The following is a 72,089-nucleotide window of genomic DNA, read 5'->3' on the forward strand; positions in this document are numbered from 1 at the left end:
CTGTTCATGGGGTTCTCAAGGCAAGAATACGGAAGTGGTTTGCCGTTCCCTTCTCCAGTGGACCACATTCTGTCAGACCTCTCCACCATGACCCACCCACCTGTCTTGGGTTGCCCCGCTGGCATGGCTTGGTTTCATTGAGTTAGACAAGGCTGTGATTAGATTGACTAGTTTTCTGTGAGTATGATTTCAGTGTGTCTCCCCTCTGATGCCCTCTTGCAACACCTACAATCTTACTTGGATTTCTCTTACCTTGGATGTGGGGTATCTCTTCACAGCTACTCCAGCAAAGAACAGCCGCTGCTCCTTACTTTGGACGAGGGATATCTCCTTGCTGCCACCGTTCCTGACCTTCAACATGGGATAGCTCCTCTAGGCCCTCTCGGGTTGCTCCTCCCGGCCACCACCCCTGGCCTCGGGCATGGGGTGGCTCCTCAGGCCACTGCCCCTGGCCTCGGATGCGGGGTGTCTCCTCCTGGCCGCCCCTGGCCTCTGACACGGTGTAGCCCCTCCCAGCCACTGCCCCTGACCTTGGATGCTGGTTGTCTCCTCCTGGCCACCACTGATGTCGGACGCAGGGTAGCACCTTTCAGCCACCACCCCTGGCCTCTGACGCAGTGTAGCTCCTCTTGGCCACTGCCCTTGAACTCGGACGCAGGGTGTCTCCTCCCGGCTGCCACTGACCTCGGATGCAGGGTAGCTCCTCTCGGCTGCCACCCCTGACTTCGGATGAGGGGTAGCTCCTTCTGGCCGCCACCCTTGACCTCGGACTTGGGTAGCTCTTCTAGGCTGTTCCTGCCCCGTTGCAGCCTGGCACTCTCGGCCGCTGTCCCTGACCTCGGACGTGGGGTAACTCCTCTTGCACGCACTTAGTGTGCCGGGTCACAGCCACCCGCGCTTAGTGCACCGGGTCACAGCCACCACCTCCTTTGGGTCTTGTTTGTTTAATCTTTTCCAGGGATTGTTCCAAGACCAAATCTGAGCCATTTCCCAAGACCAAGTCAAGACTGTTCTTTTGCTTGAGACCCTGAAATCAACATTATGGGCCTTAGACTTCCTTCCTCCCAGACCACAAACCTCTGGGTTACATAATACCTAACCCTACTGCCATTTCCTTTTACTTACAGATCACCTATTGCAGATTCCTAATCAAATTTAACATCTCCTACTTTTTTAGTCAGAGTCTTAGGAGGAATGAGCACTTTGTTCAGATGATTCAATGAGCAGACTATTTACAGAAGTGTGGGCAACATTAAGAGAACCAGTGAGGAAGGGTGAGGCATGCAGAGACTAGTAATGGTGGGAAGTTCTGTCACCACAGGTTTGAAAGGATGTGGGGCAGTGGTGTTGCTGATGAAGCCATGGAAGAGGGGCTGCCAGGTGGATGTGAAACCATCAGGGAGTAGGAAAGAAGTACTCTGAGCTGTTTTCTCACAGTGATCTCTGGCAGAGCTTTCCATTAGCCAAATCCAAAAGGGCAACAAATTACAGAGAAGTGGGTAATGCAACCAGAATGATCAGCCTCCTGGACACAAAGCAGAAGAAAGAAGGCTGAGAAAGGATGGGAGACAAAAAATAGCCAACATGCCCACCTTTTCTGATTCCACGGAATTCTGTCATGAACAGTGGCCCCACTCTAGCATAATCCTACCTTCCATTGTCTTCACTGATTGATTCATTCAACATGGATTCATGAACTGCATCACTGAATTAAGAGAAGCATAAAGAAATTTGAATATAAGAACAAATTTTACTCATGAAGAATACATAATCTATACATAAGAAAAATACTTGGTCAAATATTCCTTGGAAGTATATCCTTATTTTTCTTGTATTCTGTTGTGATCCCTCTAACATAAAGTTCATTATTATAAAAATATGTCATTTTGAGTTTATTTTTGTGTATAGTGTTAGAAAGTGTTCTAGCTTCATTCTTTTACAAGTGGTTGGCCAGTTTTCTGAGCACCACTTGTTAAAGTGATTGTCTTTAATCCACGGTATATTCTTGTCTCCTTTGTCAAAGATAAGGTGTCTGTAGGTGTGTGGATTTATCTCTGGGCTTTCTATTTTGTTCCATTGATCTATATTTCTGTCTTTGTGCCAGTGCCATACTGTCTTGATGACTGTGGCTTTGTAGTAGAGCCTGAAGTCAGGCAGGTTGATTCCTCCAGTTCCATTCTTCTTTCTCAAGATTGTTTTCACTATTTGAGGTTTTTCGTATTTCCATACAAATCTTGAAATTATTTGTTCTAGCTCTGTGAAAAATACTGCTGGTAGCTTGATAGGGATTGCATTGAATCTATAGATTGCTTTGGGTTCAGTTCAGTTCAGTCACTCAGTCGTGTCCGACTCTTTGCGACCCATGAATCGCAGCATGCCAGGCCTCCCTGTCCATCACCATCGCCCGGAGTTCACTCAAACTCATGTCCATTGAGTCCGTGATGCCACCCAGCCATCTTATTCTCTGTCGTCACCTTCTTCTCCTGCACCCAATCCCTCCCAGCATCAGAGTCTTTTCCAATGAGTCAACTCTTTGCATGAGGTGGCCAAAGTATTGGAGCTTCAGCTTTAGCAACATTCCTTCCAAAGAAATGCCAGGGTTGACCTCCTTCAGAATGGACTGATTGGATCTCCTTGAAGTCCAAGGGACTCTCGAGAGTCTTCTCCAACACCACAGTTCAAACACATCAATTCTTCTGTGCTCAGCCTTCTTCACAGTCCAACTCTCACATCCATATATGACCACTGGAAAAACCGTAGCCTTGACTAGATGGACCTTTGTTGGCAAAGTAATGTCTCTGCTTTTGAATATACTATCTAGGTTGGTCATAACTTTTCTTCCAAGGAGCAAGCGTCTTTTAATTTCATGGCTGCAGTGACCATCTGCAGTGATTTTGGAGCCCCCCAAAATAATGTCTGACATTGTTTCCACTGTTTCCCCATCGATTTTCCATGAAGTGATGGGACTGGATGCCATGATCTTACTTTTCGGAATGTTGAGCTTTAAGCCAACTTTTTCACTCTCCTCTTTCACTTTCATCAAGAGGCTTTTGAGTTCCTCTTCACTTTCTGCCATAAGGGTGGTGTCATCTGCATATCTGATGTTATTGATATTGCTTTGGATAGTATACTCATTTTCACTATATTGTTTCTTCCAATCCATAAACATGGTATATTTCTCCCTCTATTAGCGTTCTCTTTGATTTCTTTCGCCAGTGTTTCATTAGGTAGATATATTCCTAAGTATTTTATTCTTTTTGTTGCAATGGTGAATGGAATTGTTTCCTTAATTTCTCTTTCTATTTTATAATTATTAGTGTATATGAATGCAAGGGATTTCTGTGAGTTGATTTTATATCCTGCAACTTTACTATATTCATTTATTAGCTGTAGTAATTTTCTGGTGGAGTCTTTAGGGTTTTCTATGTAGAGGATCATGTCATCTGCAAACAGTGAGAGTTTTACTTCTTCTTTTCCAATTTGGATTCCTTTTATTTCTTTTTCTGCTCTGATTGCTGTGGCCAAAACTTCCAGAACTATGTTGAATAGTAGCGGTGAAAGTGGGCACCCTTGTCTTGTTCCTCACTTTAGGGGAAATGCTTTCAATTTTTCACCATTGGGGATAATGTTTGTTGTGGGTTTGTCATATATAGCTTTTATTATGTTGAAGTATGTTCCTTCTATTCCTGCTTTCTGGGGAGTTTTTATCATAAATGGGTGTTCAATTTTGTCAAAGACTTTCTCTGCATCTATTGAGATAATCATATGGCTTTTATTTTTCAATTTGTTAATGTGGTGAATTACATTGATTGATTTGCGGATATTGAAGAATCCTTGCATCCCTGGGATAAAGACCACTTGGTCGTTGTGTATGATCTTTTTAATGTGTTGTTGGAATCTGATTGCTAGAATTTTGTTGAGGATTTTTGAATCTATGTTAATCAGTGATATTGGCCTGTAGTTTTCCTTTTCTTGGCATCTTTGTCAGGTTTTGGTATTAGGGTGATGGTGGCCTCATAGAATGAGTTTGGAAGTTTACCTTCCTCTGCAATTTTCTGGAAGAGTTTGAGTAGGATAGGTGTTAGCTCGTCTCTAAATTTTTGGTAGAATTCAACTGTGAAGCCGTCTGGACCTGGGCTTTTGTTTGCTGAAAGATTTCTGATTACAGTTTCAATTTCTGTGCTTGTGATGGGTCTGTTAAGATTTTCTATTTCTTCCTGGTTCAGTTTTGGAAAGTTGTACTTTTCTAAGAATTTGTCCATTTCTTCCACGTTGTCCATTTTATTGGCATATAATTGCTGATAGTAGTCTCTTATGATCCTTTGTATTTCTGTGTTGTCTGTTGTGATCTCTCCATTTTCATTTCTAATTTTGTTGATTTAGTTTTTCTCCCTTTGTTTCTAACACCATACACAAAAATAAACTCAAAATGGATTAAAGATCTAAACATAAGATCAGAAACTATAAAACTCCTAGAGGAGAACATAGGCAAAACAACCTCCAACATAAATCACAGCAAGATCCTATATGATCCACCTCCCAGAATACTGGATATAAAAGCAAAAATAAACAAATGGGACCTAATTAAAATTACAAGCTTTTGCACGACAAAGAAAACTATAAGCAAGGTGAAAAGACAGCCTTCAGAATGGGAGAAAATAATAGCAGATGAAGCAACTGACAAACAACTAATTTCAAAAGTATACAAGCAACTCCTGCAGCTCAATTCCAGAAAAATAAATGACCCAATTTAAAAAATGGGCCAAAGAACTAAACAGACACTTCTCCAAAGAAGACATGCAGATGGCTAACAAACACATGAAAAGATGCTCAATATCACTCACTATCAGAGAAATGCAAATCAAAACCACAATGAGGCACCATTTCATGCCAGTCAGAATGGCTGCGATCCAAAAGTCTACAAGCAATACATGCTGGAGAGGGTGTGGAGAAAAGGGAACCCTCTTACACTGTTGGTGGGAATGCACACTAGTACAGCCACTATGGAGAACAGTGTGGAGATTCCTTAAGAAAACTGCAAATAGAACTGCCTTATGACCCAGCAATCCCACTACTGGGCATACACACTGAGGAAAGCAGAATTGAAAGAGACACATGTACCCCAATGTTCATCGCAGCACTGTTTATAATAACCAGGACATGGAAGCAACCTAGATGTCCATCAGCAGATGAATGGATAAGAAAGCTGTGCCACATGTACACAATGGAGTATTACTCAGACATTAAAAAGAATTCATTTGAATCAGTTCTAATGAGGTGGATGAAACTGGAGCCTATTATACAGAATGAAGTAACCCAGAAAGAAAAACATTAATACAGTATACTAAAGCATATATATAGAATTTAGAAAGATGGTAATGATAACCCTGTATGTGAGACAGCAAAAGAGACACAGATGTATAGAACAGTCTTTTGGACTCTGTGGGAGAGGGAGAAGGTGGGATGATTTGGGAGAATGGCATTGAAACGTATAATATCATATATGAAATGATTGCCAGTCCAGGTTCGATGTGGGATACAGGATGCTTGGGGCTGGTGCACTGGCATGACCCGGAGGGATGGTACAGGGAGGGAGGTGGGAGGGGGATTCAAGATGGGGAACACGTGTACACTCATGGCAGATTCATGTTGATGTATGGCAAAACCAATACAATATTGCAAAGTAATTAGCCTCCAATTAAAATAAATTTATATTTTAAAAAATAAATTAAAATAAATTTATATTAAAAAATATGTCAGTATTTGCCAGGAGCCAGCATGGGAGATCCTACGCATGGCAAAGGTCATGAGGAAGAGACCTGATGGGCAAAGGCAGATCAGGATTTGAGGGACACCGTGACCCCACCCATGACAAGGTCATGCGGAAGAGGCTTGATGGGCAAGGCTGATCAGGACTCAAGAGGTCCCCTGGATCTGCTCGAGCATCTACCCCCGAAACCAAAATCTATCTGTTATACTACACTCTTCTGACATTAACAGGGGCTATCCCCAACCACCTTTCTCTGGAAAGTTAACTTAAAGCTCCAGTTAATAGTCTGCATATAAAAGGAGTGTCTCAGCTCAGACCTCTCTGCTGGCAGTCTAGCTTGTGACAGGTTTATCCACACTCTTGCTACTACGCACATGATTGTTCACAGCCTCTCAACCATAAACAGCACAGAGAGTTTGAAGTATTTTGAAAGTCTTAGTTAGCATAGAACTTTTCTAAAGATAAAAATCATGTTGGTGAAGGGTTTCATTGCTGAGTTAATGATTGCCGCCAGGCCTCCATACCCTTAGGCACCTGGGAGTATGTTAATCAATGTAATTGGAATATAGAAAAATAAATATAGTAGCTTTGACGTTAGCAATACTAGACTTTTGAGTTAATGAATTTTCTCTTTGTTATAAATCACTGTACTCCTCTTTCTTTGTTATAAATCGTATCCTTGCTATGTAAGAATGTAACTTTAAGACTAAGCAGATCTTATGGGAAATCAAATTTTCTGATTGACTAATCTTTATCAGTAGAAAGAAAGATGGGGCCATAAAATGTTAATCGGTCTCCAGACCAGAAGATATTGTAAACAAACATACGACCCTTGTAAGAACAAAGGTATGCAAAGAACACTCTGTCTTTAGATAAGGGTCAGAGCAGCTGACCCTGCGAGACTCTGCTTCTTACATTTATCTCTATGTACAACTTAAAGCATAAAAGCTTCGCTGAAAAATAAAGAGATGGACCAGTTCCACCAAAGCCTGGTTCCCCCAAGTCATTCTTTCTTTCTTTCTTTCTCTCTCCTACTCTCTTTTTCAGGCTGATCCCTTGGAGCACAGGGGCCCTCCGTATTCACTTTTTTACCTGGGCTTGTAAGACCTGAACGGGAAGGCGCTCTGCGTCTTCACTCCCTCGGGAGACCGGGAGGGTGCCTGCGGCCTACGTGAACGGTGTAAGTCCCTTGTCTTGGGGATTTATTGGCTTACTGTGTAAACCAAGGAATATCAGCCTCTATTCTATTCCTCTCTCTTTCCTTATCGCTGACTCCGTTCCTCCTGAGGGAATCCCTGGATCCAACTGGGGCTGGACCCTGTTAAGCATTATCTCTTAGCAATTTGTATCTGAACTTCATTGTGGAACACATTTTAGTCAGTGATGAAAACCTTTATTTCTGGCACATTTTAGATAATTCAGTGTTGAAGCTGTTGATCTTGGAAACTTCAAATAGCAAATAAGTTTGTAGACACTTGAGGGCAAAATTTCCAGGAACTTGACAATTCCTTGTTAGCCTTCATTCACAAAACTTTTTGTTGTGTTGACCTGTCTACTCCAGAGACAAGCCCTTCTAGATCACTTTAGCTTGGCACTCCATAGAAAAGCCTTGATTGAGCTCTATTTTGATCACTGAAGTTCAGTTCAGTTCAGTTGCTCAGTCGTGTCCGACCCCTTGCAACCCCGTGGACTGTAGCACACTAGGCTTCCCTGTCCATCACCAACTCCCAGAGCTTACTCAAACTCATGTCCATCAAGTCGGTGATGCCATCCAACCATCTTATCCTCTGCCTTTCTCCTCCTGCCTTCAATCTTTCCCTGCATCAGGGTCTATTCAAATGAATCAGTTCTTCGCATCAGGTGGTCAAAGTATTGGAGTTTCAGCTTCAGCATCAGTCCTTCCAATGAATATTCAGGACTGATTTCCTTTAGGATGGACTGGTTGGGTCTCCTTGCAGTCCAAGGGACTCTCAAGAGTCTTCTCCAACACCACAGTTCAAAAGCAACAATCCTTTGGCACTCAGCTTTCTTTATAGTCCAACTCTCACATTAATACATGACTGCTGGAAAAACCAAAGCTTTGACTAGACAGACCTTTGTGGGCAAAGTATGCTGTCTAGGTTTTTTATAGCTTTTCTTCCAAGGATCAAGCATCTTTTAATTTCATGGCTGCAGTCACCATCTGCAGAGATTTTGGAGCCCCAAAATATAAAGTCTGCCACTGTTTCCATTGTTTCCCCATCTACTTGTGATGAAGTGATGGGATAGTATGCCATGATCTTCGTATTTTGAATGTTGAGTTTTAAGCCATATGTTCACTCTCCTCTTTCGCTTTCATCAAGAGACTCTTGAGTTCTTCTTTACTTTCTACCATAAGGGTGGTGTCATCTATGTATCTGAGGTTATTGATATTTCTCCTGGCAATCTTGATTCCAGCTTTTGCTTCATCCAGCCTGGCATTTCTCATGATGTACTCTGCGTAGAAGTTAAATAAGCCAGGTGATAATATACAGCCTTGACATACTCCTTTCCAGATTTGGAACCAGTCTATTGTTCCATCTCCAGTTCTAACTGTTGCTCCTTGACCTGCATACAGATTTCTCAGGAGGCAGGTCAGGTGGTCTGGTATTCCCATCTCTTTCAGAATTTTCCACAGTTTGTTGTGATCCACACTGTCAAAAGCTTTGGCATAGTCAATAAAACAAAAGTAGATATTTTTCTGAAATTCTTTTGCATTTTCTATGATCCAGTGGGTGTTGGCAATTTGATCTGTGGTTCCTCTGCCTTTTCTAAAGCCAGCTTGAATATCTGGAGTTCACAGTTCATGTATTGTTGAAGCCTGGCTTGAAAGAATTTTAGTATTACTTTGCTAGCATGTGAGATGAGTGCAATTATGTGGTAATTTGAAGACTCTCTGGTATTGCCTTTCTTTGGGATTGGAATGGAAACTGACCTATTCCAGTCCTGTGGCCACTGCTGAGTTTTCCAAATTTGGTGGTTTGTTGAGTATTGCACTTTAACAGCATCATCTTACAAGATTTAAAATAGCTCAACTGACATTCCATCACCTCCACTAGTTTTGTTTGTAGTAATGCTTCCTAAGGCCCACATGACTTCACATTCCAGGATATTTGGCTCTAGGTGAGTGATCACACCTTCATGTTATCTGGGTCATAAAGATCTTTTTTGTACAGTTATTCTGTGTATTCTTGCTGCCTCTTATTAATATCTTCTGCTTCTGTTATGTCCAAACTTTTCTGTCTTTTATTTTGCCCATCTTTGCATGAACTGTTCCTTTGGTATCTCTAATTTTCTTGAAGAGATCTCTAGTCTTTCCCATTCTATTGCTTTCCTCTATTTCTTTGCATTAATCAGTGAGGAAGGCTTTCTTATCTCTCCTTGCTATCCTTTGGAACTCTGCATTCAAATGGGTATATCTTTCCTTTTCTCCTTTTCCTTTAGCTTCACTTCTTCTCTCAGCTATTTGTAAGGCCTTCTCAGACAACCATTTTTCCTTTTTTCATTTCTTTTTCTTGAGGATGGTCTTGATCACTGCCTCCTGTACAATGTCACAAACCTCCATCCATATTTCTTCAGGCACTCTGTCTATCAGATCTAATCCCTTGGATCTATTTGTTACTTCCACCATATAATTGTAAGGGATTTGATTTAGGTCATACCTGAATGGTCTAGTGGTGTTCCCTACTTTCTTAAATTTATGTCAGAATATTGCAATAAGGAGTTCATGATCTGAGCCACAGTCAGCTCCTGGTCTTGTTCTTGCTGACTGTATAGAGCTTCTCCATCTTTGACCTCAAAGAATAGAATCCCTTTAACACTTTGGGTTGAATTGAAGGTCAGTAGGAGAAATGGCCATGTGAAACATGTGTGTGTGTATGTGTGCTTAGTCACTCAGTCGTGTCCGATTCTTTGCATACCTACAGACTGTAGCTTGCCAGCCTCTTCTGTCCATGAGATGTTCCGAGCAAGAATACTGAAGTGGGTTATCATCTCCTCTCCAAGGGATCTTCCTGAACCCAGGTCTAGATTGCATGTGGAATCTTTATCATCTGAACCCCCAGGGAAGCCATGTGAAACATGTTGCTTCTTATTCTATAAAGCTATGCTTGTAGACGACACCTAGTGTATTCTGTGGTGTTCCTTATATAAAAAACCATGCAAACTCTGCTGAGAAGAAGTTCTCTGACAATGAGACCTCCAGTTTTGCTTCCCTCTTTACCATAATTACTAAAATAATTGTAAAACATCTGGTTTCTAGAACATTGTTACTATAAAATGGTTACTCTATTCTTTTTAGAAACAGTGAAATAAAAATTAAGAATTAGAGCTAAGGAAAGAGCATTATTCATTATTTAGGTAGCTAATGAAGCCAAACAGCAATGGAATGCCTAAATATATATATATATATATTTACACAGCCGAACAACATGTGAAAATTAGAGATACCAAGGGAACATTCATGCTAAGATGGGCACAATAAAGGACAGAAATAGTATGGTCCTTACAGGAGCAGAATATACTAGGAAGAGGTGGCAAGAATACACAGAACTATACAAAAAAAGATCTTCATGACCCAGACAATGACGATAGTGTGATCACTCACCTAGAGCCAGACATCCTGGAATGTGAAGTCAAGTGGGCCTTAGGAAGCATCACTACAAACAAAGCTAGTGCAGGTGATGGAATTCCTGTTGAGCTATTTCAAATCCTGTAAGATGATGCTGTGAAAGTGCTGCACTCAATATGCAAGCAAATTTGGAAAACTCAGCAGTGGCCATTGGACTGGAAGAGCTCAGTTCTCATTCCAATCCCAAAGAAAGGCAATACCAAATAGTGCTCAAACTACCACACAATTGCACTCATCTCACACACTAGCAAAGTAATGCTCAAAATTCTTCAAGCCAGGCTTCAACAGTATGTGAACCATGAAATTCCAGATATTCAAGTTGGATTTAGAAAAGGCAGAGGACCCAGAGATCAAATTGCCAACGTCCATTGGATCATTGAAAAAGCAAGAGAGCTCCAGAAAAACATCTACTTCTGCTTTATTGACTATGCCAAATCCTTTGACTGTGTGGATCACAACAAACTGTGGAAAATTCTGAACGAGATGGGAATACCAGACCACTTGACCTGCCTCCTGGGAAATCTGTATGCAGGTCAAGGAGCAACATTTAGAACTAGAGATGGAACAACAGACTGGTTCCAAATCTGGAAAGGAGTATGTCAAGGCTGTATATTATCACCTGGCTTATTTAACTTCTACGCAGAGTACATCATGAGAAATGCCAGGCTGGATGAAGCACAAGCTGGAATCAAGATTGCTGGGAGAAATATCAATAACCTCAGATACTTAGATGACACCACCTTTATGGCAAAAAGTGAAGTACAAAAGAGCCTCTTGATGAAAGTGAAAGAGAGTGAACAAGTCGTTTAAAACTCAACATTCAGAAAACTAATATCATGGCATTTGGTCCCATCACTTCATGGCAAATAGATGGGGGAAACAGTGGAAATAGTGACAGATTTTATTTTGGGGGGATTCCAAAATCACAGCAGATGGTGACTGCAGCCATGAAATTAAAAGACACTTGCTGCTTGGAAGGAAAGCTATGACCAACCTAAACAGTATATTAAAAAGCAGAAACATTACTTTGCCCACAAAGGTCCATCTTGTCAAAGCCATGGTTTTTCCAGTAGTCATGTATGGATGTAAGAGTTGGACTATAAAGAAAGCTGAGTGCCAAAGAACTGAAGCTTTTGAACTGTGGTGTTGGAAAAGACTCTTGAGAGTGTTTGACTGCAAGGAGATCTAATCAGTCCATCCTAAAGGAAATCAGTCCTGAATATATTGGAAGACTGGTGCTGAAGCTGAAACTCAAGTACTTTGGCCACCTGATGCAAAGAACTGACTCATATGAAAAGACCCTGATGCTGGGAAAGATTGAAGGTGGAAGGAGAAGGGGACAACAGAGGATAAGATGGTTGGATGGCATCACCGACTTGATGGACATGAGTTTGAGTAAGCTCTGGGAGTTGGTGATGGACAGGGAAGCCTGGTGTGCTGCAGTCCATGGAGTCACAAGGAGTTGGACACGACTGAGCTACTGAAATGAACTGAACTGAAAGATATATGTGTGCTTGTGTATGTGTGTATATATACACACACACACACAAACACACATATTGCACAATATATTGCAAATGGAGAAGAGTGAACTGAGTGATAAAGATAATTCATAAAACAAATAATAGGAAAATGTCCTCAGTGTGCTAAAGAAGGCAGCTAGAGAGTTGGACTGTGAAGAAAGCTGAGTGCTGAAGAATTGATGCTTTTGAACTGTAGTGTTGGAGAAGGCTCTTGAGAGTCCCTTGGACTGCAAGGAGATCCAACAAGTTCATTCTAAAGGATATCAGCCCTGGGATTTCTTTGGAAGGAATGATGCTAAAGCTGAAATTCCAGTACTTTGGCCCACCTCATGCGAAGAGTTGACTCATTGGAAAAGACTCTAATGCTGGGAAGGATTGTGGGCAGGAGGAGAAGGGGATGACCGAGGATGAGATGGCTGGATGGCATCACCAACTCGATGGATGTGAGTCTGAGTGAACTCCGGGAGATGGTGTTGGACTGGGAGGCCTGGCGTGCTGCGATTCATGGGGTCGCAGAGAGTTGGACATGACTGAGTGACTAACTGCACTCAACTGAGGGCTTCCTTTATTCATTCCGCACATTTTTAGGCTGCTTCTGTGTGCTGGAGGTTGGACTGTATGACACAAAGTTGCATTAAGCAATAGCTCTGTTCTCAGGGAACTTTCAGTCCAGTGGGGCAGGAGGTTATGGTGGATAGATGAGTAAATTTATTATAGAATGTGTTAAAAGTGGAACACTCTGGATTCTGAGAATCCAAAGTTGCTGCTCAAAGCATTGGAGGGCAGCAAGTCCATACTGTATAACCATCACCATCAAAACAATGAAGACCAGGAGAATGTGGGGTAAATTTGAAAACAGCATGCAGACTAGTATATCTAGAATGAAGTGTTCATAGAAATCCCTGAACAGGATTTAATCTGGCAAGAGCTCTATACCGCGTACTGCTGCTGCTGCTGCTGCTGCTGCTGCTAAGTCACTTCAGTTGTGTCTGAATCTGTGTGACCCCATAAATGGCAGCCCACTAGGCTCCCCTGTCCTTGGGATTCTCCAGGCAAGAACACTGGAGTGGGTTGCCATTTCCTTCTCCAATGCATGAAAGTGAAAAGTGAAATCGAAGTCACTCAGTCATGTCTGACTCTTAGTGACCCCCATGGACTGCAGCTTACGAGGCTCCTCCATCCATGGGATTTCCAGGCAAGAGTACTGGAGTGGGTTGCCATTGCCTTCTGTGATACCCAGTACTAGATACTCTATTTTCCTTGACAGCTTTCATTTGATTTTGCAAGATATTTCTTAGTACAAGCACTATGGTAGATTGATTGCAAAATGGCCCCAATTTTTCACCCCTGGTGGATCCACACAATTGCAATGTGAGCCTCAGGTCTTCTTATTGGGGGTGGAATCTATTTCTTCCCCACCTTGCATCTGGGCCTGACCTTGCACTTGTTTGGACCAATATATTATGGGGGAAGTGAGGGCATTACAGATCTGAGTCTCAAGAGAACTTGTGTAGTTTTCCTCACTTTTGGAACCCTGTCTTTGTCATGAGAACAAATCCAAGCTAGCTGGCTGGAGGATGAGAGGATATGAGAAGCAGGGATGAGTCACCCTAGCCAACATCCCAGGTGTGCCAGAGCACAGCAACCATCAACACCCCACTGAGAGGACCGACAGTGAAACGATATGAATGAGGGCCCTGCTCAGATCAGCAAAACTCCCCACTGGGCCTGAAGACCCATGAGAAATGAGAAATGGTTGATATTTTGTATCACTAGGTATGGAGGTATTTTGTTATGAAATGATAGCTAACTGAAGGATTTGGGGGAAATGAATGAAAAATAAATAAGGACCTACCGTATAGCATGGTGGTTCAGATGGTAAAGAGTCTGCCTGCAATGTGGGAGACCTGGGTTCAATCCCTGGGTTGGGAAGATCCTCTAGAGGAGGGCGTGGCAACCCAGTCCAGTGTTCTGGCCTGGAGAATCCCCACTGGTGGGCTACTGTTAATGGGGTCACAGAGAGTCAGACATGAGTGAGACGAAGAACAGCACAGCACATCTGCATTCAGCACAGGAAACTTGACTCAGTGCTCTGTTGTTTTCCAGTCCCTCAGTCATGCCCGACTCTGCAACCCCAAGGGCTGCAGCACACCAGACTTCGCTGCCCTTCACCAGTTCTGGGAGTTTGCACAAACTCATGTGTGTTGAGTCAGCGATGCCATCCAACCATCTCACCCTCTGTCGCTCCATTCTCCTGCCCGCAATCTTTCCCAGCATCAGGGTTTTTTCCAATGAGTCATCTCTTCTCATCCGGTGTCAAAGTATTGGAGGTGGCTGATACTCTGTAATGGCCTATATATGGGAAAAGAATCTAAAAAGAGTGGGCATATGTATGTATATGTATAACTGAGCTGCTTTGCTGTACACCTGAAACTAACACATTTTAAATCAACTATACCGCAATATAAAATAAAAATCAATTTTAAAAATGAATCAAAGTATTAGATAAAAATGGAAAATGGGAATAAAGCCCTCTGTTAGAGGCAAAGAGAATTCTATTCTCAGCTATGTAAACTCTTCAGACTTTGGTTTTCATTTCGGTGGTTTAGATGAGTATTTTTGATTAATAAAGGAAAAGAAAAATAAGTTTTATTTTTCCTTCTCTCTTGAAACACATCAGAAAAAGAAGAATGATAAGCAGAGGGGAAAATATTTTGTCTATAAGCAGAAAAGAGTACCCCAAAGAATTGAAAAACATGGGCACTCAAGTTTGCACATGGAAGTTCTTAGAATCATTATTCAAAAAATAGAAACAATTCAAATGTCCATTAGAAGATGAATGGATGAATAAGACAAGATATATTCACACACTGAAGTATTATCTGGCAATAAGAATAAAGTACCGATACATGCTACAACATGGACGATCCTTGAAAACATTATGCTAAGTGAAGTAAGTCAGACATAAAAGACAGCATATTATATGACTCCATTTTTATGAAATGCCCAGAATAATATAGAGACAGTATATTATTGGTTTTCAGGGACTATGGGACGAAGAAATGGGGAATGACTGGTAACAGGTATAAAGTTTTATTTTTTTTTTTGAAATGGTAGATGTTCTGGAATTAGATGGTTACATAACATCATGTATATACAAAAAAAATGCTGAACTGTAAACTTTAAAAGGGTGAATTTTATGAAGTGAATTATATCTCTATTTTTAAACAGGAAAATTCAAAGAGCTACAATCTCAAACTTTAGACTGTGATTATATATTTGCCCCAAACTATGAAATCTGCACAAAGAAAAACATGTGACCAGGAGGAAATAGATTTGATTAGAACCACAGTTTGCCCCAGAACATTCCCTCCTTGTTCTACAATATCTGCCACATAGTTGTCTCTACTCAAAACAGTATTAGTTAGGCACCAGCTTGAGACTTGTTATCAGAAAGGAAGTCATTTCGGTAGGACTCTCTCCTGTGTTCAGTGGATCACTCACTTCTTTCATCATTTTGACTGCAGCCAACTTTACTCTTTTTCATGTTTCCCCTACCCACAAACTTTGCAGCCATCCTCTTTGTTAATGAAACCTCCTGAAACTACTCTTTTTTGAGTATTCTATTTGGTTGCTGCTGACACTTTGATTAATATAGAGAGGTAGTTTGGATAAATTTTCTTATATCTATTTTAAAACTGGGATAAGTTATGCGATTCTAGGCTTAAGGGCCATTTTTCTATATTAACTTGCTTTCTAGTCTGGGATTTTAAATTTGGTTCAAGACTTACAGTTTTGAGGCCCCTGCTTATGACTTTTGATAGAAAATAAAAACTCTCTAATTAATCACTTAGGTTGAAGCGATTTTCTTTTCAAAGTAGTCTGGTTAATTTAGAAAACAGCTTGCAATGGATTAAAAGACTGGCCCAATATTATTCTTTAAATATAACTTACTGATAATAGATTATATCTAGATATTCGAGAAAGGGTATGAACAAGGAACAGTTGAGTGAAGGGGAAGAAGAAAGAAGAAGAAGGTCTAGGATTTGAGAGCAGATTTAGGCAATAAAATCCCATGGACGGAGGAGCCTGGTAGGCTGCAGACCATGGGGTCGCTAAGAGTTGGACACGACTGAGTAACTTCACTTTCAATTTTCGCTTTCCACTTTCATACATTGGAGAAGGAAATGGCAACCCACTCTAGTGTTCTTGCCTGGAGAATCCCAAGGACTGCGGAGCCTGTTGGGCTGCCATCTATGGGGTTGCACAGAGTCGGACACGACTGAAGCGACTTAGCAGCAGCAGTGGAAGGCAAAAGGCTCCTGCTCATGACCATATGAAGGCAAAGGAGGCAGGGGAAGATTGACAGGAGAAGCAAGGATGGGATGACAACAAGTAAGGATGATGAGCATCTAAGACTAACAGCATGTTGCTCAATATTTGCCAAGAGCACAGCTTATTATGAGGACAGAGTGATGAGAATGGCGCACTGTGGAAGCACACTTCAGAGCCCACCCAGAAGCCCCAGGTGAGCCAGGGTGCCCATCTCAGTTGCTGCGAATAACGGAAGTTAATTGCTACCAGTTGCTCCTCTGGAGAGTTACCCAACATGTATAAGGGCTGCCTTGCCAGGAAAATTTATATCTTCCTCCTAAGCAACCAGGGACAAACTTAGAGCTGAGGATTATCTGATACAGGAATTCAAATCTTTGATGTGGCTTATACTCCAGAGCTCACCTGTGGGTTTGGGCAGAGGCTAGCACCTCCCTAAGACTACATCCTTGCTACCCTGCTTAGTCTCCTTCATTACATGCTTTTTTCTTCCTGAACAGTGTGCCTTTAGTGCTAAGAAATGGAGTATTTCCTGCCGCATCAGTGAATAAAAGATGTCACAGTCATGAGCAATTGCAGCCACCACCAATGCTGAGCTGGTGAGAAGAAAAGAATACCTGCCATCTAATAGCCATCAGACTGAGGCCACTCCTTATGGTGAGCCTGGAGGAAACCCAGAAGGTGAAAACACAGGACACTAGCCCCAGCAGGTGAGGCACATATCAAAGGAATGGTTTCAGTGAGCCCAGAGTCTTGAATTTGCCCATACATTGTTGCTGTTTAGTTGCTAAATCACGTCCAACTCTTTTGCGACCCCATGGACTGTAGCCTGCCAGGCTCCTCTGTCCTAGGATTTCCCAGGCAAGAATACTGGAGTAGGCTACCATTTCCTTCTCCAGGATATATTCCCAACTCAGGGATCAAACCAGTGTCTCCTGCATTGGCAGATGAATTCTTTACCACTGAACCACCAGGGAAGACCTCTTCACATTTATTTAAAAAGCACTAAATTCCTTAATATCTGGTTTTCCTTTAATTAACAACAACATTTTGACGTTCAGACTACCTGCCCTATGTTGTGAAACTTCCATTTAACTTGGCTTCCCCCCTTGCCTCTTCTAAGTAGTTCTCTTAGAATTACTTGAGATGCTGCCTCCCGGGCTTGAAGTCTTTTTGCCGATTAAACATAACTCTCAGCTTTAGCCTGTGAATATTTTTTAAGTCTGCAGTACTTCACACGCAGATGGATCTCTGTTTCTGGCTCTGCTTTGAGCTTGATCTATATGCAGTATGGTTACAAAGCGCTTGCCTGCTTCCTTCTTCCCCTGTTTTCCAAATATTCATAAATCCCTTATTGCACGTGAGTCACTATTTTTAAGCAGCCAAACATCAGGAAGTTGTGGTGAGACTGTTACTGTTCACTTTAATGACTTCTTTACAAGTCTGTCTTGGTCCAGAGATCTTTACACTGAACTTCAAAAGAATCTTTGACTTATATTTCATCTGGTCAATCAGTTTCACAAGTTAGCAAAGATAGCAGGAAAACAATTTCCATGCTTTCTTCCAGTAGGGTCTTTAAATGAGTAGCATATTTGCAAAGCTCCTCCAAGATTCTATTGCATACATGCACCAAGTGCACTCTCTAGCTCCATTTAAACAAGAAGTTAATATGAACTCATAAATTTCAGTGTACTATGTCTATTCCTGAAAGCAGGAGCACTTGAGGATAAAGGAATAAAACTGAATTAGGTTAGTTAATTAGCTAGTGTTATGAAAAAGTAAACCTTATATCCCACTAAGGTGGCTTATTTATTCACAGTACACTGTAACATAAAAGCTAATAGGAACTTGTTATTTATGGTACTTACTCAACTTCCTGTTTTAAAGAAAACCGAGTTTAGGAGTTTAACTTAACATTTCTTTTTAAAATCGGTGAGTTACTGAATTAACTGTAAAACTACAGTGAAGTTGCTGAGAAAAAAAGAGTAGGGTGTTCAGAGTGAAACCATGAGCTTTGTTCTTCTACACCTGTCAGGTAATGAGTAGTTGCCAAAAATCTTCACTACATAAAATCAATAATCAAAATAGGCCAATAGGCAGATTTCTGAGGAGCTCAAATCGTAAAGAGTCAGGCTGCAATGTGGGAGACCTCGGTTCGATCCCTGGGTGGGGAAGATCCCTAGAGAAGGGCATGGCAACCCACTACAGTATTCTTGCCTGGAGAATTCCAAGGACAGAAGAATCTGGAAGGCTACAGTGCATGGGGTCCCAAAGAGTCAGACGCTACTGAACAACTTTCACTTTACTTTCAAAATAGGCCAATAGATGGCGCTATTGCTGTGTGTAATGCTTTGGAAAGCCAAAGGACAAAATACAGGACAAGAAGACAAAAAACGCTTCTGAATTCTCAAAGAGAAGGCAATGTTATTCTTTTCTCTCTTTTGTTCGAACTTCAGTCATCACTCGCATTATCTCATTGAGTTGAAGTGCTGAATTTTTTGCGCCCTAAAGAGCAACATTCCCCAAGAAAAAGAAATGCAAAAAGGCAAAACGTTGTCTGAGGAGGCCTTACAAATAGCTGAGAAAAGAAGAGAAGCTAAAGGAAAAGGAGAAAAAGAAAGATAGATCCATTTGAATGCAGAGTTCCAAAAGAATAGCAAGGAGAAATAGGAAAGCCTTCCTCAGTGATCAATGCAAAAAGTACAGGAAAACAATAGAATGGGAAAGACTAGAGATCACCTCAAGAAAATTAGAGATACCAAGGGAACATTTCATGCAAAGATGGACACAATAAAGGACAGAAATGGTATGAACCTAACAGAAACAGAAGATATTAAGAAGAAGTGGCAAGAATACACAGAAGAACTATACAAAAAATATCTTCATGATCCAGATAACCACGATTGTGTGATCACTCACCTAGAGCCAGACATCCTGGAGCGTGAAGTCAAAGTGGACCTTAGGAAGCATCACTATTAACAAAGCTAGTGGAGGTGATGGGATTCCAGTTGAGCTCTTTCAAATGCTGGAAGATGATGCTGTGAAAGTGCTGCACTCAATATGCAAGCAAATTTGGAAAACTCAGCAGTGGCCACAGGACTGGAAAAGGTCCATTTTCATTCCAATCCCAAAGAAAGGCAATGCTAAAAAATATTCTAACGACCACACAGTTGCTCTCATCTCAAACACTAGCTAAGTATTGCTCAAAATTCTCCAAACCAGGCTTCAACAGTACATAAATTAAGAACTTCCAGATGTTCAAGTTGGATTTTGAAAAAGCAGGGGAACAAGAGATCAAATTGCCAACATCCTTTGGATCATAGAAAAATCAAGAGAATTCTGGAAAAATACTACTTCTGCTTCATTGACTATGCCAAAGCTTTTGACAGTGTGGATCACAACAAACTGAAAATTTTTTCAAGCGATGGGAATACCAAACCACCATACCTGCTTCCTGAGAAATCTGTATGTAGGTCAAGGAGCAACAGTTAGAACTGGACATGGAACAAAGGACTGGCTCCAAACTGGGAAAGGAATACATCAAGTCTGTATATTGTCACTCTGCTTATTTAACTTATATGCCGAGTACATCATGAGAAATGCCAGGCTGAGTGAAGCACAAGCTGGAATCAAGATTGCCAGGAGAAATATCAATGACCTCAGATATGCAGATGACACCACCCTTATGGCAGAAAACTAAGAACTAAAGAGCTTCTTGATGAAAGTGAAAGAGAAGAGTGAAAACTCTGGCTTAAAACTCAACATTCAAAAAAATAAGATCATAGCATCTGGTCCCATCACTTTGTGGCAAATAGATGGGGAAACAATGGAAACAGTGAGAGATTTTATTTTCTTGAGTTTCAAAATCACTGCAGATGGAGACTGCAGGCATGAAATTAAAAGACCCTTGCTCCTTGGATGAAAAGCTATGACCAAACTAGAGTACATATTTAAAAAGCAAAAACATTACTTTGCTGACAAAAGTCCGTCTAGTCAAAACCATGGCTTTTCCAGTAGCCATGTATGGATGTGAGAGTTGGATTATAAAGAAAACTGAGTGCCGAAAAATTGATTGACTTTGAACTGTGGTGTTGGAGAAGACTCTTGAGAGTCCCTTGGTCTGCAAGGAGATTAAACCAGTGAATCCTAAAGGAAATCAGTCCTAATTATTCATTCAAAGGACTGATGCTGAAGCTGAAACTCCAGTGCTTTGACCACCCAATGCAAAGAACTGACTCATTGGGAAAGACTGTAATGCTGGAAAAAATTGAAGGCAGGAGGAGAAAGGGATGACAGAGGATGAGATGGTTAGATGGCACCATGGACTTGATGGACATGAGTTTGAGCAAGCTCCAGGAGTTGGTGATGGTCAGGGAGCCTGGCAATGAGATCTCAGAGTCAGACACGACTGAGTGACTGAAACAGCAGTAAGTTATTTTCATACGAATGTTGCAAAGAACAATATCTATATGATAGATATCTTATATATCTTAACCAGTTTGCTTGAAAAGATGTCTTAACTCACAAGCAGAAGGATAAATCCTCTCTAGGATAAAAGTCTTTAAAAACAGGACTGTGGAAATCTCCTCAGAGTGCGATTGATTTCTACCACTTTTGGTAGAATCATTCCACAGTTATTTTTTGGAAAATAAATTAGAATGAAATAATTATTTAATTTCCCAAAGTAAAATGAAGACAATTTTCAATAAAATGAAATTTGGAATAATTTTTAAAAGGTGCATTGGCCATGCTCAAGGAAAGGCGAGCAATATGTATAAAGAGCAAAGAATCTTGAAAGCATTGTTTTGTACATGGAGTATGGATTTTTTTTCTTTATCATTTTAGAGTTCACTTTGTGAAACCAGTCTTCATGGTTTGAAGAGATCCAGGTGTGGAAAGAAAGTCACCTTGGGATGAAATTTTGACAAAAATAATCAACCAAATTGTGGAAATTTTACAACATTTGACATACATTTTAAGGCTGATTTGTGGAGACAAATTGTTTCTGACTCCAACGGTCTCATAAGAAATTTGTTCTTATCGAACGAATCCATGAAGCAGCCTAAATTACTTCTATCCTCCAAAGACTCACAATCAAAAAATAGTAAGTTGTGTTGTACAACCAAGTCAGAAATAAGAGACAAGAAAAGTAATACTTCATCAAGTTTGCAAAGTTCTTTCTAGGCACCTGATAATCTTGGAAATCTTCTGAGATAAGCAAAGTAACCAATTATGATTATGTTAATTAAGTACCTAAGGCGCTTTTCCATCATCTTACCTCTGTTGCCTCGTTTGCAATACTTATATGAAGTCAGTACTATTATTGCCCTCCTGTCCCAACAGAAAGCATTGAAGTACAGAAAAATTAAGCCAGAAAGTGGCTTACTTGCAATGAAAACCCAGGCAGGTTAAAAGACTCATACAGTCATTTTTAGAGATAAAAAGGGGCATTAAAGTTTATATCATAAGCTATTAAAGGTAGAGTTAAATTCAGACCAAAGGTCTTAATGATTTGTGACTTGATAGTTTTCCCTGAATGACATCCCGTTTTGATTTATACGGTCCCAGACTTGGTAGAATGACAGTCCCCTTGACTCTAAACGCCATGTAGACTGCATCAGTCTAGTTGGCCTCCCACAGATAATTCTCTTCACTAGGCTCATATGCTGTTTGCAATTTTTTACCCATGCTCATCTCTCCAGGCTCCACCATAAACTGAGGCAGTTTACTCTTCAGACTTACTCTCTTCCCTGAAAAGTCGTTTGTGGATTTCTTAGTGCTATTATCAGTGATGAAACAGAGAGATCTCCAGACTTTAGGACTCCAGACCTGTCTACAACCTGGTATGAAAGAGGGAGATTACCAGATCCCTTCAAGTATCGGCATTTTGCACTCCAGAACACAGTGTGCCCGGTGTTTTCCAAAGGATACGTAAGGGGTATGGGCTTTCCAGGTGGCTCAATGGTAAAGTATCTGCCTGTAAATACAGAAGCTGAAGGAGATGCAAGTTCGATCCCTGAGTCAGGAAGATCCCCTGGAGGAGGAAATGGCAACCCATTCCAGTGTCCTTGTCTGGGAAATCCTGTGGAGAGAAGAACCTGGTGGGCTACAGTCCATGGGGTCACACAGAGTCTGACACAACTGCGCATGCACACACACACAAGGAGGAGTGCAGAGATTTTGAGAAATGAGATTATCACTCTCATCATCCAAAAAAAGTGACTTTGCTGATCTTTTTTTAGTTTATTCATGCTCAGACAGTACTTGCAGTTTCCATAAAGGATGCTGATTATGTCAGCAAGCATAGGCTAAGTTATGCTACAGTAACAAAAGAAAAGCTTTACCCCTAAATCTTAGTAGCTTACAGCAAGAGAATTTTCTTTCTTGTTCATTTCAGCCACCAATCATGGGTTGGCTTTGACTGTTCCATCCAGAACCCACTCAGGCTGAAGGAGTAGCTTCCATCTGGGGACCTAACATGGGGAAAGGATTAGCGTGAAACCACACAATCACTCTTGGAGCTTCTGCTCAGAGATGGCATCTGGCATTTCTGAGCACATTTCATTGGCCAAAGGGAGTCACATGGTCAAGCCTGATGGCAATGGGACTGGATGACTTCCTCCCCTTAGAGAGTGGTGCTTTGAGGGAAAGGTGGTGAGGGAGAGTACTGCCATAGCCACCAGCTTGCACATGAGCTTGCTCTGCTGTGCTGTGCTTAGCCGCTCAGCCATGTCCAACTCTTTGTGACCCCATGACCTGCCAGGCTCCTCTATCCATGTGGAATCTCCAGGAAAGAATACAGGAGTGGGTTGCCATGCCCTCCTCCAAGAGATCTTCCCAACCCAGGAATCAAACCCAGGATGGGTCATCTAATATTGGGAACAATAAAACAATCCTTAGAGTTATTGCATTATATTATATTGGGCTTAGAGAGGCTCCTATCTGGATAAATTAATAGGGTGAAAGTGGGAGCATGCTCCATCAGCCTCAATTTAACATCATAAAAGAAATAGTAAAGAAGTCCAAGCATCTAAGTTCCTCTCAACCTTTCCCAGAAGGGGCACATTGGAAAAAAATTCATTTCAGGTTGTGGTAGTTAATGTTAGGGGATCAGAGGGGAGCTGCTGAACCCAGAGAAGAATTCCTCCTCCATCAGCAGCTACACTACATGGGCCAGGTCATGAGGCTTCTTATCTTGTAACACTGGCGAAAGCTTAGGCCTCAATTTTAACTCACTGCATTGCAGTTCTTTTCAAGTACATTACCAGGGCTTTATGAAGATTGATAGAGTGCCAGAAAGCCATTGGGTTGAAAGTCCAGATGTACATAAATCAAGTCATAGCATCATTTAATTCAGAATGCTTTGGCCCAAGTCATTACAGAGTAGCAGTGCAGAGATTTATAGGAAGTCTTATAAGATTTGATGATCTGAAAGGTAGAGATATTAAGTGTCTGATTTAGCTCTAGGAGATGCTGCAGCAGTTTTAAATCAACTGAAGGCTTTATTGCAGCTGGTTTAAAAATGTGTCTCAAATAACTAGAAATGTATCCTAAGAACATCTTGGAATGAAGGGTTGAATGTGATTTTTGACCATCAAAACTAAGATCTGATTTGCATAAGGAAAGAACTTATCTATCAATAAAAATGCATATCAGCAAGCCTTTTTATATATTGAAGAACTATTCTCTGCTCTAACTTGTTCTATAGCTAATGATTTTTACATAAATCTTCTCTAGGATAAGACCCCGAGATCTTTGTGTCTGATGACAAGAATTCTTCTGATCCTTTTAATCTTGAGCCAGAAGTCATCTACATTTAAAATCATCTCAGGTTTTCCACTGAGGGACTCAAAAGGCCACAATCCCAGTTGACCTCACACTCACCAGGCATGCTGAGTTTTAAGCCTGCAGACCTGGTGAGGTTTGCTATAATCTTCTCTGAGCCCAGCCCTTTCCATATTCCTTCTTTTATTTGAATCTCTTGATGTTCTCTAATGCTTTAATGTCACATTTTCCTTTTTCTATCAAAATATATTACTTAAAATAAATTATTTTTGTAAAAGTTTACCAACAGATCACAATACCTCAAAGACTGAGGAAATTTAATCTGTTAGCATATGCCAGGGTATACAAATAGAATAGCTGAAGAAAGGATGGTCTGATCTTCCCGACCCAGGGATCGAACCCAGGTCTCCCGCACTGCAGGCAGATGCTTTAACCTCTGAGCCACCAGGGAAGTGCAGTGAGAAATTAAAGACAACTAAAGATGAAAGTGGAATATATTTCTCTCTTTTGTAAAATCACACTACAGAGAAAATTTAAAGACAGTGATTCAAAATTGTCATTTTGAATCAATCTACATTTCTGCCCACCCTTTGGAAAAATTTACAAACATTTTTGATGGAACAAATTCTTAATGAAATGGAGACGTTTCCTCCTCAAAGTGACCTCTGAAAACATATTATTCCTCATAAAAAAAGACTGAACTGATAATATTATTTTCAATTAATATTAAAATTTATTTTACATAACTATGTATCCAAGAAATTTTGAATATACATTTTATTAAATACTGTTTGTAAATTTAATATTACTACATTTTCTTTAATTGCAATTGTTAGGTAGTTAGAATAGGAAAAAGAAGTCCAGGCAAGGGGGTGGCTAAAGACAAGGAAGGGAAAAGCCTGTGAAAATAGAACAAAAGAAGGTCCAAGGACTGGAGTGAGGACCTCAAACAGTGAGGTAAAACAAATAGCACTCCTCACTAGCCCAATTTACATAGGGCAGGCCCGGGGGGGGGGGGGGGGGGGGGGGGAGAAAAACCACATAAAAAGAGGAGCCAAAACCTTTTTTCTCTTCTAGTCTTTTGAGTTGGCATTCCCTCACACCTTGAGGATGTATTTTCCTTTACTTTCTAAGTAAAACTGAGCTGTAACATTGGTCCATCTGAAGGCTGTAATGCTGGTCCGTCGCTTCGCTTATTTTTGTTGCAATGAGACAAAACTGAGGAAATTACAAACTCCCCGAACATCTATGGTGCTGTTTCTCAGATTTAACCTGGCTGAAACAACCTCAGCTCAGCCCCCACAAGGAAGAGGCCAAGCACAGCAGGAGCCCAACTTGGCGAAAGCTTCCAAGGTAGAAGCTAAACCCAAGAAGACCCAGTGCAGGGGCAGTGACAAGAAGCCCAGCAGACTGGAAAACAGGACAGCAAAAAACAAACAGCAGAAAGCTCACACGGCTCGTCTCAGATTCCAGAAGACCTCTGGTTAAGGTAGGAGGTCCTCACTCCTATGGCTAGAAGGACATATGCCTAACAAAATCTTGATTCCTTTACAATCTCTTGTTTCTTGTTTCCTTGAACCCCCCGTGAACAGGTGAGCGGCCGTGGGTGCAAATGAGGGACTCCGGCAGAGGCTACTCCTCAGTGTGTCCCAAAGGCTCCACTGTCTGCTGGGCCCCAGTAGCTTTGCCCAGGCTGGTGGGGGTTCTTCTGTCCTGAATCTTCTTTATGCCAAGGATCAGGCCAATGAAAACTGTGAGCACAGGTCAGGTATTTAGCAGGTTTTCCAGTAGGTTATGAAGGGGATTCCTCAGCACGTTTTTCCCACTGCTTCTTCCTCCTGTCCTTCAGCTTCTCTCTCCTGGGACTTGAGCCTGGCCCAAACCCATGATGCTTGGCTTCAAGACCTAATGAAGCGCAGGTTCTGATGTCTCATTGCAAAAATTCAGTTAGAGACACAGCGATAGTTAAGAGGTGTGCTGGGGGCCAGCGTGAGAAACTCCGCCCATGGCAAAGGTCATGAGGAAGGAGGCTTGGCATACGCAAAGGCATGGTCAAGCCTCAGGAAACCCCCTGTTCCCGAGCATCCAACCCCGAAACCAGAGTCTGTTTCATGCTCTCACCTACACCTCTGATTTTACAGGGGGCTCTCCCCCATAACCATTTCTCTCAGAGAAGGAATAAACTTGCAGCTCCAGTTAATAAAAATTCCTGGGTGTGACAAGAGTGTTTCAACTTAGAAATTCCTCTGGAGGTCCTCTAGCCTCCCTGATCAGGTTTGTCCGGCCACACGTGATTGTTTACAGCCCCCCAACCTTGGGAGGCATGAGATGCTTTAAAACTTTCTAAATACAGACTCTTTTAAGAAGTTAGAAAATTATTAGTATAGTATAGTGGGTTGATTAGAAATTATATTGGTGAAGGGTTTTTTTGATTTGTCCTGTCAATAATCACTACTAATTCCCTGCCCTGGGTGTGACAAGGGTGTCTCAGGTCAAACCTCTCTGCTGGCAGACTAGCTTGTGTGACAACCTCTCAACCATAAACAGCACAGAGAGTTTGGAGTATCAGCATAGGGCTTTTCTCATTGTTGAGTCAGTGATTGCCGCCAGGCCTCCATATCCTTAGGCACCTGGGAATATATTAATCAATGTATTTGGAATATAGAAAAGGAAATATAGTAGTTTTTGATGTTAGCGATACTAGACTTTTTGAGTTAATGAATTTTCTCTTTTGTTATAGATCACTGTACTTTGTTATAAATCGCTGAGTCCTTGCTATGTAAAAATGTAACTTTATCACTATCTTAAGACTAAATAGATCTTAAGGGGAACATTGGTGAAGGGTTTTCATTTGTTGAGCCAATATTTGCTGCTAAATCTCCATATTCCTTGCCCTTATAATGAATATAACTAGCATATAGGAAAAATAAGTATTAACCTTTAAGATTAATCATGTTAAACCTTAGGCTAAGTAAATTCCTTTCCTAGTTGTAACTCACTACACCCTCACCCTATAGGAATGCAACTTTATTTGGAGGGTGGCGCCTGATTTAAGAAAAATCACCCCTGGAAAAATAAGTTTTCTGATTAACTGACTGGTATCAGAAAGGGCCATAAACTGTCAGCAGATCTCATGGCCAGAAGATGATGTAACACCCATAAGACCTTTGTATAATTTTATATGAAGCACCTGATTGTGACAAGGGTCAGGTCTGCTGACCCCCGCGTGACTCTGTATTCATCCCTATGTACAACAAAAAGGTATATAAACAAACCTGAAAAATAAAGAAATCGGATCAATTTCTGGAAAGACTGATTCCCCCATGTCGTTTCTTTCTTGCTTCCCGTTTTTCTGGCTGAATTCCCATCTGGAGCATGGATGCTATTCCCTGTAAACCAAGTTATTCAGCCTCTTTTTCTCCACTAATTTTCCTACTACACTAACCGTTTCTAATCTCTCTATATATCTGTAATTAAGATTTTTCCTAGAACGCCGATTCCAACCCCACCTTCGAATCACCCTAGATCCACCAGGGCTGGACCCCAGCAGAGGTGGATTTTTTCAGACTCAGAGAGAAGCACACTCCACAGGGTGTGGGCCATCACAGAGGAAAGTGCAGTGGCCGCGGAATGTAGTGTGGTTAGTTTTTTCGAGCTGGGTGATTTCATATGCTAATGAGTGAAAGGATCATTCCAACAATTGGGGAACCACCCACTTCTCCTCTGTCTTTTGACAATGCCTTGGAACTGTCCTGCTGGCACCTCTGGGTGTGCCAGTTAGCATGCAGATTGGGGATCAAGGTTTAGTTGAATTTGACTTGTCATTTTGGACCCACTTGATTTTAATCAGTTTATGTTATACCCTTGGAGAAGGAAATGGCAACCCACTCTAGTACTCTTGCCTAGAAAATCCCATGGATGGAGAAACAATGTAGGCTACAGTCCATGGGGTCGCAAAGAGTCGGACACAACTGAGCGACTTCACTTTCACTTGCTCTATGTCATTCTTTCAAAAGTTGTGCCCTGCTCCCTTCCCTCCTATTTTATGCTCTTTTCCTGAGCTCCATCCAGGCCCACAATGTCACCTCTACAATCTTCTGGAGGGACAACCAGAAAACAGCTGGGCCTTGGGAGGGAAATACTGTATAATACCCAATCCCTCTCCATATTCAGGCCTTCATCTTCCATGTTTCCTGCAACATGTGCAAGAACAGCATCTCTCAGTGAACCTACTAGGGCAGGCGACAGGCACACAATGCCTGCTAGAAGTCCACCTAGTGGCATCCCTTCAAGGGCAGTTGGGCTTCCAGGAATAATTTTTGCCACTTTGGGAGTTAGCCCTGCAGGCCGTTTGGGGCCAAAGCCTTACCACCCTTCTAAAGTTATAAACATACCCCTGGATCAAATCTCCACTCCACTGTATGGAACATCTGGCCTGTTGTCTCTTATCAATTTGTTCTTAAGCCACTTACTAACTCCTACAACCAGGACCCTGCCCCCTTGTAGAGAACATTGCTCCACTCCCCTTTTTATTAAAATACTCTTAAAGCCCCTAACAGGACCAGATAACCCACTCTTTTGTCATAACTTCTGCTATTACCTAAAGTGAGTCTGACAATGAAATGCTTACCATTGGAGACACCCTAACCTGCTCTTATGGAGGACTAGGGGAGGAAACAGTGACTTATATTCCCTTAGAGCAGTAACAGGATAAAGCTATGGCTGCTTCACCAGGTTCCCAGTCTCAAGGCACAGGCTTGGATTGCTTTATGTCATGATATCTATTCCCATCTGTGGTGAACAAACTGGCAATGAGTTAAAATTACAACCCCTTAATCCTACCCAGCACTGGTTATGCTGGAGACCTTGGGGATGCCCAACTCCAGTCCACGGTCCTAGGAGGTTGACCTGCCTAGGGATCTGGTCCTCGAAAGGTTGTCGTGCCTCAGCCTGCTCGGGGATCTGCCAGTGCAGGGGTTCCAGGAGGTAGGGATTGGACCTCCAGGCTGTCATGCCTCAGCCTGCCTGGGGATCTGCACCCTGACCCGGGGATGCCTGGCTCTCAGGTTGCAACAGTACTGGGTAGGACAAGCTTCAAAAAGATTCACCCTTAAGGAAGTCCACCCATGGAAACTGAAGGAGGCCTATTAGATTTTTTCTTTTCCTCCATGTCATCACTGTCTCTCAGATGGGAAATAACTAACCCAGTTCCTGACAAGTGCCCTTGAGATGCATCCTTGATAACTGGAAGCTGTTAGATCCTCTAACTTTAAGGAGAAGTTGCTTAAAATTCTTTTGTGCCACTGTATGGCTATGGTATCCTCTGGGACACAAGGAACACTGGCCTGAGGATGGGAGTTTAAATTACAATCCCATCCTGCAGCTAGACTTATTCTGCAAAAGACAGGGGAAATGGACAGAGATCCCTTATGTCCACATTTTCTTCTGACTAAGAGATATGAAGGAACTCTGTCCTAAGTATGGGATTGTTGTATGCCCTAAAAGTGAGCCTACTAAGCACAGACAACCAAGAGAAAGACCCCCCTCCCCATGAAGGCTCACCTCCCAAGGCTCTCTAGTTGCCTGGTGCTCCTTCCTTGTACCCAAAAGTGCCCCCATATCCAGGAGCACCCCTCCACAAAAGCCAACTCGAGTATGTCCCTTACTGGAGGAGAATTTGGACCAACCCAGGTCTATAAGCCCTTCTCCCTCTTAGAACTAAGACCAAACAAGACCTGGGAAGCAATACAGATGATCCAGGCAAATATATAGATACATTTCAACACATTGCCTTGGCCTTTCACTTGATGTGGAAGACATCATGGTCATATTTAGTCAAATTTTATCTGACCCTGAGCATGCTAGGGTCTTAAAGGAAGCCCAAAGGTATGCTATGGGGCTTCACATGTCATGTGATAAATACCCAGTAGGGGAAACTGAAGTCACCTCCTTAGATCCTGATTGGAATTATAATGATCCTGAGCACATCATGGAAAGGGATCATTTTCTGCTCTGTGTGAAGGCAGGACTAAAAGCAGCCCAGCAAAAGGTATGCCCGGGTCTCAGCAATAACTCAGGAGCCCCACGAGAATCCCATTGCCTTTCTGGAAAGGCTAAAAGAGGCCCTCCAAAAATTTAACAATCTGGACTTAGACTCTTATGAGGGACAAGGGATTTTAAAGGACAAATTTCTGTCCCAATCTGCATCAGACAACAGGATAAAGTTACAACACCTACAGCAGCAGGACCCTGCTGCCTCTTTAGATGAGATGGTCCAGACAGCCACCAATACCTTTTATAACAGAGAATAGGAGAGGGAGGCCAAGGCTCGGGAAAAGGAGAAAAGGAAAGAGACAAGGCATGCCCAGATGTTGACTGCCATCCAGGGAAGCCCTATGGCAAACTCTGAGTCCTTGAAGAACAAGGTACAAGGTAAAGGCCTAATCTGTAGACAGGTGGGCCATTGGACAAAAGACTGTACAAACTGTGACAAGTCTCCTAAAACAGCTTGCTACAAATGATATCAGTTGAGACATTAGGCAGCACTCTGTCCTTGGGACCCAAGAGTCTCAAGGTCAAGCGCCAAGCCTTCCCTCACGATGGGTCAACAGGACTGAAGCAGCCCACTCCAGCCAGCCCGCCTGTCACAGACAACCATCACGGGGCTGGAACCAAGGGTACAACTGGATGTGGCAGGTAGGTCTGAGAATTTCTTGGCTGACACAGGGGCTACCTGCTCTGTCCTGACCTCCTACTCCAGAGCTTTCTTCTCCCAAACCTGTACCATTTTGGGTGCTACACGAAAAACAATTATTAAAAGATTCACCCAAGCACTTCTTTGTTGCTTGGATGGACAAATAATTTCCCACAAGTTTCTGGTGGTCCCTGAGTGTCCTACTCCCTTATTTGGAAGAGATATACTCACTAAACTGGAGACCACCCTTATGATGGGAAGCTTTTCATCCTCTAGAGCCCTATAGCTTCTGGTTACTGCTAAAGAATCCATTACACCCTCTCCAATAGAAAGGGACCAAAAACTATGGGAGGACAAAATTAACCCCCAGGTGTGGGGCCAGGGGACTCCTGGACGAGCCCACCAAGCTGAACCGGTCATCATTGTCCCCCAAGATCCCACTCGGTTTCCTAACCAGAAACAATATCCCCTCAGAAGAGCCCAGGAAAGACTACAGCCTCTAATAAATAAATTCCTTGCCTGTGGGCTATTAGTCCCCACCAATTCACAATGTAACATTCCGATCCTCCCTGTAAAGAAAAAGGGCAGAACCTGGCGAACTGTTCAAGATCTCCAGAGGGTTCCCAATCAAATAAGGTGATGAAATCCTTAGGCTCTTGGAGGCAGTCCATCTGGCCACTGAGGTTTCAGTCTCCACTATAAAGACACCAACAAGGGAGGACAGAAGTGGCGAGAGGGAACCAAGGAGCCGATCAAGCAGCTAAGAGAGCAGCATTACAGAACGTGACCTAATAGGGGTAGCCACCTTAGTCCCACAGACTAATTTGCCAAAAACTCCCTCATATACTGAAAGTGAGACTCTTACAGCTAAGAGTGAGGGTTTTCAAGATCATATGGGATGGTTCCAAAAAGAGAGACTCCTTTTTCTGCCTGAGAACATCCAATGGAAGTGGGTTAACTCCTTACATGCCACCACTCATTTAGGGGGCCCTTGGATGGTCAAGTGGTCCCTTTCTTTCCAAACAGCAGCATGTGCATGTAGCACCAGAAAGGCATACTTGGAGTCAGTGTAAATGGTTACTCTTTTTCCTTTTCCTAGCTCTAAAGCTCGAGTCGGGGCTATGAGCTCAGCTAATTGGCCTGAAGTACCTGGTGGCAAAGGCTTAGCCTCTATGGTCTCAAAATTGGAGACTACTGAATATCCTCATTTAGGGGAAAAGGCCCTCCAAAGATTACTAGAAAGGTCCTTCAGAGGAACAGGCCTCCAAACAACTATAAGGCAAGTGGTCTCCACTTGTCCCACTTGCCAATATAACAATCCCCAAGGAGCTAGAAGACCCCAGCTGGCCCAGCGCATCCAACAATGTGGGACCTACCCAGGAAAGGACTGGCAGATGGACTTCACCCAGATGCCAGGTTCTCAAAGGTATAAATACCTATTAGTCATGATAGATACATTCACAGGATGGATTGAAGGCTTTCCCACCTGGACTGAGAAGGCTGAAGAGGTGGTTAAAATTAAAAAAAAAAAAAACAAAAAAAAAACTGCTCCCTGAAATCATTCTGAGATTTGGTCTGCCCAGGTCATTACAAAGTGACAATGGGACATCATTTAATTCTAAGGTCACCCAGCAGGTCTCTAAGGCAGTGGGCATTACTTATTTCCATTGTGCCTAGAGGCCTCAGTCTTCAGGAAAAGCAGAAAGAGCAAACCAATTCTGAAAATCAGCGATAAATAAGATAACCCAGGAGACCTCCCTGGGATGGAAAGAGGCTTTACCAATAGCTCTCCTCCTCACCTGTACTGACCCTAAGAAACAGGTTGGTCTTAGTCCTTACGAGATGTTATATGGGAGGCCTTTTGTTTATGTCAATGATCTCTTCCTAGATCCAGAGGCTCATACCCTCTGGTCTTATACCATGGCCACTGGGCAATTCCAACAGGATATACACTTGTGAGGTGTCAACCAGGACCCAAAAGATTCTAAAAAGTCACCACTATATGCTCCAGGGACTCAAGTCCTAATTAAAGTCTGGAAAGATGGATCTCCCAAGGCTCAACTCCAGCCCAAATGCAAGGGCCCCTACCCTGTAACACTTTCTACTCCCACAGCAGTCAAGGTACCAGGACACAACTCCTAGATTCACTGCTCACAAGTCAAGCCATGGAAGGAAACAGAAGAGGACACTCAATATATCTGTGAGCTCCGGGGATATCTCAGATCCCTATTCAGGACTACAAATGAGTGCCATTCTAATGAACACCCCAAAATTAAGTTTATGGGGATAACATTTCTCAGATCAGCTCTAAAGAGCCAACACAGCTTGGCAGGGGTTGTACTCCAAAAGAGACAGGGGATGGATCTCCTGAACCCTGAACAAGGAGGGACTTGAGCCATCTTGAATGAGACATGTTGTTTCTGGGTAAATACCCCCAGGTAAGTTAAAGAAAGTCTCACAGTCCTCAAGAAAAACATTTAGACCCTACAGGATCTCAAAGAATGAGCTGGAGAGTTCTCTGGGTGGCTATAATCTCTCTTTGGGGAATATTCCTGGTGATGGGAATTTGGAGTTGGCTAATGCCCCGGCTAGTCCCTGTCATTACCATATTGATGCTGCTTATGATTGCTCTATGTATCATCAATTGTCTAACCCGTTTTGTCTCTGCCCAGGTCAACAAGCTACAACATGCAGTGTCAGTGCAACAGTGATATATAAAACTACAGCCGACCACAGAAAATATCACTCACTCTTGTACGGTCACCACTAGAAGGACTCTGAGGCCTGAGACAGCAAGAGGGGGAGGCCCAGTGCCCCTCCCCATCCCATTTCAGCAGGAAATAGCCAGAAAGACTTCTATGCCCCTGTTCTCAAAGAACTTGGCCTCCCATCTCTTGGGGGCGGGTGGGGATGTTAGGTAGTTAGAATAGGAAAAATGAATCCAGAATGGTGGTGGCTAAAAGACAAGGAAGGGAAAAGCCTGTGAAAATAGAACAAGAGGTAAAACAAACAGCACTCCTCGCTAGCCCAATTTAGAGAGGACAGGCCCGGGGGGGAGAAAAACATAAAAAGAGGAGCCAAAACCTCTCTTCTCTTCTAGTCTTTTGGGTTGGCATTCCCTCACACCTTAACGATGTATTTTCCTTTACTTTCTAAATAAAACTGAGCTGTAACACGAAGCTGTAACACTGGTCCATCCGAGGGCCATAACACTGGTCCACTGCTTCAAATTTTTGTTGCGACGAGACAGAACTGAGGAAATTATAAACTCCCCTGACAAAATTATAATAGAAAATCCACATTCTTCCCCTGATGTTGCTTCTCTAGAAGCTCTGCAAATTTGGGGTGTTGAATTTTCAAGATAATATTTAAAGATATTCAATTCTGAAGTTCCTTGTTGGTTATTTAAGTTAAGGACAAGCTTCTTTAGTAAAGTGACCCATTACAAGCAAGTCTATCTTTGCTAAATTAGAGCATGTGTTTATTACTTAAGCATAAAGCTAACTACATTTGAATTAGCCATCACAATGCCACCATCTACTAATTATTTTGCATTATTACTTAATATAATCTATAGGAAACTATCCAGTGATCCCTAAAATTGAGTTTTAAACTGAACTGTGCCCTGCTGATCAATATTACATTTTACAAGCTTAACCTCCCTTCCCAAGTACAATTACCTACTGCCCCTTTCCTTCTTTTCTTATATATTGAAAGCTGTATCGTTTCTAAGTTTTAATCTGCTTCACTCACCTCACTTTGACTTTTTGATTTCTCTCAAACACCCACCTAATTTTTTCTTTAAAAATGTACCATAGTCTGGGAGGAGGAGTGGCCGCAGCCAGACTACTCAACTCGGTGAGGGCTCTCGACAGCGCAGCCTTCAGGCACCGGGCTCTGCCTGCCCGCTGCCATGGTGCCCAGGAGAAGGTCAGCTCTGCTGAGTGGGTGGCGAAGGAGGAGCCCAAGGGGATGTTGGGGAGGCTGTCAGCAAACCCGCTCCTGCGAGAGTGGAAACAAAGTCAAAAAAGGCGGCGGGAAAGGGTGAATCTTCATACAAAAAAGTGCAAACAAAAGGAAAAAAGAAGAGCAAAGGGACAACAGGCAGAAGTGGACAACCAAGAGACTAAAGAGACTTACCTGCAGAAAATGCAGAGACTAAAAACGAGGAGAGCCCAGCCTCTGATGAAGAAGAGAAAGAAGCCAAGCCCGATTAATACCACACACCCAGTCCTGCCAGTGGCCCCTGTTTCCCTTCTTGTACAATCCAGAGGAATATTTATCAACTATTTTGTAAATGCAAGTTTTTGGTAGCACTAAAAATATTTTTAAAAAGGAGAGAATCCCACCTCATCCCATTTTTTAAGTGTAAATGCTTCGTATTAAGAGGTAAAATCATTTTCTGGTTGTTTATTTTTTGGTACAACCAGAAAATAGTGTGATATTAGATAGGAGAGGCTTTGATTGTGTTGGGTGTCAGCTTAATGTTCCATAGGTGGGCTGTAGCTTTTATATCCTATAATATAAAAACATACGAATGGCAATTTGGAGTCAGTTGTGCATTTAATGTCTTGAACATTTTTAAGTACATCTCTTCACATATTGTTTTGGTAGAATTATTTTCTACAGCAAACCACTTTTTGATCTTGGCTCTCCTGGTCAGAATTTCATGAACTCTGTAACATCTTTGGTTGTGGTAGTCCAGTTTTCCTAGTAACTTGGTTAGTGTGCTGTGAATGATTGACAGTTTGAATATGTAGTGTATATGATATTAAATTGTGAATCAGTGGGACTTATGATGTAACAGCATATTAATATTTGAAGATATTGGTACTTGCTATCCTGTTAAGGAGAGTTTGCTCCAAATTTTAAGCTGGCAAGTCACTGGAATAACTGTTAACAATCACAACTATATGATTTTTTAGATTTCTGGGTACGAATGTGAAGGATTGTGTACAAATTGAAATATTTGTGTAGTGATCCTCAAAACAACCAATAAAATCTCAATTATAAAAGAAAAAACTGTATTATAATCTATTTATTACACCTTATCCTTTATTTGTATTTAATTAAATGTTCATTTAAAGAATAGTAGAGGAACTTCACATTAAAAATTCAGTCTATACAAAAGGCAGAAATAAAAACATGAAGCCTTTGCCTCCACACTTGTACTACTCTCCAGAGGGAACTAGTCTTAAAATTTGGGGGTTTTGGTTCTCCTGGCTTTTAGCTCTAAAATCCTAGATGAGTGTTGTCCAATGAAAATGTAATGTGAGCCACCTTAATAAGTCTAGTAGTCATATTTTTAAAGTAAAAAGAAATAGATAAAATAATTTTAATGACATATTCTACTTACTCCCATAATCCAAAATATTATTTAACATGTAGTCAATATAAAAAATATGAATGAGATATTTAAATTTTTTTTCATGTTAAATCTATTTCCTACTTAGAGAATGTATCAATTCACACTGGCAACCCTTTAGATATTCAATAGCTGCATATGACAAGTGGCCACTGTACTGGACAGCATAGGTCTAAGTAACATACTTCAAATCTAGCTTGCTATTTATAAGCAATTTAAAACAGCATCTTTGACTTACTACCATGAAAATCGAGAATTGAACACCTTTTACTATCCACTCTATCTTATTATTACAAGTCCTATTACATTTGTATTTTTAGCTTTCCAGTTGACCATCTTTATTATTTTGAAAACTATAGCTAATACTTGTTTCTTACACAACTATTGGACAATATCCTTTGAGTTCCATATGCAAGATGAGGAAATCAATACCTCTGCCCTTTGTATAGTATGAGTTTTTTGACAATTTAAAAGCTGAAAAAAGTTAGGAAGCATATTGAGAGAGATGGAAAGAAGTGAAGTATTGAGTTTGAAAATATTCGTTATAAAATCAAGGACTGTGCTTAAACCTTTTGGAAATGAAATTCTACACTCTGAATCAATGCTACTTAAAGCAGAATTTTCCAAATATTAAAGACAAATAGGGATTCTCAGATAGCTCAAATGATAAAGAATCTGCCTGCATTGCAGGAGACCTGGGTTCAGTCCCTGTGCTGGGAGGATCCCTGGGAGAAGAGAAGGCTACCCACTCCAGTATTCTTGCCTGGAAAATTCCATGGACAGAAGGGCCTGGTGGACTACAGTCCATGGGGTCTGTCTTTTTATATCCCATGACTTCTTTGGAATCATGCTTCAGTTTAGTTTGCTTCATTTGAGTACCATGGCTATACTATTCAACTTTATGTACTCCTTGGATTCTCTTATTACCTTTCATTTACTTTGTTAACTGAGAAATATTCTGGTCATTTTGTTTTTAGGTCATCTCACTTTTTAATTATACTATTTAATATAGGAAAGTGACTGTTTCCTTAAAGGCTATTTCTGGCTGCTCACTAATTTTCCTTTATAATTTGAACTTATTACCTTGTATGTTTGCTGAAGAGCTGGGATTCTGGGATTTAATTTCATTCCTCCATTGGTTGAATTCACAATTTTTTACATACTAAATTTTCCTCTTTCAGTAATGAAGATCTTTTACTGGAATATATCCTCTAGTAATTTTTTTTCCGCAAACACATTCAAGAGAGGTAGACGTTCCGAATTTTTGCATATTTGAAAATGGCTTTATTTTCCTTTTACACTAGACTTGTACAGTTCAATTTCCCAAGAAAAATATCAAATTTCTATAGCAGCCTTGCATGTTATACATGCATATTAATGTGTTCCTATCTTTGGAAATTACAATCCAAGTGAATCAGTTACACAGGAGATGAAATAGATTCTTGTGCTTCTCTCCATTAGCATACTCTTGGTGAAGCAGTGTCTCACCCTTTACCTTTAGCCACTGTTGTGTATCAGTTGGGAAATCAAAAGTTTCATTACACAGCGCTCTTGGTAGGTCCCTGGGGAATTACAACACACTTTGGCATGTTTAGAAATGCCTTTTTTCCTGCTCACATCTTATAAAGACCTAAGTGCGTGCCTTTAGGACTGTTTAAATATCTTCTGTGAACAAGGAGAAATGCAGACATGTTGTCAGAGCTGATCATTTTTGTTGTGGATCTTACACTTGCTTTGGCCTTTTTTATTATCATTTATGCTGTTTATTTAATAGCAGCTACAAGTATTTTCATCTCTGTTCTTTTCTATATTTTCAAAGGGGAAATGAAAAAAAACTATGACTTCATCATGAGCAGAGCCTGGGTACTGGATTCTAGCAATGCTGCTGGGAAGCCATTCCTAGGCAGTATAGAGACAGTCAGCTCCATGATGCCTCCTGCCCATTTGCCAGCCCCAAAAGAAGGGGCCTTCTCACTCTAGGAGAGTGGAGTGAAGAGCCTTTGGTGGTGGAGGAGACACCCAGGAAGACTCACGACATGCCACCCCCACCAGCTGAGAAGTATTTCTTGAGGTAAGAAATGGAATGTTCAGCTTAATTCTCCCTTTTGCGAATGAAGTGACACATGCATGTTTGAGGTGAGAAGAGAAAAACAAGCAGATGCCTTTTATCACTGCCTTCCATGTTTCAAAAATGGAGTTGGTAGAATCTGTAGAGACTACAATTTTTGTTTTCTGCTAAGAGTCCCATTTACTCAGTAAATTAGGGAGCCTTACCTGTGATATTTTCTCTCCCAAGCATGGGTTAGGCACAAGTCAAAAACAGTTAAAACTCCCATTTCAATCTTTTTACCAACTGGGCAAAAAGGCTTGGTAGAAGAGAAATTTGAATAAACGGATATTCTTTCAATCTATGAGTTGTTTATTGCCTTTATTTTTAAATTACTTTTTATTGGAGTATAGTTACTTCCCTGGTGACTCGGTTCAGTTCAGTCACACACTTGTGTCCGACTCTTTGCAACCCTAGGGACTACAGCACACCAGACTTCCCTGTCCATCACCGACTCCTGGAGCTTGCTCAAACTCATGTCCATTGAGTGGGTGATGCCATCCAGCCATCTCATCCTTTGTCATCCACTTCTCCTCCAGCATCAGGGTCTTTTCCAGTGAGTTGACTCTTCATATCAGGAGGCCAAAGTATTGGAGCTTCAGCTTCAGGATCAGTCCTTCCAGTGAATATTCAGGGTTGATTTACTTTAGGATTGACTGGTTTGATCTCCTCACAGTCCCCAGCTGGCTCAGTGGTAAAGATTTTGCCTGCAGTGCAGGAGACACAGGTTCAATCCCCTGGGTCAAGAAGATCCCTGGGTCAAGAAGACCCCTGGAGAAGGAAATGGCAACCCGCTGTCGTATTCCTGCCTGGAAAATCCCATGGACAGAGGAGTCTGATGGGCTACAGTCCACGGGGTCTCAAAAGAGTTGAACACAACTTAGCGACTAAAAACAACAATAAATAACTGCTTTACAATGCGGTGTTAGCTTCTACTGGACAGCAAAATGAATCAGCCTTACATATACATATGTCCCCTCCCTTTTGAATTCCCTTCCCACTCAAGTGGCCACAGTGCATTCAGTAGAGTTCCCTGTGCTATACAGTATGTTCTCATTAGGTATGTATTTTATGCATAGTAGCAATAAAGGGCAGAGCATATCCTTTGACTTCAAGTGGCAAAGATAATCAGTAGTTGTTCTTGAGAGGACAGTGTATTTTCAGAATAGTCCTTGAATGGACCTAGAGATGATCATATTAAGTCAGAAAGAGAGAAGAATTCCCTGGCAGTCCAGTGGTTAGGGCTCCATGCTTTCACTGCCTAGGTCCCAAATATGATCCCTGGTCAGAAAACTAAGATCCCACAAGCTGCACAGCCCAGGAAAAAAATAGAAATAGAACTACATATGCTATTACTTATATGTGGAATATAAAATGCATTACAAATGAACTTTCCTATGAAACAGAAACAGAATCACAGACACAGAATCCCTTGGTGATTGCCAAGGGAGGAGGGGTAGAGGCAAGGACTGAGTGGGAGTCTGGGACTAGATGCAAGCTTATATACAGGATGGATAGGCAACCAGGTCTTACTGTACCGCACAGGGACCTACATTCAGTATCCTATGATAAACCACAATGGAAAAGAATATGCAAAAGGAGAAGCTATTTATTATAACTGAATCACTTTGCTGTACAGCAATAATTAATACAATGCAAGTCAATTATACTCCAATAAAAAAGATAATAATTTTTTGAATTAATTGTTTGAATTGGAGGATAATTACTTTGCAGTGTTGTGATGGTTTTTGCCATGTATCAACATGAATCATCCATAGGTATATAAAAGATAATGAAATTTTATAAAGTAATTAAAAAATACAACTAAAATAATGGTCCTTGGATCAAAATCAATGTGTGAGCATATGAAATGGCAGAATGTAGATATACTCTCATTTTGGTTTAGTGTCCTCTGAACACTAGAGATTGCAAGGTGAAACACTTCAGGATGATCTCTAGACTTATTTGAAGTTTCCTGGTTCCTTGTTTATTCCACTGCTTTGGTCCAGTGGAAGCAGATGGATAAGTTTTGTCCTGGCTTTTTGTCAGATAAATGGTTAGATAAATGGTGCCTTGTGTTTGGGTTTTTAAGGTATAAATCCAAGTATTTCATAGTAGACAGATACATTTTTCTCTAGAATACCTGATTAGTTTGCAGAAGACTCTGGTAAATTAATTTAATTTTGGCAGTCGTGATTACACCTTCTTAAAACCAAGCCCTTGTCCTCATACCTGCTTTTCATTGAGACTTCTGATATTTTAACTTTTAAAAAGTGTTTCTCCCTCAAAAACTAAAAAGTTATTTTATTCTATATGTAAACTAACATTTAAATGCTCTTCTCACCAAAAAAGTAACAAAATTGTATTCAATAAGGACAAATAATAAGCTTAGCCCCATGGACAATAAATATTTAAATTTCTAGTAGATCTTAAGTGTTATCACCATAACAAAAAATGGTAACTGGGTGAAGTGATGAATATATTAACTGGCTTGAGTATGGTGATTACATCACTATATATCTTGTATATATTTAACATATAAATATATATTCACTATATATATGGTGAGTGGGTGTGCATTTTAAGTCACTTCAATCGTGTCCAATTCTCTGAGACACTGGATTGTAGCGCGCCAGCCTCATTTGTCCTTGGAATTCTCCAGGCAAGAATACTGGAGTGGGTTGCCATGCCCTCCTCCAGGGGATCTTCCCAACCCAGGAATTGAACGTGCATCTCTTATGTCTCCTGCATTGGCAGGCAGGTTATTTACCATTATGCCATCTTGGATCCCCATGTATATGATAAATATGTTTAAAGTAAACAACTTGTTATATATATATATGACAATATATTTAATATTTAGTATATTTATTAAACATAAATATTTAAACTTTTAGAAAACAAATTAGCTTTAGTATAATTTTATCCATTTCAGCCATGGTATTTGTTCAAGGGCACAATAACTGCTCCCCAGAAGAAACTGATATGTTTTGTCGAGCAGGTTGTATTATGAAATTCTTAAATAATTCTCCATTACATAGTTCCAACTTTACACACAGATGTGAAGGGGGCAACTTATCTGGTGGGATGTGGGCTGCACAGCCAGACCACCTCTTTAACTGTCAAACTCTTACCCCTAACAACTTGCAAGGGATTGACAATGATAGAAGCATTGTTTTGTGATAACGGTTTTTTTAATTCTAAGAAAATTCAATTGTCATGCAAACATCATGGAAGAGGTACACAGTATGTTTCTTTTTGTTTTTAAATCTTAATTCATTCAGCTACATGTATAAAGGGTCCATGCACAATCTTTCGATACCTGGGGAGCTTCTACACTCTGTTGTGCTAACATTCATCGGGAATGGGCTTCAGCGATACCACACAAAATTGCTCCTGTAGTCCTTGCCGTTTGCCCTAGAGTTCTCTTTTCTCTCAAGTGTCCCAGATGTAAAGGATTAGGGTCAATGGTAACGATTTGATAAGAAAGGGAACCGGAAGTGCTTTACACTTTGAGTACATACCTTTTGAGATCTGCCTTCACCACACCCCTCTTACAGCTGCCATCAGAAAACTTGCTAGCCCTGCAGGGCACTGGATTTGCAAACCCTGCCAGGTTTCTGCACCTCCCTTTTGGCATTCGAAAAGAATGTCATAGCTCCCTCTGTGGCATCCCTTAGCCTCTATGTGAGTTTCAGTAAATTGAATTTAGTTCTGCTAAATTCTAAATACTGTTAATGAGAATTCATTTCTAAGGCGTGTTATTTACCAGCAACTCAACTACGTCTCCTTTTGACTTTATTTTCTAGAATGTTGCAACAGTCTTAAAATTTAAAAGGAACTTGAAAGTCATTGAGTGCACTTTGTGTCCAATTAAGAAATACCTTCTACAATACCTTTGAAAGATGGTTTTGTAACTTCTGCTTGTTCAGTTTTCCTGAGAGGTGCAAGGCAGCCTCTTATAATAATATCCAATAGAAATCTGAGTCCTCACATCTCCCATCTCTTTGTCTTATTTTTGCTCTAATAAGCAATCTTGAAAATAGTCAAGGAAGTACAATGATATCAATAGAATATAATGATGTCACAAATTCTAAGGAGAAAGAGGAGCTTCTCTCCTTATGAATTTTCTACTTGCTACTCACATCATTGAACAATGTTGTTCTTTTCAGGGCAAATGGACACCGTTCAAGATCATAACTCATAAGATAAATCTAGGGTTTATTGTGTACTTTAATAGAAGATTCTTAATATGTCTTTTCTGACTTCTTATATGTATCTGCTACATAGGATTTTGAAATTCTTTCCTTTGAAGTTTTCCAAAGTCTGGGAGAGTTGCCAATTTGCACTGAAGAATAGCATTATATTAGTATACCCATAACTATTAAAATATAATTCTAATGCACTGACCTGAATTCACAGTACATCAAAAATTTAATTCAACCCCAGACTGATTCTCACAGAAGTTCACTAATTTTCCAGTGGATGTTTCCAATCCACTGCTTGGAAAGTCAGATGAATCTGAGCATTTTGCAATGTTAGCAACCTTGTCAATCTTGACTCCAGAGACAGCAACACTTGGAGAAGCAAACTATGCTAATGTTTACAGAATGAAGCCACTTTTACCAGAGATAAAAAAGGTAGAGTGGGAAAGCTAGGGAAAGGGGTCCAGCTCTCCCACTTCTGGTGACACTGGGGCCAGCCCACTGAGGGCTGAGGAGGAAATCAGCTGGCATCCCACGGCTTTGTGAGCAGGTCTGGGGAGGTCTGAGTGTTAGAAGCCAAAGGTGTTTCTGGCTTTGTGGATGGCTGAGGGAGAGAAGCTCCTAGAAGGTGCAAGACAAGGAAGAAACTCAAGCCCTGGAATGTGAAACTGTTATCTCTTTTCTGTTTCTGCTGACATTTCTAGCAAATATAAACTTTCAGACCTGAGAGTCTAATTAGGATCTTAACCACACCCCTACTGGCAGTGTCTTGCGTCAAGTCACTGCTTTCCTAGGCCTCTGTTCTTCTATCTGATTAAAAAAAAAAAAAAAAAAAGAGGATATGACCCCAATGACAGAAGCCTCTTTCATTCTAAAATAACTGCAAATTTTACGGAATAAAATGAGTTAGAAATACAAAATGCGGTCAGCCAAGAGGGCAGCTGACACAGAGGATCTCTAAGCATTTCTCAAAATGCATTGCAAATACTTAGGGGATGCATGCAAAGTGGGAGCCCCCAAGAGACAAGGTGGCAATTTTCAGAACACTTATAGAATTGAGGGAAAAACTCTTAGAATAAATTTTCTTAGAGACTCAAAGTTTATCTCCATGTCTCCACCACACTACCTGCTTACAATTAAAGGCTGACATCATATGCGCACGTGCATCCCACAGGCATCAATTACTCCTGCTGCTGCTGCTGCTAAGTCGCTTCAGTCGTGTTCGACTCTGCGCGACCCCATAGACTGCAGCCCACCAGGCTCCCCCGTCCTTGGGATTCTCCAGGCAAGAACACTGGAGTGGGTTGCCATTTCCTTCTCCAATGCATGAAAGTGAAAAGTGAAAGTGAAGTCGCTCAGTCATGTCCGACTCTTAGCGACCCCATGGACTGCAGCCTACCAGGCTCCTCTGCCCATGGGATTTTCCATGCAAGAGTACTGGAGTGGTGCCATTGCCTTCTCCCTCAATTACTCCTAATTATTAATTAATTCAGATAGACCATCCAGACTTCTAAACCTGTACATTTTTATTGTATCTGCTGGCAAGTCACTTCTTTTGAACACAGATTACTTTTCCTGCAGGATCTCAATTTGTTCATTCATAAAATGAAAATGTTATAAATAATATCAATAGCCTTACATGGGCTATTTTGCTGTTGTAAGGGTTTATTAAATAGATGCTGCTTGCCACTCACTGTAGGAAGTGGCTTGTCAAAACAAAGAAACATAATTCATAGACTTAGACTTAAAGGGTTTCGATTAGGTCTCAATTTGAAAAGATCCATGAACCAGACATGAATTCAAAGCTTCAGTAAAAGTAATCAACTAGTTAAACAAATAAAATTTACTACTTTTCAAAAGTTAAAATTTCAATAAAAACTGTTTGCCAATTTAATTTTACTGATTTTTAATAGCCTGTGTTTTTAATGAGTAAACTAATCCAGTTTATCTAACTGATTTGCATTTTAAGTAATCTTTGTGCCTTAGAAAACAGACTTGGCAAACTGTAAATGGATTATTTGGCAATAAGTCTTGAATATAGCACCAAAAGCAAAGCAAAACTTTTAAAGAAAAAAGAAACCAAACTATATCAAAATTAAAATTTTCCATGCATCAAGGAACACAATGAACAGGTTGAAAAAAATAGCTCATGAGATGCAAGGATATATTTATAAATCATGTTATAATTATAAAGGGTTAATATCCAAAATATTTAAAGAACTATAACTCAACAATAAAACAACCTAATGATAAAAATAGCCAAAAGACTTGAATAGACATTTCTCCAAAGAAGATATACAAATGGTCAATAGCATATGAAAAGAGTCTTAACATCACTAATTATTAAGGAGATAAAAATAAAAACCACAATGAGATACATCTCAATCTCATTAGGATGGCTACTATTAAAACTCAGAAAATAAGTGTTAGTGAGGATGTGGAGGAACTGGACCTGTTGTGCACTGTTGGTGGAAATGTAAAATGATACAGGCTGTATAGAAAACAATATGGTAATTCCTTATAGAATTAAAAATGGAATTATTGTATAACCGAACAATTCCAGTTTTAGGTATATCTATATGAATTGAAAGCAGAGTCTCAAAGAGATATTTGTACATCTGTAGCACAGAGTCGAACACAACTGAAGCGACTTAGCAGCAGCAGCAGCATTACTTATAGTAGCTAAAGGATACGGGCAACCCAAGTGGCCTTTGACAGATGAATGAATAAACAAAATGTGGTATATCTATACCATAGAATATTATTTAGTAATTTAAAAAGGATAGAAATTCTGACACATGCTACAATATAGATGAACCTTAAGGATATCATTTTATGTAAAATAAACCAGTCACAAAGGACAAGTAGTGTGCAACTCTACTTATATGAGGTGTATGGAACTATCAAGTTCATAGAGACAAAAAGAATGGTGGTTGCCAGGGACACGGGAGAGGAAGTAGTGGAGTCACTACTTAATGGGTACAGCATTTCACTTTTTCATAATGAAAAGAGTTCTGTGGATTTGATATTTCTATTTAGCTTCTAAATCAATTTATATAGAATACATAGAACAGTGAATAAATTAAAGCAGAGTATTTTTGCTGTTGTTTCTTTGTTTTTGTTTTTGGGCCTGGCTATAAAATCTAGTCTGCAGGGAATAATGCGCTTCATGGAGGATTTTGTATAAGTAAAAGATCCAGATTGTTTGGCTTTTGAAAAATTACTTAAAGCACGTGTGTTCTCAATCACAGCATCTTCCACTGTGTTAATTTACCCAATTTAATTTGTCTTTACTTAGTAGCCAGGTGTCATTAAGAACAAAAGTTTTCATTTCTTGCTAGATAGCCATAGCATTCTTGTGTTAATTGCTCTTAGACATCACTGACAGAAATGGATTATGATAAAAATATCAGTTAGCTAGTTATTTAAGTTTGGGGTTTTTTGGCTGAGCCATGATACTTGGGGGATCTTGAACCTGGGCCTCAGCAGTGAAAGCGCTGAGTTTTAACCACTGGACTGACAAAGAACTCTCCTAAATTTCATTTTAATAATATAGTACACAATACTTGTTTGAAAATTCCCATTTTATAATATCATTTTGATAAAAAAGATAATATACTAATTTTTCTCATTTTTATTATTTGTGGTAATTATCCCAGTATATGTGTGCACGTGTGCTAAGTCGCTTCAGTCGTGTCCAACTCTTTGTGACCCTATGGACTATAGCCCTCCAGGATCCTCGGTCCATGGGGATTCTCCAGGCAAGAATACTGAAGTGGGTTGCCCTGCCCTCCTGCAGGGGATCTTCCTGACCCAGGGATCGAACCCGCATCTCTTATGTCTCCTGCATTGGCAGGCGGGTTCTTTACTACTAGTGCCACCTGGGAAGCCCCATCCCAGTATATAACTCAGGGCTGAAAATTCCAGCAAGTAGTACTCTTAAGCACCCTTCAAAAACTCAGCTGGTAGAGCGGAGAACTGTAGATTTGATGCAGGTGGGCATCCTTAGGTCACTGGTCCTCCTCCTGCTTGAAGGAGGTACCTCAGTTGCTTGGGGCCTCCCAGGTGGCACTTGTGGTAAAGTGCCAATGAAGGAGACTCAGGTTCAGTCCCTGAGTCAGGAAGATCCCTTGGAGGAGGGCATGGTCTGTATTCTCTAGTATTCTTGCCTGGAGAATCCTGGCAGGCTACAGTCATAGCGTCACAAAGAGTCAGACAAAACTGAAGCCATCCAGCATGCATGCACCTGCAATCCTTATTTGGGCTTCCCTGATGGTTCAGACAGTAAAGAATCTGCCTGCAATGTGGGAGACCCAGGTTTGACCCCTGGGTTGGGAAGATCCAGAGAAGGAAATAGTAACCCACTCCAGTATTCTTGCCTAGGAAATTCTATGAACAGAGGAGCTCGGCAAGCACCAGTTCACAGAGTCGCAAAGAATTAGACACAACTGAGCAAATAACACACACAGCACTCTTAATGTATTTAAAGATTGCCAGAATTCCCTGTTTCACTGTATACGTGAAGGGCTTTCTGAATAAGAAAAAATGATGCAAACATTCTGGATTATTTTTTCAATCTCAAGTTTTGATCTCTAGAAGTTTTACTAATTAACATCACTATGAAAGACTATAATTTCATGTCATTGTTAGCCTTGAGAAATTTTAAAAAATGCAAATCACAGATATCTTTTAAAATAAGATTCATGTTCTGAAATAGGCCTGACAAATTTAGAAAAAATATATTTGGAAAGACTTTTTATTCCTAAAGGATATACTCTTTATAGCTAGTTTTATTTAACTGCAGAGGGCTTATCCTATGATTAAAAGAAATAATATAGACATAACTTCCATGGAATCCTGAGACTGTTTATATGCTCACAAAGTCTCAGATATGTAAATGACTCATTCAAAGAACAATTCTGAGAAATAGACATATTTATAGTAAGGAAATCTATCAGTAGCTACGTAAAATTCATTGTGAAGTTGTACTGTGTGTGTCAGTCACTCAGTCTTGTCCGACTCTTTGCAACCCCATGGACTATAGCTCACCAGGCTCCTCTGTCCATTGAATTTTCCAGGCAAGAATACTGGAGTGGGTTGCCATTTCCTTTTTCAATGGATCTTCTCAACCCAGGGATCAAACCAGATCTGCCACATTACAGGCAGATTCTTTACTGTCTGAGCCACCAGAGATTATAAACACCAATATATGAGCAAATATTAATTTTCTCCATTTTTTTTTAAATCTGAAAAGTATAGGTTCTTGCAAAGTTCATAAATTGCTATGTAAGCATATTCAGTATTCCCAGAGTTAAGACAAACTCAGTGGAAATGCTGACATCAGGGCATAAACAACACATTATAAAATGCCCCAAATGAATTGCTGCTCGATAGATTTTGTCCCTTTTTTTTTTTTGCCACTCATTTATTTTTTTTTAATTTAAGGATATTTGCTTTACAGAATTTTGTGGTTTTCTGTCATACATCAACAAGAATCAGCCATCAATACACCTATGTCCCCTCCCTCCCAAAACTCCTCCCATCTCCCTCCCCACCGCGCCCTTCTAGATTGTTACAAAACCCCTGTTAGAGTTACCTGAGTCATACAGCAAATGCCCGTTTTGTGTTAACAGTCTTCCTTTCATTGAAGAATGCTCAAGTCTCTGAAAAAGCCTAGGGTACATCAAGTAGAAGACCTGCATGCAAATGAGTTAAATTCCTAGTAACATATCAATTGCTAAAGCATTTCATTCCTTAAATCCTTCAGGCTCTTTGCACTCTACTTTACAGCTCCTCCCATCAGAAAGTGGCTGCATCTCTTTTCCTGCCTCTTGAATCTGGGCTAGCCTTACTCTTGGTTAGACCAAGAGAACTTGTCAGAAGTGAGACTGAGTTAGTTACCAGCCACATGTGAAGGGAGCTTGCACTTTGCTCTCTTGGAGTCCTACCAGAACCTTGGGAATAAGCTCCAGCCAGACTGTTGGAAGATGAGAGCACATGTACAACTGAGGCCATGCTGGACCACGCTAAAGCCAGCCAGCCAGCCCCCAAACATGAAATGATGCCCAGGGTCCCCCCAACATCAGCAGTGCTGCCTACTAGACCCACGCCAGCCTGCTGAGACCATGAGACCCACCTAGTTTTAAACTTTCAAGTGGCAACACCTTATTCTTAGTCACTACTTTTGGGCTGTGAAGAAGGCTGAGCACCGAAGAATTGATGTGTTTGAACTGTGGTGTTGGAGAAGACTCTTGAGGGTCCCTTGTACTGCAAGGAGATCCAACCAGTCCATCCTGAAGGAGATCAACCCTGGGATTTCTTTGGAAGGAATGATGCTAAAGCTGAAGCTCCAGTACTTTGGACACCTCATGTGAAGAGTTGACTCAGTGGAAAAGACTCTGATGCTGAGAGAAATTGGGGGCAGGAGGAGAAGGGGACGACCCAGGATGAGATGGCTGGATGGCATCATGGACTCGATGGACGTGAGTCTGAGTGAACTCCGGGAGATGGTGATGGACAGGGAGGCCTGGCATGCTGCGATTCATGGGGTCGCAAAGAGTTGGACACGACTGACCAACTGAACTGAACTTTTGGGCAGCTCTAACTCATGTTGAGATTGCAGTTTTTTTTTTGAAGATCTTAGACTTTTTGGTTTTGTTTTATTGTTTTTCTGCAGGCATTTTTTCATGCTAGATTTAGCTCAGACTCACATGGGCCTTTAGTTTCAGGAGAACTCATTGGCTTGAGTATGTCTTCACAGGTACTCCTGTGTAGTGTGTTTTCATCCTATACCTTAGGCTGCCGGAAGACTGATTGTGTACTACAGGCAAAGAAGTAGCTAAATAATTTTGAAAAGTAGAGTTTAAATCTTTAAAAATCTGCAAAATGAATATTACTTTGCAGATTTAAAGGTTGATTTGATTGGATTCACAGTATTGAAAGCAGAAAAGATGTCAAGATGAGAGAGTTAAATCTAAACATAATTTTCTTTTAAAATGTCAATACATACATTAAAGTTAGAATAAAAAATGGCAAGTTGGGTAAACAGCAACAAACATGTTTGAATAAAATGCAAATAATGTAAAGAAGGACTGAAAGGGTAAATTTTTAAAGGATGAACAAGTCCATATCAAAAAATTAACAGAAAGTTGAAGATGTGATACTAATAATGGAGAAGTTCAGATTTAAGGAAGAGAAGCTTAAAAAGGAAAAAACACATAAGTCCAATTTATAGCAAAAATTTAAATAATAAGATAGCAAAAATGTTAAATAGTAACTATCATAACAAAAAATAAATCATGAACTGTAAGAAATGCTAGGAAACAAAATGGATGTAGATACCTAAGAATTTGAAGTTCTGAACAAAATAATCCAAGCAAAAGTGTAAAAACATAGTAAATGCTATACTTTATTTATTTAGTTATTAATCACTCACAGTTCCAAAATGTTTTCCATGTATTAAAAGAAAAAGTAGAAATAGAACAGACAACATTCTAAATGTGCACACACACATGAAGTCAAAGTAAAAAATAATAACTGAAATCAAGGTAAAAAACAGCAACAATCTAGGAGATTTTAATTTTCTGTGCATTTTACATCTGGAATCAAAGAAGTGATCAAAATTGTAAATTCAGAGTATTTAGGAAGTTTTTAATAATGAAAACAATAAACATTAAAACTTAAAAGCAGAGAAAAATATGCAGTCTTACATACTACGTGTGTGTGCTAAGTTGCTTCAGTTGTGTCTAACTCTTTGAGAGCCTGTGGACTGCAGCCTACCAGGCTCCTCTGTCTATGGGATTCTCCAAGCAAGAATAGTGGAGTGGGTTTCCATGCCCTCCTCCAGGGGATCTTCTCAACTCAGGAATCGAACCTATGTTGCTGATGTCTCCTGCATTGGCAGGTGGGTATTTTACCATTAGCACCACCTGGGACGTCCATAGGAAATAACAAAATAGACAGATTAACTCCTAAAGACCAAAAGGTAGAAAATAATAACAAAATAAATTTAAGAAAAGGCAGAAAACAAGCTAAAAGGAAAATTCTTATCAAGAAAACAGGAAAAAATAAGTGGATGAATCAATTGAAAAGCAAGTAAGTAGGGGCAAAATAAGAATGAACACAGCAAGTAACTTCTTGATGAACCTAATTAGCAAAGGAAGAAACACAATATTATAATATGAGAATAGAGAATCAAAAACAGAGAGGAACTTAAAACTATCCAAAGAAAGTACTTTGCAAACTGCAAACAAACTTGAGAATTTTAGTGGTCCTGATTGTTGTCTTGAAAAATAAAATCAATCACAAGACTAACTCCAGTCAGAGAATACAGCACATTTATCCATTAGTTTACCTGGAAGGAATCATAAAAAGCTAATAGCAATATTTACCCTTTGGGGAAAGAGATTTGTAGGGGAAGGAGAGAAATTCATTTTTCCTTTCATCTCTTTTTGAACTGTCTGAATTTTCTAGTCATACCTGTATTTCATTTTCCTTAACTTGATGGGTTCACTGGGGAATGAAATTATGTAATTCTTTGTATTAATGCAAATGGCAAAATAAATAAATAAAGGATAAAAGAGACAGCTGCAGGTAAGGAGCACAGTTTTGAAATGGAGGAGTCAAGAGAGTGTGGTGGTTGGTGGAGACACCTGATTCTGGGCAAGTTTCATCTGGAAGAAAGGAACGGGCCAAGAAGTCCTGTCTAATGGAAGAAGCTACCAGGGGCTCTGCAGTCAAGCGAAGGCAGAGAACAAGGGGAGAGCCCGTAACAGGGCACCTGCATGAAAACAGGCCCATGGTTGGGCCTAAAGCCCCGCAGAGTGTTTGTACCAGGGTTATCTTTGTTGCCTCATCTCTCAGTATCATTTCCCAGGGATTCCATTTGCCACCACTCAGAATCTCTTGTAGTTATAAAATGCATTGTGCTTGTTTATTTGGTTTTCAATATTTGCTTAGCTACTTTAGAAAAAATATCCAATTGGGAGCTGTTTAACATATCTGACTATAAACATGTTTTGACATGGTGCTCACTATGTACAGACACACATAACACATCAACAGAATTGTTACCGAGGAGGACCCCTTTGTTCCTTCTACAACAGATTAGAAGGGCCAGATTCCTCACCCAGAAGAGTTAGTTGAAATACAATTTGTCTTATTACTTCTATTTGAAAATACATTTTAAGCAAGCCAAATAGATATCATATGGCCTGTCAGTAACTTGACATTGAAGAACAATATATGATTTGTATCTTGTTTCTAGTTTTCGCACAATGATGTTAATTCCTCCCTGACTTTACCTTTGCTGTTTGTCATGGGTGGGACATTTATTTATTCATTTTCTTTCTTCTTTTCCACTTGGTACACTCCAAACTAGGTTAAAACTAAAACAAACAACCAGTTAAATTTCAACTAAAATACCTCCATTTAAGTGAAGGTTTTCCCAGTAACCCCAGGAAAATAAATCTCTGTCACTATGAGTTCATATTGTTTTGTTCGTACCCCTGAACATACCACTAATTTTATATTGTGGCTATACCCTTGTCTCCTCCCATTAAACCACAGGCTCTTCAAGAGTCAGGTCCTGGAATCTGCAGCCTCTAGAACTTCTATGGCATTTATCTTAAAAATAAATGCCTTAGAAGTTAAATACTTAAGTAGTTGTAGGTCAAACTGGAATTTATTCACATTGTAAACTTTCATCCATATGTTCAATTTTGGATTGCAGTAATGAAAATGGTACCTGGCTTTGCTAGGGCTACCCTAAATTTTAGTCAATTAAAATACTTTACTACATTAAATAATTACATCAATGTAATGATCTTTTTAAAGGGGATAAATATTCTCTGTTAGAACTGAGGCTTCCCTGGTGGCTGAGACAGTAAGAATCTGCCCCACAATGTGGGAAACCTGGGTTTGATCTGTGGATTGGGAAGATCCCCTGGAGAAGGGAATGGCAGCCCACTCCAGTGTTCTTATCTGGAGATTTCCATGGGTAGAGGAGCCTGGTGGGCTACAGTCCATGGGGTGGCAAAAAGTTGGACACGACTCAGCAAGTAACTTTTTTCATTATCTATTAGAAGCTTTAATTGGATTTTCCCACTTTGTTTTATTGAAGAGAGCCACAGTTTTAAACATGCCAGTGCGTGCTTTGCTTTATTTAGTGTGTGGATATATATGACTGTATTTGTGTTCCAAACAAGTACTAAAAACAAAACACAACAAACAAACAAACAAAAGAGAAATATTTAATTTTGGAAAAGAATAAATAACATCACCCCAAAGTGATCTCTTTGTCACAATAACTAAAGCAGCTTTCCTTGATGTCCAATAAGAATAAGAAATACCATACAAGTACACTATATTTAAAACAATGGGGTTGAGAACAAGGTGGAGGAGTGGGTGATGCAGAGGTGGAGTCAGCTCTCTCCACGGATACACCAGGAGCACACCTGCAGACACAGAAGTGCATGCAGAACACCAGCTGAGAGCAGACAGGAGCACCTGACCAGCGGAAAAGAATATATAGAACCACGCAAAACTTGGTAGGATGAAGGAACTAGCGGGGAAAACAGGAGTGTTACTAGGACTGGACCTGCTCTCGGCAGGTGGGGGAACTGAAGCAAGGGTCTGATCCCCACATCAGGGCAATCGTCTGACTCAGAGGAGAAACATTTAAGGCTGAGAGTGAAACAGCTGATCGGTGGCAACCTAAATGAAATGAGATTGAGACAGTCCTTGCCACAGCCATACATACCCAGAACAGGGACACCGGTCTCCTAGTAGGTGAAGTGGCTGGGAGCTGAAGTTTCGGGATTGTGGAGCAATCCCAGGGCAAGGGCTGCTGTTTACTGCAGAAAGATGGAATGAGGGAACATGAGGGAGAAGACTGAGGTGGGGAATGCCTGTGGAGGACAGCCAGGCAGCCATGGAAGCAAGGTGATACTGCTGAGTCATGTGTAGGGGGTGGAGCCATCACCATAGCCTCTCTTCCCCCACGAGCCAGTATCAGCAGCTGAACAATAGGAGACTGGCCGATAAAGTGCCTGATACACTGACCTACAGAGTAGGACCCTACCTAGGGTACTCCTTTAAGTGCCTAATGTGCGGATCTAAAGACTAGGACCCCCAGCAGGACCCCAGGCAAAGGAGCCCTCTAAATGCCTGAATGGGCAGAGCTACAGAGAAAGACTAGGCAAAGAGGCCTTCTGATCACCAGCTTCCAGAGGCTTGACAAAAGACTTTGACAGGGTCATAACTCCAGTGGCTGAGCCAGTCCGTGTCCCTGCACACTTGGCACAACCAGGGTCCCTGTGACTCAAGCAGCTGTGCCACCTTCACACTCAACCCTCACTGGGGAAGAGCTGCCACAGGCAAAAAAAGAGTCTTGTGTCTATACATGCATGGTCGCTTAGGTCATTTCCAACTCTTTGCAACCCTGTGGACTGTGGCCTGCAGTCATCTCTATCAGGGGGTGGGGGGGCGGTGGGGGGAGTGGTTCTCCAGGCAAGAATACTGGAGTGTGTTGGCCAATACTGGTTGCCATAACCTTCTAGAACACTGTATTTCCTGTTGCCCTAGCTGCCAACTCCCCTGAGTGCCTGGTGCTGCCAGAAACCCTGAGACGCAAGCAGCTGCACCACCTCCACAACTGGCCTTCACAGGGGCAAACCCAAGTGCTCCAGGGCAGCCTCGGGAGCAAACCCCAGTGGACGACCCACATGAAGAGGTGGAAATAAAACCACAGTGGAAACCCAGGGGCAGTGTGGCTAAGGAAGAAGACCTAAAACCTTCCCACCAGCTGTACAAGCTGCAGATTAAATCCACACAATCAACTAGTCAGACTCTGTGTTGCACAGAATATATAAAAGGTCATTGAGAGCGCCCACAAAAGAAAATGCACTGGTTCTGATAGCTGTGGACATTGGAGGCAAGAACACACAGGATTATGACCAGATTAGAATTTGAGCTGCCCTCACAGTAGGTTCAGAGACCAGCACCGTATTGGAGGGCATCCTAGGGAGGTGAGGTGGACTGTGACTCCAGGCAAGGGAAAGGATTCCTGACAGCAATGACTTAAGAAAAACACTTATTATTCTTATGATTTGACTTCTTCTGCAGATTCTTTTAATTTTTTTTTCCTTTTTTTTCTTCCCTGCCCCCTTGTTGTATTTGTTGATTTTACTGGCACTATGAATCTAATTAAGTTTTGAGGGTTTTTTTTTAAATCATATTTTTTTATGTTGTTATAAACCTCTACCTCTTACAGTTCTGTGGAGTTTTCCTTCTGTTTCTTTCCTCTTCCTTTCCGCCCCCCCACCCCCCGCCTTTCCTCATTTTTTAAAATTTTTAAAAATCTATTATTAATTTTTCTACAATTATTCCTTTGTTTTTCCTACTGTTCTTTTCCCCTTGAACTTAACCTTTAATGTATATGAATCTTTTTTATCTACCTCTATTTAGCTTTGCATATCTGTTCTTTCTTTACTTTCCTCTCAACATATTTGTTAGTTGTGTTTTCATTGTTTTATTCCCCAGTTGCCATCTTGCTTTAGTTTTGTTTTCCAGTTTGTGCTTTAGTTAGTTTTGTTCTAAACCAGTAGATATAATTTTTGGTTTCCTTTGTTCACTGGGTCAACCTATTGTACTTTATTTTTGTTGGACTGTTTTGATTTTGCTTATTGATATATATGTATATATCCATTATTTTAATTATTATTTGCCTGATTTTGTAACTGCTATTTGTTTGGGATTCATCTTTGGTTTCTCATTTTGGGTATGTGTTTTAATCTTACTTAAAGCCATAGCAAACCACTTGTGGAATCTTCCTTCTTGACCAGAGATCAAGCCCTGAGCCTGTGGAGTGGAAACACTGACTCCAAGACCTTAGAATACCAGGGAACTTACCCTGCTGCTGCTGCTGCTGCTGCTGCTGCTAAGTCACTTTAGTCGTGTCCAAATCTGTGTGACCCCATAGACAGCAGCCCACCAGGCTCCCCTGTCCCTGGGATTCTCCTGGCAAGAACACTGGAGTGGGTTTCCATTTCCTTCTCCAATGCATGAAAGTGAAAATTGAAAGGGAAGTCGCTCAGCCGTGTCCAACTCTTCGCGACCCCATGGACTGCAGCCTACCAGGCTCCTCCATCCATGGGATATTCTAGGCAAGAGTACTGGAGTGGGGTGCCATTGAACTTACCCTAGGGAGCATCAAATAGTGAGAACTCACATAAAGGAAGCCACTTGAATACAAGACCCGGCATCACCCAACCACCAGTAAGTAGCACCCTGTGCAGGTCACCTCATCCAAACAACAAACAAAACAAAAATACAAACCCAATAATCAGCAGACTGGATTACCACCTCACTCAGCCTTGCCCATCAGAGGAGGGGAAAAAACTCAGCATAAATCACACCCTATATGAAGCTTAAACAAACCACTGCACCAACCATAGGGGGACAGAAACCAAAAGGAAGAAAGAATTCAACCTTGAAGCCTGTGAAAAGGAGACCTCAAACACAATGAGTTAACAACAAAAAAAAAGTAATGAAAAGGCAGAGAAATACTGCACAAATGAAGGAATTAGATAGAAACCCAGAAGTCCAAGCAAATGAAGAGGAAATAGGCAACTTACCTAAAAAAGTAATTCAAAATAATGATAGTAAAGATGATCAAAAACTTCAAAAACAAAATGGGGAAAATGCAAGAATCAATTAACAAAGACATAGAAGAATTAAAAAATAAACATACAGAGACAAACAGAAGAATTACTGAAATTAAAAATACTCTAGAAGGAATCAATAGCAGAATATCTGAAGCAGAAGAGCAAATCAGTGAACTGGAAGATAAAATGGTGGAAATAACTTCCAGAGAGCAGAACAACTTAAAAAGAATGAGAAGAACTGAAGATAATCTCAGAAAACTCTGGGCCAATATCAAACACACCAACATTTGAATTATAGGGGTCCCAGAAGAAGAAGAGAACAAGAAAGGGTATGAGAAATTTTTGAAGAGATTGTAGTTTAAAATTTCCCTAACATGGAAAAGAAAATAGTCAATCAAGTCCAAAAGGCACAGAGTCCCATACAGGATAAACCCAAGGAGAAACATGCCAAAGACACCTACTAATAAAACTAACAAAGTTTAAACACAAAGAAAGAATATTAAAAGCACCAAGGGAAAAGCAACAAGTAACATACAAGGCAATCCCCATACGTTTAACAGCTGATCTTTCAGCAGAAACTGCTGGCCAGAAGAGAATGGCAGGATGTATTTAAAGTACTGAAAGGGAAAAATCTACAACCAAGGTTACTCTACCCGGCAAGGATCTCATTCAAAATTGATGGAGAAATCAAAAGCTTTTCAGACCAGGAAAAGTTAAGAGAATTCAGTACCACCAAACCAGCTTTGCAACAAATGTTAAAGGGATTTATATAGTCAAGAAATACAAGAGAAGAAAAACAATCTACAAAATCAAAGCTCAAACAATTAAGAAAATGGCAATAGGAACATACAAATCTAAAATTACTTTAAAGGTAAATGGATTAAATGCTCCAACCAAAGGAAACACATTGGCTGAATTGATAGAAAAACAAGACCCATATATGTTCTGTCTACAAGAAACCCACTTCAGACCTATAGACACATATAGACTGAAAGTGAGAGGATGGAAAAAAATATATTCCATGCAAATGGGAAGCAAAAGAAAGCTGGAGTAGCAATCCTCATATCAGACAAAACAGACCTTAAAATAAAGAATATTACAAGAGATAAGGAAGGACACTACATAATGATCAAGGGATCAATCCAAGAGCAAGACATAACAATTGCCAATATCTATGCACCCAACATAGGAGATCTCAATACATAAGACAAACACTAACAAACATAAAAGGAGAAATTGACAGTAACACAATAATAGTAGGAGACTAACACCCCACTCACACCAATGAACAGATCATCAAAACAGAAAATTAATAAGGAAATACAAGTCTTAAATGATACATTAGATGAGATGGATCTCACTGATATCTTCAGGACATTCCATCCAAATGCAGAAGAATACACCTTCTTCTCAAGTGCTCATGGAACATTCTCCAGGATAGTCCACATCTTAGGTCACAAATCAAACCTCAGTAAATTTAAGAAAACTGAAATCGTATCAAGCATCATTTCTGACAATGCTATGAGACTAGACACTAATTACAAGAAAAGAACTGTAAAAAAACACACACAATGGAGATGAACCAATATGTTTCTAAATAACCAACAGGTTACTGAAGAAATTAAAAGGGAAATCAAAGAATATCTAGAAATAAATGAAAATGAAAACATGACAATTTTGGGATGCAACAGAAGGAGTTCTAAGAAGGAAGTTTATAGCAATACAATCCTACCTCAAGAAACAAGGAAAACATCGAATAGACAACCTAACTTTACACCTAAAACAACTGGAAAAAAGAAAAACAAAAAATTCCCAAAATTAGCAGAAGGAAATAAATCATAAATATCAGGCCAGAAATAAATGAAAAGGAAATGAAAGAAATAATAGTAAAGATTAATAAAACTAAAGGCTGGTTCTTTGAGAAGATAAACAAAGTTGACAAACCCTTAGCCAGACTCATCAAGAAAAAAAAGAGAGAAGAACCAAATCAACAAAATTAGAAATGAAAAAGGCGAGGTTACAACAGACAGTGCAGAAATACAAAGGATTATAAGAGACTATTATAAACAACTATATGGCAATGAAATGGATAACCTGGAAGAAATGGACAGACTCTTAGAAAAGTTCAACCTTCCAAGACTGAACCAGGAAGAAATAGAAATTATGAACAACCCAATTACAAGCACTGAAATTGAAGCTGTGATCAAAAATCTCCCCAAAAACAAAAGCCCAAGACCAGATGCTTTCACAGGAGAATTCTATCAAATATTTAGAGAAGAGCTAATGCCTATCTTTCTAAAACTCTTCCAAAAAATTGAAGAGGATGGAACACTTCCAAACTCATTCTACAAGGCCACCATCACCCTGATACCAAAACCAAAGACAACACAAAAAAAGAAAACTACTAGCCAATATCACTGACGAACATAGATTCAAAAATCCTCAGCAAAATTTTAGCAAACAGAATTCAACAGAACATTAAAACTCTTATACACCATCATCAAGTTGGGTTTATTCCAGAGAGGCAAGGATTCTTCAGTATATGCAAATCAATCCATGTGATACACCATATTAACAAATTGAAAGATAAAAACCATATGATAACCTCAACAGATGCAGAAAAATCCTTTGACAAAATTCAACACCTATTTATGATTAAAACTCTTCAAAAAAAATGGGCATAGAAGGAACCTACCTCAACATAGTAAAGGCCATATATGTAAGCCTACAGCAAACATTATTCTCAATGGTGAAACAGTGAAAGCATTCCCCCTAAGATCAGGAACTAGACAAGGGTGTCCACTTTCACCACTATTATTTAACATAGTTTTGGAAGTCCTATCCACAGTAATCAGAGAAGAAAAAGAAATAAAAGGAATCCAGATCAGAAAAGAAGTAAAGTTCTCACTGTTTGCAGATGACATGATACTCTACATGGAAAACCCTAGACACTATCAGAAAATTACTATAGCTAATCAGTTAATTTAGCAATGTTGCAGGACACAAAATCAATTCACAGAAATCACTTGCATTTCTATATACTAACAATGAAAAATCAGAAAGAGAAATTAAGGAATCAATTCCATTCACCATTGCAACAAAAAGAATTAAATATCTAGGAATAAACTTACCTAAGGAGACAAAAGAACTATACACAAAAAAATTGTAAGACACTGATGAAAGAAATCAAAGATGACATAAATATATGGAGAGATAGTCCATGTTCCTGGGTAGAAAGAATCAATATTGTGAAATGACTATACAACCAAACACAGTCTGCAGATTCAATGTGATCCCTATGAAATTACCAGCGGAATTTTTCACAGAACTAGAACAAAAAAATTCACAATTCATCTGGAAACACAAAAGACCCCGAATAGCCAAAGCAGTCTTGAGAAAGAAGAACGGAGCTGGAGGAATCAACCTTCCTGACTTCAGATTGTACTACATAGCTACAGTCATCAAGACAGTATGGCACTGGCACAAAAACAGAAACATAGACCAATGGAACAAGATAGAAAGCCCAGAAATAAACCCACATACCTATGGGCACCTTATTTTTGACAAAGGAGGCAAGAATATACAATGGGGCAAAGACAGCCTCTTCAATAAATGGTGCTGGGAAAACTGGACAGCTATGTATAAGAATGAAATTAGAACACTTCCTAACACCATACACAAAGATAAACGCAAAATGGATTAAAGATCTTAATGTAAGACCAGAGAGTATAAAACTCTTAGAGGAAAACAGAGGCAGAACACTCAATGACATAAATCAAAGCAAGATCCTCTATGACCCACTTCCTAGAGTAATGGAAATAAAAACAAAAGTAAACAAGTGGGGCCTGATTAAACTTAAAAGCTTTTGCACAGCAAAGGAAACTATAAGCAAGGTGAAAAGACAATCGTCATAATTGGAGAAAATAATAGCAAATGAAACAACTGACAAAGAATTAGTTTCCAAAATATACAAGCAGCTCATACAACTCAATACCAGAAAAACAAACAACCCAATCATAAAATTTGAAAAAGACTTAAACAGACATTTCTCCAAAAAGACATACAGATGGCTAACAAACACATGAAAAGTGTTCAACATCACTTATTATTAGAGAAATGCAAATCAAAACTACAATGAGGTATCACCTCACACCAGTCAGAATGGCCATCATCAAAAACTCTACAAACAATAAATGCTGGAGAGGGTGTGGAGAAAAGGGAATACTCTTGCACTGTTGGTGGGAATGTAAATTAATACAGCCACTATGGAAGATGGTATGGAGATTTCTTTAAAAGTTAGGAATAAAAGCACCATATGACCCAGCAATCCCACTCCTAAGCATATACTCTGAGGAAATGAAATCGAAAAAGACACATATATCCCATTTTTTATTGCAGCACTATTCACAACAGCTAGAACATGAAACAACCAAAGCGACTTAGCAGCAGCAGCAGCAGAACATGAAAGTAACCTAGATCTTGTCCATTGACAAGATGAATGGATAAAGAAGCTGTGGTACATATACTCAGCGGAATATTAGCCATAAAAAGCAATGCATTTGAGTCAGTTCTAATGAGGTGAATGAACCTAGCATCTATTATACAGGGTGAAATGAGTCAGAAACAAAAGGATAAATATCGTATTCTAACACACATATATGGAATTTAGAAAAATACTACTGAAGAATTTATCTATAGGACAGCAATGGAGAAACAGACAGAGAATAGGCTTATGGACATGGGGAGAGCAGAGGAGAGGGTGAGATGTATGGAAAGAGCAACATGGAAACTTACATTACTATATGGAAAATAGACAGCCAACAGGAATTTGTTGTATGGCTCAGGAAACTCAAACAGGGGTCCTGTATCAACCTAGGGTGGGGGGTATGGGGAGGAAGATGGGAGGGAGGTTCAAAAGGGAGGGGATATATGTATACCTATGGCTGATTCATGTTGAGGTTTGACATAAAATAACAAAATTCTGTAAAGCAATTAAACATTAAAAAATAATTAAATTAAAAAATAATGCTTTACCTAAATGTCCATTGACAAAGGAATGGATAAGGAAGATATGGTACAAATACATAATGGAATATTACTCGGCCATTAAAAAGAATGAAACAATGTCAGTTGCAGCAACATGGATGGACCTAGAGACCATCATACTAAGTCACACAGTGAAAGATAAATATCGCATGATAGTCCTTACATGTGGAATCTAAAAAGATGACACAAATGAAGAGATGTTACAAAGCAGAAACACACTCACAGACTCCAAATACAAACTTACGGTTACCAAAGGAGAAAGGGGGAGAGGAGGGATAAATTAGGAGCTTGGGGTTAACATATCCCTTGATTCCCTGGTGGCTCAGATGGTAAAGAATCTGCCTGCAATGTAGTAGCCCCAGGTTTCATTCTGGGGTCAGGGAGATCCCCTGGAGAAGTGAATGGCTACTCATTCCAGTATTCTTGCCTGGAGAATTCCATGAACAGAGGAGCCCTAATGGGCTATAATCCCTGAGGTTGCATAGAGTTATACATGATGGAGTAACTGACACTTCCACTTTTTCACACTTCTTATATACTCTGCTACATATAAAATAAGACATCAAAAAGGATCTACTGTATAGCACAGGGAACTCACTCAGTATTCTACAATAACCTATATGGGAGGAGAATCTGAAAAAGAACGGATACACACACACACACATATATGTATAACTTTACTGTACACCTGAAACTAACAGAACATTGTATATCAACCACACACCAATATAAAATAAAAATAAATTTAAAATTTTAAAAATAAAAGTTTTAACAGCCTACTCCAACAGGGATTTTTATTCCCTTGAATAGCTAATCAAGTGTTTCCCCCATCACCAATTGCACCATATATGTGTTCAAATGTCTGTTCTTGAATTCCCTGCCCTTGAGGTAACTAACCATTGCTAAGAGCTTGATATTTTTCTTTCCAACTTTTTCTTATGCTTATTCTGAAATGTGTATATATTGTATATAAAATTTAAATTATAAAATGATGTCTGGCTACACATATTGGAGTGAAACTTGATTGCTCCATTTAAAAAAATATACATCTTTGCAGGTCATTATTTGTGTACCTACTTATGATTGCTGAATATTAGCAAGCTTTTTAACATTGGCAAACTTTTTTCCAACTTGGTAAGTAGAAAATGCTATTTCACTTCACTTTGCATTTTGAAAATTACCAGTGCATTTAAATGTTCATAGAACAAAATGCTTTAACCTATAATAGAAAATGTATTCAGAATTCAGATGTTTCTCAGAAACCCTATATCTAAGAATTTCTAAGAAAGCTTTCCTTGAGAGACTTTTCTTAAATTTTTCTGTATTTTTAATTTCTATGGATTGCTCATATATTCTGAAATTTATAGGCCAATCCTCTCAGCCTAGGAGGAAGACATTATAGGAAAAAATAATTGTTTTAAAAGTATACTAGAAATTAATATTTTAAAATATATATATTGTAAAACCCACGTACCATTGGTCACCAGATGGTCTGAGGGCATCTCATGTGTCAGACATCATTGCATTTAAGGCCAAAGTTAGCTCTTAAAACTTGCAGAATTATTGTTGTTGTCATTGTTCAGTTGCTAAGTCATGTCCGACTCTTGTGACTTTATGGACTGTAGCACACCAGGCTCCTCTGTCCTCCACTATCTCCCAGAGTTTGCTCAAATTCATCCCTTAAGTCCGTGATGCTATCTAGCCATCTCATCCTCTGCCACTCCCTTATCCTCCGACCTTCAGTCTTTCCAGTGAGTCGGCTCTTCACATTAGGTGGTCAAAGTATTGGAACTTCAGCTTTAGCAACACTCCTTCCAATGAATATTCAGGGTTGATTTCCTTTAGGATTGACCGGTTTGATCTCCTTGAAGAATTATAGCTCTAGAGAAAAGTAGGTCAAGTCTTCCCAAACCTTAATGTATTCGTGAATCACTGAACATCTTAATAAAATCCAGATTTTCAGTCAGTAGTTCCAGGGTGAGGCCCAGGATTCTGCATTTCCAAAAGCTAATAGGTGATGCTGATGCTGCTGGACTAAAGACCACACTCTGCGTTGAGAAGGCATTAAAGACCTCAACTAGTTTAGCTCCTCATTTAACTTACACAAGAGAATGAATAATATACCTTGATATCTGTATTTTAATTTAAAGAAATACATAGAATTTGCTTATATATTTCAAGCTAACCAATATCTTTTTGTGTGACAAGTAATATTTGAACAGAATGTAATAATTACTGTAACATCTGTAGCTCTTAGAAAATAAAACACAGTTAATTAGAGATGGCACAAATTGTGTAATCATTACTTTTAATGTCTTGTTCTTTGTAGGTCATTCAAACTGCCATCTACACATCCTTAACAATGAAATTTTCATAAACAAGCCAAAATATCCAAGAGGCATGGAGAGTTATAGTGCTTTAATAAGTCATGTATTATGACATTGTAACCTCAGAAAAGATAGACTTCTTAACTCTAATGCTCAACCTTGAAGAGGATAAACATGCTGTTCAACAATATAGTGCCAATACTTGTTGAAATGCTTTTGGAGCTTGAAATTTAGAGCTGCCAAAAATGTCTAATTATTAAACAGAAAAATATTCCTTCATGATGCCTTTGCCAACCAACCACAAGAATTTTTGCCATTGTTGCAAAATTGACCATTGCTTTGCTGGTCTCTTGGCAGTCCACCATGGAGCACCTTTTATTTCCTGAGTGAAGAACTTTGTTAAGTCAGCTTTCTTCTAGCTTTGACCCGATAATTTCTCTCTCCACCATGACACCCTGTCAATACTTGACTTGCCACACTTACAGAATTCTGCATATTACTTGCTCTTACTATGTGCAAAGTTTATCCTATGTCATCCTTTGATTAATCTCAGCAATTGCATCTCAGCTGCTCTGTATTCTCAACGTTGCCCATCCAAGAGCTCTGAATAGCAATATGCATTTGTCTGAATCCACAAATCCCACAAAATCTATAGCCACTGACATAAATACTGTACACCCCAAGGAAATGTGGAAATTTACAGAGAAGAACCATCAAGTGAGGAATAAGGAAAGTTCTCAAAATCTAACAAGAAGATGCAGAAGTTAAAAGTCCTAAACGTTTTTTCATTTCTTTACAAATGGTTAACTACTTGCCAGTAGTGAATCAGGAGTAACAGTCTGGTTTTCAGATGTTTACACCTTTGTTCATTGGAAGCCAAGATGAGATCATGATGGTGTCAGAGAGCAATTGAGCTGGGAAGGTGTATGAGGAGACAATGGAAAAGGAGAAACAGGAAAGTCATTCTAGAATGCGGACCTAAGAAGTAATACGCTTCCCAGAAAGCTGAGCTGGACAGGACGCGTATGCAGGAAGTTTACTTTGTGCAGTTCCATCCTAAGGAATTGGAGTGGGAGCTGGGAAAGGGTAAAACAAAGTATTACAAAGCCGAGCACCACCTTGGACAATTGTGGCTCAGTCCTCCAGGGGGCGCTCTAATAAATTATTCAAAACGGAATACATCTTAAGCTTGTCTAGCAGAAGGACAAGTAAGAAATAACCCATCAGCTTTCTTCTCCCACTGGTCAAGAATTGCCCCAGAATGTAGTGCATGACCTTGCACTTTCAGTATTGTACACACTTCAGAACAACTGAGTGGTTTCCAGAAAGCATCTTAAAAGATGGCGAAAGAGAAGCTGCATGGCAGAAAGGCTGAGACAGTTGCTGTGGTTGGTGCAAGTGGCTGTCAAGTGACACCTTCACCAAGCTGGTTGCTGTAAAAATGCGGGTCATAAGGATGTGATCTGGGGCACAAGAAGCTGCTGACACCAATGCTTAGAAATACATAAGGCTAATGCAAATCGGTCTGCTCTGGAAATAATGAACACAGGAAAATACCCATCCCTCTAACAACAGTCAGAGAAAGGGGCACACAGAACAAAGGAAAGTCAGAAAGGAAAATTAGTTGGGATGCAGAAGAAGCCAGGGCATTGGGGTGTTGCCTTTGCCTAGGACCAAATTCCACTTTCTCTGTGCTTCAAATACACTGACATCTGGATGGGAGTTTTTCTTTCTGTCTAGTCATGTTTTTGGTATTTGGTTGCTATTTATTTTAACTTCCCATCTCTGGCAGAGTGATGCCATCTGCCACTCATCTTTTTATCTTCGCATAAATTACTTTAGGTGCTTTGAGTTCTGTGTGATTTAGGGAAAGCCCTCAGCTTTTCCTGCTTTTGACCTGTTTTAGTTTGAGTTGCTCTAAAAGCTGACGCTGAGGCAAGGATGTGTGGCTACAAGTAGTTTATCTGGGAGGTGACGGAGGAAGTGCAGCAAGGGAGGGGGTACTGAAATGGGGAAGGAAAGGCAGTTAGTGTGTGCGCGTGAGCCTATTATCGGTGTCTCAGTCTTGCAGAAGTGTGCCCCACTGAGCGACAGGGAAGCTGGGGTGTCTCTGCACCAGCTCCAGTTCATTGGGTGAAGGTTGCTACTGGGAACATTAAATCCATGGCGCTGGCTGGCATGCAGGCAGAGCAAGCTCCCTTAGTGCCTAATAAGCCTCCAGGCAGAGATGCCAGTGGAGAGGTATGGATGATTGAGGGGGTGGGGGGTGGACGGTGTGAGCTACAGCTGCAGTGAATCTGGGAGTTTGCTGAAAGGACGTGGATTGGGGCACCAATAGCCTTTACTGTACGCGCTGAGGTTATTTTGCAAAGTGCAAAATGTCCAAACACAGAGAAAAACAGCATTAACAGTCTCCTTCTGGTAACAAGGTGGAAAGAATAGTAAAGTGTTAGAGGCAGTTTAACTCAGCTTTGAAACTGAAATTACTTATTAAACTTTACAAAAACTTCAAGATGGCATTAGATCCGCTTAATGAAAATCCTTTACCATGACTAAAGAACTAATTGGGAAAGCAGCCAACATTAAGTTTATGGCTCTGGTTTATAAATGAAAAGCCTCACCAAACTATATTAAATAATCAGCCCTCGGCTCTTCCTATATGAACACAGGAAACACTGCAGGGTGTGTGATGCTACTGTACTGGTCATCACTCTGAACCACTACCAAGGTGGAGCCACTCTAAGCTGAAAATGGTTTTGCTACTCTTTTCTCCATCCAATGCTTTCTGTTGGAAAAGCCAGATGACAACATATGAAAACTCGACTTGACTTGAATGGAGTGAGGACAGAAGCCTGGACAGAGCCCAGAGGATTGGCTAGGAAGGAATTACTCTCAGTGGTTTTACAGATAAAAATTTAATCCAATTCTTTATTTCCTTTTACTAAAAATACACACACACACATACGTGGGCCCTGGCCTTAGAGTGGCCTTTGCTTTTGGTGCATTGTACCTTATTCTAACCCAAATCCTTACAAGATGCAATGCTGGAAAACACATTCCCCTCTGCCTGTGCTCTGCCCTAACACATCTCTGGCTTGTAGCTGGACGAGCTCTTGTGGGTTTAGATGTCTGAGCCTTGGAGCCATCAGGACCAGGCCAGGGGCTCTGGGTCCTCGGGCAGCAGATGGATGTGAAGTGTGGCGCTCCCTCCTTTCTATCGGCCTCCGTTCAGGCTCTTGGCCACGGAGACAAAGCAGCGCTGCAGGCCTTTCAATGCCTGTGCATGGAGGTTCTTCCTCCAGGGGCTTCCGGGGGTCCTGGATGCCTGCATACACCTGCCCTTGGCCATGACCTTGGCACTGACCTTGGCCCCACAGGCCACCAGACGTCCAGGGAAGACACAGGTCCATTTCACATTTCACATTTCACATACACTCCATACCACTCAGTTCCCTGACATGAGTAAACAAACCAGTGTTATCAGAAAACATGAAGATAGTCAAAGATCACCCCTTGTTACATCCCTCATGACTCTAATTTGACAGCAATCTTTGCTTGTTTTATGGAGTGTTTTTATCCCAAATTTAATTAGTAAGTAATCTCTTTGGCATTTATAGTCTATTCAATCACATTAAAAAGAAAACATGAAAATAAAACCACTGGCATTATGCCTAACAAGCAGCAATAATAAAGTAGACATTAAGCTCAATGCAAATACAATGAATAAAACATTTTCAAATTCACTATAGCAACAACTTGCAATATTAACAACACAAAGTGATAGAGGAAGGTCTATTTTAGGAATGCAGGAGTAGTGTAACAATAGGACGTGAACAGAGGACTGTTCAAAACACCCCCAGGGCTCCCATCTTACCTCCTCCCTTCCTCTCTCCCACTTGCTCAGGCTGATACAGCCATTCTGGTTTCCCATTGCTCTTCCTCAGACACCCCAGGTGGGTTTCTGCCTCAGAACCCACAGTTCTGCCTAGAAAGCTTGCCTCCCAAGTATCTGCCTCAACTTTGTCAAGTCTCAAATGCCACTGTCTCACCAAAGCCTACTCTGATCATCTTAAAATTGCAGTCCTTTTCCAGTTCCATTAGGATGGCTATTATCAAAAATAAAAATTTAAAAACCACCAATAACAAAACAATAAGAAGTATATTTATGCTAAATCATTAGATTAAAGAATAAAAGAGCAAAACACCTTAATCATTGTTGGAAAGTATTCAATAGAATGTATTACTCACTCCCAATTTTAAAAATTCAAAATTATGACTTTGATAAAGGAGACTAACTAAATTTGACATAATGCTTACAGGGAAACTATGGCAAATATTGATGCTAAAATGTTAGGAGTGTCCCAAAAAATGAGGCAATAATTCCACAGATCCCCATTATTCAAAATAATCTAAAGAATCTTAGAAAAAAATATTAGCAAAAACTGGAAAAAATTCTAAGATTTTACATTAAAATTCAAAATAATGAAATAAAAATATGTAACAGGGATATGAGAAACTTGCAAGGTGTCTAAGAGTAAAATAAACACACACAAGCACAGACATTTCAATGTGCTAACAATGACCTATATAAAGATCTCACCCAAAACAGCAACAAAATTATATTTTCCACCCCCAAAAACTTAAAGTGTATTAAAAAGTAATATTTAAGGGAAGAAAAATAGGTCTAAATGTATAAAGATAAATAATATGGAAATAACGTCAATCAATAGAATGTAATAGTCACAAAATCAAATGAATACTGACACAGAGAGATGTCAGTTAGAGGTTGATAAATTTTCTAAAAATCAAGCAGGAGAAAATTTCATATAATATGATTCTCTCATATTTTATATGAGAGAAGTTTGTATGTATATGTGTGTATCTAAATGCAATTAAAAGTCCTCAATAAATACCAAAGTACTCATTATACTACTCACATTTTATTTTTATTTATACCTTAAAAAACGCTTATTATACCAAAGGATTTATTATCCACAGAGGAAAGAGACGGAGGGAAAAAAAGAGTGGAGAATGAATACGGAAATTTTTTACTTTTCAGTTCAGTTGCTCAGTCATGTCCGACTCTTTGTGACCCCATGGACCACAGCACGCCAGGTCTCCCTGTCCATCACCAGCTCACAGAGTCCAACCAAATCTATGTCCATTGAGTCAGTGATGCCATCCAGCCATCTCATCCTCTATTGTCCCCTTCTCCTCCTCCCCTCAATCTTTCCCAGCATCAGGGTCATTTCAAATGAATCAGCTCTTCACATCAGGTGGCCAAAGTATTGGAGTTTCAGTTTCAACATCAGCCCTTCCAATGAACACCCAGGACTGATCTCCTTTAGGATGGACTGGTTGGATCTCCTTGCAGTCCAAGAAACTCTCAAGAGTCTTCTCCAACACCACAGTTCAAAAGCCTCAGTTCAGCTCTCAGCTTTCTTTATAGTCCAACTCTCACATCCATACATGACCACAGGAAAAACTATAGCCTTGACTAGATGGACCTTTGTTGGCAAAGTAATGTCTCTGCTTTTGAATATGCAGAGGTTGGTCATAACTTTCCTTCCAAGGAGTAAGCGTCTTTTAATTTCATGGCTGCAGTCACCATCTGCAGTGATTTTGGAGCCCCCAAAAATAAAGTCTGACACTGTTTCCACTGTTTCCTCATCTATTTCCCATGAAGTGATGGGACCAGATGCCATGATCTTCGTTTTCTGAATGTTGAGCTTTAAGCCAACTTTTTCACTCTCCTCTTTTACTTTCACCAAGAGGCTTTTTAGTTCCTCTTCACTTTCTGCCATAAGGGTGGAGTCATCTGCATATCTGAGGTTATTGATATTTCTCCCAGCAATCTTGACTCCAGCTTGTGCTTCTTCCAGACCACCATTTCTCATGATGTAGTCTCCATATAAGTTAAATAAGCAAGGTGACAATATACAGCCTCAATGTACTCCCTTTCCTATTTGGAACCAGTCTGGTGTTCCATCAGACCAGGAAAGCAGTCTGTTGGACTGCAAGGAGATCCAACCAGTTCATCCTAAAGGAGATCAGTCCTGGGTGTTCATTAATAGGACTGATTTTGAAGCTGAAACTCCAATACTTTGGCCACCTGATGTGAAGAGCTGATTCATTTGAAAAGACCCTGATGCTTGGAAAGATTGAGGGGAGGAGGAGAAGGGGACGACAGAGGATGAGATGGTTGGATGGTATCACCAACTTAATGGACATGGGTTTGGGTGGACTCCGGGAGTTAGTGATGGACAGGGAGGCCTGGCCTGCTGTGGTTCATGGGTCGCAAGAGTCGGACATGACTGAGCAACTGAACTGAAATAAACTGCTGCTCCAAGCCCAGTTCTAACTGTTGCTTCCTGACCTGCATATAGGTTTCTTAAGAGGCAGGTCAGGGGGTCTGGTATTCCCATCTCTTTCAGAATTTTCCACAGTTTATTGTGATCCACACAGTCAAAGGTTTTGGCATAGTCAGTCAATAAAGCAGAACTAGATGCTTTTCTTGAACTCTCTTGCTTTTTTGTTGATCCAGTGCATGTTGGCCATTTGATCTCTGGTTCCTTTGCCTTTTTTAAAACCAGTTTGAACACCTGGAAGTTCACGGTTCACATATTGCTGAAGCCTGGCTTGGAGAATTTTGAGCATTACTAGCATGTGAGATGAGTGCAATTTTGTGGTAGTTTGAGCATTCTTTGGCATTGCCTTTCTTTGGGATTGGAGTGAAAACTAACTTTTTCCAGGCCTGTGTCCACTGCTGAGTTTTCCAAATTTGCTGGCATATTGAGTGCAGCACTTTCACAGCATCATCTTCCAGCATTTGAAATAGCTCAACTGGAATTCCATCACCTCCACTAGCTTTGTTCATAGTGATGCTTCCTAAGGCCCACTTGACTTCAGATTCTAGGATATCTAACTCTAGGTGAATGATCACACCATTGTGATTATCTGGGTCATGATGATCTTTTCTGTACAGGCTTCTGTGTATTCTTGCCACCTCTTCTTAATCTCTTCTGCTTCCATACCATTTCTGTCCTTTATTGTGCCCATCTTTGCATGAAATGTTCCCTTGGTATCTCTAATTTTCTTGAAGGGATCTCTGCTGCTGCTAAGTCACTTCAGTCGTGTCTGACTCTGTGTGGCCCCATAGACTCTGTGTGACCCTATAGGCAGCCCACGAGGCTCCTCTGTCCCTGGGATTCTCCAGGCAAGAACACTGGAGCGGGTTGCCATTTCCTTCTCCAATGCATGAAAGTGAAAAGTGAAACTGAAGTCGCTCAGTCATGTCTGACCCTCTTTCCCATTCTATTGTTTTCCTCTATTTCTTTGCATTGATTGCTGAGGACGGCTTTCTTATCTCTCCTTGCTATTCTTTGGAATTCTGCATTCAAATGGGTATATCTTTCCTTTTCTCCTTTGGTTATCACTTTTCACAGCTGTTTGTAAGGCCTCCTCAGACAGCCATTTTTTTTTTTTTTTTTACTTTTATTCTATCCATTTTTACAATTAGTGATTTTTTTCTATTTCTTTTTTATTTTTTAAACTATGAAAGTATAACACATATAGGAGACTTGGAAAATATAGAACAAAGTTACATATAGTTCCACTATATATTACAATTAATTTTTTAAGTGGATGAATTAATATTTATAGTTGGAGTTTTAATATCAAACTCTAAAAACTTGATAGAAATAATATACAGAAAAGTATAAGAATATAGTAAACTTGATAGACACTATGAATCTATTCAACATAATTAAGATTAACTGAATATTTTATAATACACATTACTTGAGTAATCTATAAGAAGAAAATAAATATGACAGAAATTGTTTCCAAAATGAAGAAAAAATGCACAAAGCTAAAATATTATATTTGGTCAGCATTTAAGCACCAAATTATCATTTCTATTTCCCGGCATCTATCATAATGAATTAAATTCTTGCTGCTCAAAGTAGCTAGAAGTTCTTTCAAATAGCAATGGCATTACCTGGGAGCTGGCTAGAAATGCAGAATCTTAGTCCTCACCTCAGACCAGTAGAATCTGTATTAAATCCCCAGGAAATTGTTGAGTGCACGGAAGTTTCAGTAATGTTTCTCTAAAGCATTAAGCATTTTGATTTCTGCTTTAATCATTGAAAAAGAAACTGTTTAAAGGTAAAGCATTTTAATTTTTTCCTATTATGTGAAAAATGAAAGTATGTTCAAATATCAGAAACAATTTGTAAAGATAATTCTTTTAAAATATTAAAAATATTTTAAATGTTAAAATGTTAAATACAAAACTAGAATTTTTCAGTATCTAGAGAAGCAAGATAACTGAGTAAAAACAACAGAAACCAATATTAACACATTTCAAGGAGAGTAAGTTGAACTTTGTAAACTGTAATTTTTCCTGCATCAAAAATTATTGTTTCCAAAATTGAAAAAGACATGTGTACCCTGATATTCATTGTAGCACTATTTGCAACAGGTAGGACATGAAAGCAACATAGACGTCCATTTACAGATAAATGAGTAAAGAAGCTGTGGTACATATATACACTGGAATATTACTCAGCCATAAATGTTAGTTGCTAAATTGTGTTCAAGTCTTTGTGATCCCATGGGCTGT

At 40.1% G+C, this 72,089-nt stretch overlaps 1 pseudogene; it reads left to right on the top strand.

The window, feature by feature from the left end:
- Positions 1–25,089: 25,089 nt before the first annotated feature.
- Positions 25,090–56,150, top strand: LOC132657600 (non-histone chromosomal protein HMG-14-like; annotated as a pseudogene).
- The last annotated feature ends 15,939 nt before the right edge of the window (positions 56,151–72,089 follow it).

This window comes from Ovis aries, chromosome 13 (genome assembly GCF_016772045.2).
Source record: "Ovis aries strain OAR_USU_Benz2616 breed Rambouillet chromosome 13, ARS-UI_Ramb_v3.0, whole genome shotgun sequence".
NCBI classification, from domain to species: domain Eukaryota; kingdom Metazoa; phylum Chordata; class Mammalia; order Artiodactyla; family Bovidae; genus Ovis; species Ovis aries.